Source organism: Malus sylvestris, chromosome 15 (genome assembly GCF_916048215.2).
Source record: "Malus sylvestris chromosome 15, drMalSylv7.2, whole genome shotgun sequence".
Taxonomy (NCBI): Eukaryota; Viridiplantae; Streptophyta; class Magnoliopsida; order Rosales; family Rosaceae; genus Malus; species Malus sylvestris.
In genome coordinates, this window is record NC_062274.1 from 31,863,917 (window position 1) to 31,928,443 (window position 64,527).

The 64,527-nt window shown below is 39.2% G+C and overlaps 4 protein-coding genes across 5 annotated transcripts; 2 read left to right on the forward strand and 2 right to left on the reverse strand.

The window, feature by feature from the left end:
* The first annotated feature begins 9,567 nt into the window (after positions 1-9,567).
* LOC126601137 (uncharacterized) lies at positions 9,568-11,161 on the forward strand. Its single transcript, XM_050267798.1, has 5 exons — positions 9,568-9,860; positions 9,969-10,040; positions 10,248-10,330; positions 10,441-10,643; positions 10,931-11,161. Exons 1-5 carry the CDS (start codon positions 9,706-9,708, stop codon positions 11,024-11,026), a joined length of 609 nt encoding a protein of 202 aa, XP_050123755.1. The 5' UTR covers positions 9,568-9,705; the 3' UTR covers positions 11,027-11,161.
* Positions 11,162-28,440: 17,279 nt separating this feature from the next.
* LOC126603325 (uncharacterized) lies at positions 28,441-29,351 on the forward strand. Its single transcript, XM_050270136.1, has one exon. The coding sequence runs from the start codon at positions 28,661-28,663 to the stop codon at positions 29,276-29,278; it is 618 nt and encodes a 205-aa protein (XP_050126093.1). The 5' UTR covers positions 28,441-28,660; the 3' UTR covers positions 29,279-29,351.
* A 310-nt stretch (positions 29,352-29,661) lies between these two features.
* On the reverse strand, positions 29,662-36,622 carry LOC126603315 (ATP-dependent RNA helicase DEAH11, chloroplastic-like). The gene is made up of 3 exons (XM_050270122.1): positions 35,643-36,622; positions 31,745-34,862; positions 29,662-31,163 (listed from the first exon to the last, which is right to left on the reverse strand). The coding sequence occupies exons 1-3, from the start codon at positions 36,471-36,473 to the stop codon at positions 29,950-29,952; spliced, it is 5,163 nt and encodes a 1,720-aa protein (XP_050126079.1). The 5' UTR covers positions 36,474-36,622; the 3' UTR covers positions 29,662-29,949.
* Positions 36,623-44,380: 7,758 nt separating this feature from the next.
* On the reverse strand, positions 44,381-50,631 carry LOC126603320 (bifunctional riboflavin biosynthesis protein RIBA 1, chloroplastic-like). 2 transcript variants are annotated; one of them, XM_050270131.1, is made up of 8 exons: positions 50,267-50,631; positions 49,063-49,399; positions 48,718-48,933; positions 48,013-48,335; positions 47,414-47,543; positions 45,704-46,000; positions 44,833-45,139; positions 44,381-44,748 (listed from the first exon to the last, which is right to left on the reverse strand). In XM_050270131.1, the coding sequence occupies exons 1-7, from the start codon at positions 50,314-50,316 to the stop codon at positions 44,873-44,875; spliced, it is 1,620 nt and encodes a 539-aa protein (XP_050126088.1). In that variant the 5' UTR covers positions 50,317-50,631; the 3' UTR covers positions 44,381-44,748; positions 44,833-44,872. The 2 variants fall into 2 exon arrangements, with proteins under 2 accessions (XP_050126088.1, XP_050126087.1); XM_050270130.1 differs by having other exon boundaries at positions 44,381-45,139.
* Positions 50,632-64,527: the final 13,896 nt, after the last annotated feature.

Genomic DNA, 64,527 nt, shown 5'->3' on the forward strand with positions numbered 1-64,527 from the left:
TCCTTCCTTTAATATTTTAAGAACTTGAGGGCTCTTAGAGATCAACATAGTCGGGCTAAGAGGCAAGCCAATTCAGTAAGGTGTTTCAAGGACAAACAATTCAGTACTTCAACTCAAATTCAGCAGCTAATGGATGAAGCTTCAGCAGCTAATGGATGAAGGTTCAGCAACGGAGGAGATGATCAATGCTGTGTCCTCTGATATCAAAAATTTAGAGGAGCAATTTGTTGTGTTGAAAACCGAACATGCGACTCTCCTTGGCAAACTTCAGCAGCAAATTGAAGAAGTGAAGAAAGCAAATATGGAACTGGAAGATGCCGAGTCTCAACTTATCAATAGTAACACGGTTTTGGCTGAGCCTAGCAGAATTTTCACACTTATGCAGACTTATTACTCCAGAATAATTAATCTTGGTGAAGATATACATCTGTTAGGCTAGGATGGAATGTAATCCTTTCTCATGAAATAAAACATACTTCTTTTCATCTTGACTTGTTTCACATCTTGCATTATATTGAAGTTTTTATTGTCTCCTCTGAATTTACTTCTTTTTGAAATTATTAACTCTCTTTAATATAACGATCTTTAACACCCAAAACAGTTGGATGACATTTCTTAAAAACTTAGCACTAACAGGATGGTTTTGCAAGTTTTTCCCCAAATTGATCAAGTAATATTTTCCCTTTCTTGTTTTTTTTTAATTATTTTTTATACACTAACAGTCTTTGGATTAAAGACCTGACTACAATTACTTGGTCCTTTTTTCTTTGTTCTGACATTATTGGTGTAAGGGAGCTACGATTATATGTACGTCACCTTAGTCGAGCAGCCATTCTCATCAGTTCTTAAGCACTGGATAATCCCAATGCTAGGATTATAAAAATTGGATTCTGCCACATTGGCGGTGGGAAGAAATGGTCTTGACTCGGCCTCCACCATATCCCAAAACCCAGGTCACATAGCTCATTCTTCGTGGTAAACTGCCACTTGTTGATGCAGGGTGGAAGGCATCGAGAGATTGCTGAATCCAATCTCGGCCCAGTAAAGCTCTATATGTGGAAGTACTATCCACAACAAATAAGGCTAGCATGATCTGCTTGGAACCCAAGTCAACCTTCAAGGGTAATATCCCATGAGTTTTGGTGATGGCTCTAGAAAAACTGGAAACTATTAAGTTTGTGGGGAAGAGATCCTCTTCACTTCTACATACCCTTTTCATTTTCTTGAAAGGTAACACATTGACCGTGGCACATCCATCAATCAAAACCTTCTTGAAGGGTACTCCCTCCAGATGAGCAATTACATAAATGGCCTTGAGATGGTTGGCTAGGGTCAAACTCGGGCGACTGAAGACCATTTCGTCGGTGTACACTCTCTTGGGCTCCTTCCTTGTAGGCTCGGGCAAACTTGCTCTGCCCGACTCCTCTTTTCCTAACATGTGCCATCATAGGTTCTGTTGCTAAGTAATCACCCTCTATTGTGGCAGGTTGATCAGGCTCAGCACAAAACATGGCAGATAAAACACATGTCATGTTTACGTGGAAGTTGCTAAGTCCAGATAAGTCCTCATTCTTGCTCTCAATGTTGCCCATGAACTCATCCAACCAGGCATGTGCTTTTACGGGCATCATTAATTCAAGCAGCCCTTCCTCTTGGGTTATGCCAAAGTTCAACATTTGTTGTGGGACTTCACAAAAAGTATTAACCAATAATGGTGCGGGCAACCCCCTATCAGGTGAGATAGTTCCAAAACATATTGGTTCTAGGCTCCATCTTAGGGTTGGCATCATCACCATATCCTATTGAGCTCTCCTCAAGATTCTGTATTTCCCAGGATAGGGGTTTTGTAGCACATGGTCTCCTTCCCCTTCGGTCTTGCTATTAGCTTTCTCCACCTATTTCTTGGTTCTCCAATGAAGTTGATTTCTTCCCCTATTAGGTATTTTCTCAAACTTTACATTCTCAGGGGTTTCTGAGGCAATGAGGACTTTCAATGAGTTCATGTGGGCTTTATGTTGCCTCTGGACTCTCCTGATCATGGAGGCTCCCATTTCTTTTACGGGTTTCTCATCCTTTCCAACCACATACCATTTCCGCTTGAGTCAGGCATGATTCTTCTTCTTGACTGGATTCACTATCATTTCCTTGCTTCTAACATCTCCACCGGCATAGTTTGGTTGGGGTGGCCTCATATCCACCCACATTGGCACCTTGGCTTCTCTGTCTTCTACATCTTCAGAAGCTACGTAATTCCTAAAGACTTCCAACAAGCCTTTTGGTTGAGAGTCTCATCCTAAACGTCGGAAAACATTCCTAGAGGTCTCTCTTTCAACTACCCGCATGACATTTATGCGGGCTTCTTGTTTTTTTTTTTTTTTTCCTGATCAGCTCTTGATTGATAATGGCTCCTAACGCTAGGACTTCTAACTTACACTCGCATTGGCACTTGTTACATAACACCACTCCTTTGATTATGGCTGCTTTGGGCTTTTCGGGCAACTTGATAGCTCATTCAGTCGGCCTATCAACTTGCCTCCGTTCTGCTTTCACCTCCTAGGTAGCTTTTCTTTTCCCCTTTTCAGCCCACGTTAAGTTGATCATGTTTATTGGGGCTTCTGGGAAAGGGTTAGTGTCAATCATCATATTGGCATGCGATTTCTCCCGCAACAACTTTCCTTTCACTATAAGGTCTTGTATCCAATCCCTGAACTGGACACAGTTGGTTATGGAGTGATTGAAAGTGTAATGCATCTTGCAATACTTCTTCCCTCTCAATTCTTTGGGCTTGGATAGCTTTTTGGTGCTGTCGGGCATAATCATTCTCGCTCGAACCAACTCCTCACAGATCTCCACAGCCTTGGTTAAGTCAAAGGAATAACTCTGGTATTTGGGGGGCTTCATGGGGATAAATCTACCATCATTCATGATTACTTTCTGGTCCTTGATCGGCTGGACTAACCTGTTCACTATTAAAGGTTTAAAAGGGGTAGTCATTTCCGCCGCATACATGTCCATTCTCTCTCATTCATGGCCATTATTCTCTTCTGGCTCTCCTTTAAACTCCACTTGATGGATTGCAGCTTTGCTTTTGTAGAAATGAGGCACCTTAGATAAGTGTTTTACTTGTTGCTCCTCTAGTAATAGCTTCTCATACTTGGTGGCAGTAATCACCAACTCATGTAGCTTATTGAACTGTGCATCATAAAACTTCTTTCTTAAAGGCAATCTCAACAACTTCTGAGTGATGAATATGAGCTGTGCATGATTTATAGGGAATTAGCACCTCATCCTTGTCCTTCTGAACCTCATCATGAAGTATTGAGTGGACTCATGCTCATACTGCTTAACTTCAACCAAATCATTGATAGTCATCTCGGGCTCGACCCTGTAAAACTACTCATGGAAGGCTATCTCCATTTGCCCCTAGTTGGCAATAGAATTATGGGGCAACAGAAAGTACCACTGAGATGCTAAACCCACCAAAGAGTTTCCAAACAATCTCAACTTGAGTTGGGATTGTCTTTAAATGCCACACAGTGATTAGAGAACTTGAAAATGTGATATCTGGAAGACACATTACCGTCTTTTTCGCTGAATATTGGGAATGCGGGCATCTTGAAGTTGACTAGGAATGGGTTCTGCTCATCAATGTACCCATGATAGGGCTTCTAATAGGTAATCCCAAACAGTGGGCGAGCTTGTGGCTAAGCATTCCAGGCCACCATCCTCCTTAACTTGACTAATTTATCTCTAAGTTGTTGGTGAGCTGTATTATCAGAAAGAGTATGAGGAAATTCCCATTTTGGGCTACGATCATTGCCGAAAAAGTCTCTTTTCTTGGTTCGGGCTTCCTCCACTTGGCATCCCCCTGGCCAATGGTGGTGGCCTATAAGAGGAAGCTTGTCTACCTTGGTAGGCTCGCCTTTTCCACTGGATTCCCCGATCAATTGGGGCATCCCATATTTCGTTCTTTCCTGCCCGCTCTGCCCCCTACTATTAAGTGAAAATAGTGGGGGGTCGGACAACTCTGCTTCTAAGATTTCCTCTAACATTGGCTGATCAATTCTAGATCCCTTATTGTTTTTATCTTTCCCATTCTTTCCCTCAAGTCAAGGAAAGAATAGAATAACTGGTTCTTCTTCAAGGTTTGCTCCCCTCATGCAACCATTCTTTGGAGTAAAGTACTCCAGATCTAGTATTCTTTGTAAACTCCCTGTCAAAGAACAGAATCTGCTTACTTCTCCCTTAGTTTCCAGGTAAATCTTCTCCATACTTCTTAACACTTGCACCATGGTGGCTTGCAAGTCTTCATTGGTTACCATTCCCCTCGACTTCTCAGATGAGGTCGGGCTTCTTAGAACAACTGGTCCTTGTGAAAAGGGAACATTCTCTGGGCGATCTGTCATGTTTGATCTTGGTAAACACTAGGGTAGCTTGTATTCTGTGTTCCACCAGAAGGTTTTCTCCTTCCTTCTTCTTCTTGGCATACAAGACTAATGTGATCCCGCCAGGTGTGCCAAAACTATGTTCGGGCGAAGATTTCTCCGGAGATGGCTCATCGGCTCTCAGCACAGCTCCCTAAGGGATTGGCACTTTTGATGTGTAGTCAAGCTCTTGCTTGTTAATGTGTTGCAAGAAGAGGATAAAGTTAGTTTTGAAATGTGCCTTTGTGGGGCCTTAGGTGTAGGCCTTGAAGCTCGCAATCAAAACTAACCAAGTGCTAGGCATGCCACTGCTATCTTAATATAGCAGATGTAGAACAAGATTGTGTTTAGTCAATTACTTGCGCCCCAAGTTACTTGGACTTCTTGTTATCAAAAGATTGTCGTGGATGGGTTAAGTCCACATCAAGTTCTTTTTCTTGCCTTGCGAACAAGGATTTTCAGTTCAAAGTCTTGTATGTTCGAATAGAGGGAGTTTAGATCCCCTTAAGTCATTTACTTGGTTCTTGATTGATTTTAATGATAGCATGTCCATTAAACTAACCAAATCCGGATGTAAATGGAACTCTTATAATGAGAAAACTAATGGAAATGACTTGAATACATGCTGGAGAAGACATTAAGAACTAGATCTATTAACTTATAAAACAAACAAAGAGCTTTGAGCAAGATTTCACCTTGTATGAAAAGGTTGAACTTCTTGCAATCACTTCTCTTTTGAGTTTACAGGGTTTATTCGCTAAAATGGGATGGATGGTAAACAAGTTTACACAAGGGAATCGATACTATGCCACTATGGGTGATAGTAGAGCTTCTAAACTAGACAAAAGATGGCTTTGTAGGGAATGATCTTGAAAATGATTGGATCTGGGCTGATTACAACTTTTAGATGCAAATCTGGCTTGAGAGCAGATTTTGTATGTTTGTTTGTTTGATTGGTTGAGTATCCTTATCTATGGGGCTTGTTCCTCCTTTTATAGGCAAATTAGCTCGACTGCAATGACCTTGCTCTTACCCGAAAGCACTGGAGGGTAGTGAGTCATCAACTTTTTACTTGTGTTGCCACTGAAAAGTGCTTTTTGGCTGATTGTGAGTCAGTCCTCATCACTTGACATTTTAATCATAGGCACATGGCCTATGCATTAATGGGAATGTGCCAACTTGTCTCTGAGCTTGATGCTGGGCTTCGGGTAAGTCTTCTTTTAATCGGCATCTTTGGGCTTCCACATACTTAGAGCCCAAGGTTCAAATATTAACCCAAACAAATTCTCTCTCCGGTACATCATTCTGTGAACTACTAATAGCTCTAGCTCATTGAATTTAGCTACCAATTGCCATTATCTTCTGTATAATCGCTATGAAAATTGCATAATTTGAGAAAAATCTTCATAATTTGATCTCTTTCTGACGTTCTAAGATCCAAATGCCTCTGATGTAATCAATAATCTCAACCATGTGCACTTAAAAAACTTCTTGAAATAAACAAAATTGTAAATTTTATAAAGTATTAGTTAAAAAAAAAAAACCAATCAGAAATTGTTTGGTCACATGAGTTTGTGCAACCAATTATACAAGACACTGCTGTAGGAGAAAGTGCCACGCACACGCTTATCTGCGGCAGCCTTGTACTTCGCATGGGTATTCTCTAACTTTTAATGTCCTCCTTTGTTGTATGCACATCATCCGCCATATGCTCTGCTATTGTGCCAACTTCATGTCCGATTTGAAAACTTCACCAAATCATCTACATGGTTAGAAACTGAGGTATAATCTATACATAATGGTGACTTTCTTGTGACACTACGAACAACATTATTCTAAGCAAACTCCACTTGAGGAAATTCAAAATTCCATTGCTTCGACTTTTCTCTACAAACACTTCGAATTATGCACTTGTTTGAAAGTGCTACTCTATAAAGCATTTTTTCTCACTAGTGCTTCTTGTTAGTAGTGCTTTTACGAAGAAACAGTTTATTGGTTGGCAAGCAACTAAGTAGGTACTTTTATACTTTATAGAAGTGTTTTTGTTGTTTGGCAGGCAACCAATTATGTAGCAACTAAACAAAAAATAAATATATAAGTTGAAATACAAATCCTAAGATAAACGTGACACGTCAAACTTTCTTGTTCTTAAGACACTTTAATTTTTTTTGTTAGATTGCTTCAACACAACAAACATATTTTATTTTTTATTTCACTGAAGATGTCTACAACTTTCATAAAGAGCTCATATTATTTACAACTTCAGACAAGCCTTCCAAACCTTGCATCACTTCCTCAACGCTCGGATGGGCTACGCAAGTTCTTCCTCTGATTTTCTTTCGCTATCCTCTTAAGCATTTCTAGGTTGAGGGCCTCCTTTCACCATGGACCGGCTACTCATCATCACAGTTGGTTTGAGGAATACGATTAATCAAGGCTGTCAACAATTGAGTGAGTTGAGCAAACTAAGCAACAATGGCATAAAAAATCTACCCGGTAACAAGTTCAACCCCACGACGATCGACGTCTGGGTTCCTATCATGACCATCATCATTGTCATTGAAAATAGGGCGAATCCCTTCTTTAAGTGCTACTTGGCGCAATGTGACAAAGAGAGGGTATGGAACAGGGCGTTTGTTTGCCCTCACTAAGTGGGACAGGATTGGACAGAATTAGCTGTTAGTCCAACACCGTGTTTGTTCCATGCTGGGACTAACATTAATGAGACTAAAGGGGACTAGTATGGACAAAACCATTCACTAAGAGGTCTTAGCGAGACCCCCCAATAACCATGGGACTAGCTAAGACTATCCTCTCTCATCCTCGTCATGCTCAACAACCACTTCCGATAGACTCCTCGTCATCTCCGGTCACCTAAATCATAATAAAATATTAATAATTTATATATTAAATAATATAATATTAGAATTTGTTATTATCCAGCTTCTTAGTCCAACACTGCACCAAACGCTTCATTAAGTTAGTCCAGCTTAGTCTAGTCTAAGCCAGTTCAACTTAGTCCTTGAAGCTAGTCCAGTCCGAGATAGTCCGGCGCAACAAACGTCCAAAGGACAAGTAAAGTAGAATCCACATAGAAAATATGAGGAAAAATCAAAGTTTTTATTGATTGATAGTGCAAATGATACACAAACCATAGCATCCTAAGGGTGGTTTATAGATGCCTCTTAACCCTAGACTTTCCAATAGTTCAAATAAGAACAAATTAAACAATTATCAAAATAGCGAATATGTCATAAAATCTTAGAATGCTGTTTCCACAGTAAATGATATTGCAATAGAACTCTACCAAAAAAACTATATCACAAAATGTAGTGAGACTTGTTCTCTTTGAAACAGCGGGTAATGAGCCCAAATCAGACACCGAAGTTCAAATTTGCAAGGCATTATTCTTCTTGTTGCGGGATTTTTGCCATTCATTTTTATCTTCAATCCTCCACCGTCTGATTTACATCATAATCAAGTTGGCTATAGCTCAACTAGTTCTTGTCTAAAAATAAGTATAGGTGGAAGCCACTAAAAGATCAAGTAGGAGATTGAGTCAGCACTGAATAAAGCAGGGGAAGTGACCAAAGATGTTGGTGACGAGCCAAATGTACAAGTAACTACAGAAGAAAAAAAAAAAAAAGTAAAATATGAGTTTTGTAGTCCATAGAAGAAAACAACTGGATCCTTACAGTTCAGTCATCTCCAATAAAGCTAAATTCTTTTTAGTTGTATTCATGAATTAATATTGTTATGAAACCAACTTCCATGTTAAGAGTAATGAACTATTCTATGTGCACATATATGATATAAAGATGAGTTCGTGAATTAATATTGTTATTAAACCAACTTCCATGTTAAGAGTAATGAACTATTCTATGTTTGACTGGCACATATATGATATAAATCTCATCTTTTAATTGCGATGAACAGAAAATGATTTATAGCTCAAATTGTTACGAGCGAATGAACAACTGATTGAATTACATTATTACCAGCTTATTATGAGGTACTAATTAAAAAAATGTACAAAAATAATTAATTATTAAAAAATGTTAAAATGATGAAAATACCCCTGCATTATTTTGGGTTGCTTTTGAAATTTTTTGTTTTGGGAGCATTTTTGTCCAAAAATTTGTGGTGAAGCTTGTGACCCCAAAATGAGTTGTTAGCTTTATATATAAAGATTGTTTTTATTTGTAAATAAGATGTTTTAAGTTCAATTTATGGAAATAGCAAATTTGATACCAAATTATTATAATAGCGGCTTCACATGAATAGCATAGTTCTTGGTGCAAATATATTATATTTTCTGTTAAAAACAAAAAAAAAAAGAAGCTTCTGGGTATTAATGAATAATGTTGGAGAGACCAAACTTAAAGATAAAATTTATGAACTAAATGATATGTCACCAATAGAAATAAGCATGTTAAATAAAATTTAAATAATAAATCAATCATCAACTTATATATCTTTTAGTTTCTAAAATTTTGTTTATAAATTTAGTTATCTGCATTATTAGTATTAAATATGGAAACCACTTTATCATTATCCCACATGGTATTCCTTTGTTTATTCGAATTAAAATATGAATTATGGATATATACACTGTTCTTACCTAATTGTTAAGGACAGGGGGGCCCTTTGTGCTAAATTTTCTGCAGTATGGTCCATATCAATCATTTTCTCCCTTCCACTATTTTTATGGGGCCAATGTGAAAATGCTCTCTCCTTTACAGGAAAGATTCCAGTCCCCTGAAATACTATTAGCTCATACTGAACTAGATAGTAGCTACCAATTACTTTTATCTTTTGCCTAATCGTTTTATCAGCAGAATACCACTTTTTTTTTTTCTAAGTCACAGATAGTGACTAATTTGATTAAATACTGAATCACCACGCTCTTAATGGCTAAAAGATTTTCAATTTGCTTGATTTATTGGAGTGTTCTTTGAAAGCCAATGGTGTTAGCACGGTGGTAATTATTTTAAATTTTTTATTTAAAATTAAACACAAACAGTATATAAAAAAAATTAATCACACGTACTCGATAAATAGACACAATAAAGTAATTTTAGGGATCCTCACAAAGAGGATTCCGAAAAGATCCTCATCTATCCCCCATAATTAAAAAAAGTAAAACTTGTACCGTTTCATTATTTTTTTCCCTTCAAAGAAGATTTCCTTGTCTAGCAAAAGGTGCTGTGTTAACTAATCTGTGTTTTTCCTTTTCTTTGTTCTTCCCTCTTCTTAGAAAAGCTCCTTTTGGGATTGATCTATGGCAACCATCAATATCTTCCAGAACCCTTACATGCCTATCCTCCACAAGTCCCAACTCCTCCATACCAGTTTTGCATATCAAAGATCATCATCCACCAAAATCCCATGTGATCATCAATCGATCAGAAGAAATCATCAGAAACTAGTCACCTTGTAAGCTTCAGTTCACTAGTATTATATATTTTTCAGCATATCTTTTTCTGCATAAATCTTTCACTTATTGCGTACCTAAATTGTCACAAAAACTGGCTGTGGTTAAAGGGTGACTCATGCATCAGATAAATCTCAACCAGATGCTCAACTTTCTGCTGATGATTCTCCATTATCTTCTTGGTGAGGTTATTAATTTTTTTTTTCCATGATTCGGTTTAGTAGTTGTGATCTTTCTGATCCGTACAATATTTTACTTTAAACTAATCTAAACTGAGGGAAGGCGAAAGAGTTGTGTTCTATACTAACTTTACTTCTTGTCACACGGTGGCAATATTAATCAGCACCTCTTTCATATTGACTCTCTGGTGCTTTTGGCTTTCCTTGCAGGAAAACCTGGATTGTGGGATTAATGTTGACAATCATTATACCTTCTTTGAGACACAAATGGGGACCCTTGCTGGCCCTCAAAAGTACATTTCCAAGCCTAATTATCATTAATTTTCCATTATATTAATTTTGCTATTTCTATTCCCTAGATTATTAAGCTTCTAGGGATGATTAAATTTGGTGATTTAATTAGGCAAGGTAGACACGGCAGTAGACACAGTGGAATCTGTGACGGAGGTGGTGGAAGAGTTAGCAGAGCAAGTAGAGAAGGTGGCTGAGCAAGTAGAAGACAAGCTTCCTGAGGATGCCAAGCTTAGAGACGCAATGGAGTCCATTGAACATCTTGCTGAGGAAGCAGTCAAGAAAGCTGAGCTAGCCAAGGATGTCATTCATAAGGTGAATAATTAAGGGAAATGATAAACATACTATTTTCTTCTTTCACTCACTTTGTGTTATTATATCTATTATTTTCGTTTGATTTATTCATGGCCACAAATAAAAAAAAGTGTAACGGACTAAAAAGTGTGAAAATCAACTTGCATGATTAATTACTACTCCATCACAAAATTTTACTTATTTGTTTTGGATTCTTAAAAACATTTTGCCACTTTGTAGTTCATAAAGTACAATATTGGTGCATTATTGGTGAATGGTGATATGATGTTTCATATATTTAATTGCAGGTGGAGGAAGTGGAGGACGAGGTTGAGAAGGCACTACTCACTGGGTCAGATACTACTGATCCTGCCAAGGGGGAGAAGGGCCAAAAGAGTACTTGACTACACTTTACCAATTTATTGAGATTTCATTGACCTATTGCTGCATATACCCATTTTGCCATAAATTTATAAATTAGTATTTCCTCATGCCATGTCCGTTCTGTAGATCACTAATCAAATCATTTGATTTTCTTCTCTCTTGTTTTGAATAATCTTTTTGCCAAAACGTGCAAAGCATTTATCCATTTTGTTTTGGGTTGAAGAAAATCGGTATTATACTATTGAAGACGTAACCAGAGGTGAAATTAGAAGACTAACAAGCAAAAAAAATGATATTGAAAGATTAGACGAGTTAAACTACTCCTTACATTTGGTTGTTGAACTACTATTGTAGTCTTACCCACACAAGGCGGGCACAAAAGACAAAGGCCTCCATGTTTAGTCATCAACTACAAGTTTTCTTCCTCCTTAGAGCGATTAGTAAGAACCAAGTCTAGGTTAGGACCCCTTGGTCCCCTCAAGGCGTCAAGCTCCTATAGTTTAATTTAGCAATTACAACCTTCAATCAATACATAAAGAATTAGATCTGGAAGCCTCAAATGTTATCAAATGTATTTTTTTTTTTTTTTTGGGAATTAAATCAAAATTTTCCTTGATGCAGAAAATATTGAACTTCTGAGTACAAAAATAATCAAAGCTTATCCTGTGGGATTCGATTGTAGTTGTTGAGTCATTTAGAGTTTGTTACTTGTCACCGTTGTTTCTTTTGAGTGCAAGGTAGCATCAAGCTTTAGCTTATGTAGTGTAACCTCAACGGTCATCTCTGTTTTCCATGAGTGGTGTGACATGCAATGTGGTGAGAGATAAACGAGTCGCTTGAAGAAAGAAAATTTTAAGAGTGTGAGACGGAATATTAGGTGACTACACGGCGAGTGATATCATTCAATGATCCTTAAGTTTATTTATTTATTTGAGCTGAGTTTCACACATTATTTTAATTTTTTGTACATTTTTTTTTTGTCATCCGATTAAATAAAAACAACAAAAATGATTCAACGAAGATGTGTGTTTATCATTTTTTTTCTTTTTTTTTCTTCGGACGATATAATATCTACACTAAATGCTTGTAAATTACGGAGTGGAGGATTCAAACATGAGACCTCAGTACAAGAAAAAATGCTTTTAACCAATTAAGCTACAAACTACTTATAAATTTCTATTCAACATATTAAACTTGAAAATGGCAGAAGAGTAAATCAACTCTCCTTGGTTGAAAAAGAGAATTCTCTTAAAGGGAATTTGGGTAAATTATCATGGGTTTCAGGCCAACGAGCTTATTTATTAATTAGATCTAGGTTTATGGAATGTCGCATAGGTTTCATACCCGTACAAAAAATTGGAAAAGACTCATATGATTAATGATTTAACTGAGACTATTGAAACAAAATAGTGCGTCCCTAAAGCCCATATTGGACGTTGTGTTGTAGCTTTATTATTGTCAAATGAATCACGCCTGACACATCTCGACCTAATAGCCAACTAGCTAATGTGATGGTCGACATTAAATTGATAATGTAATTTCACCATTAAGATGACAAAACACCATCAACATAATGACGAAAACCATAGTAAGGAAATTATGATGTGCACAATTTTGAACCAAAACGGCTCTTTTAGTAATTAATTTCAAACTATTATGCAAATCCTAAACAACCTGCCCAATTGGGTACACAACTAGGGATATGCTCCTATTATTATCATATTGAATTCAGAGCTCGTAGCAGTGCATGTAACATTTAACACAAATTAAAGTGTAGTGCTCGCAAAATCATAAATACGATCGTGCAGTTATTACAACTAGATAATTAAACAGTAAGAATGATCACCCTACACGGTAGGTGGATAGTCTCACTGCCAAACCCACTTGTCTGCTCCAAAAGCCTCCTTGCTCTCATTATGTCCTAAGGAATCGAAAAACAAAGTATGAATGGATCATCATTATTTATCTAGTCAAAATCATTTTCAATATACTAACCTTTGTTTTGGAAATCAATTTATATCAAATTATCAATCAAATCACATCAAGACAATTCAAAGATCATACCTAAAATCAATCACAAAACTAGCATCTACTAGTATAGCATAGCAAGCAAGTGAAATGGTATCAACCTAAGTAATAGCTATCCTCTATTAGCTCATCTAGCCTCTACTAGAAATATCGACATTGCAAATACTCTAGCAAAAAGAGAATTAGTTATGCATATTCAAACCAATCCCGAAACTACTGAGCACTGGTCAACGTTATACCGTCAAGGACCCAGAAGAGTTTTCCTCCAACCAGGAGGCTAATCACAACGCGACACGTGTCGACATCAGAAGCCAATCATAGCGCGACACATGTCAACATCGGAAGCCAATCACAACACGACACGTGTCAATGTCAGAACAAAGCTAGAAACTCTCTTCTATAAAAGGAGATCATTCTCCCACAATATTTCCTAATGTCATGTGTACTAAATCATTCACTTGTACTCACTAAAGGAGAGCTTGAACCTATGTACTTGTGTAAACCCTTCACAATTAATGAGAACTCCTCTACTTCGTGAACGTAGCCAATCTAGGTGAACCACGTACATCTTGTGTTTGCTTCCCTGTCTCTATCCATTTACATACTTATCCACACTAGTGACCGGAACAATCTAGCGAAGGTCACAAACTTAAGACTTTCTGTTGTACCGAAGTCCTCACTAATTTTGTGCATCAACATTTGGCGCCGTCTGTGGGAACGACACTTATTCCCATTCTCTTCAGCTTTGTTAAGCTGGTTTCCACCATTCGTACACTCTCTTTTGACCAGGCATTCCTCTCCAATATGTGGAGCGAAGAAAGCCACAGCACGCAGAATGACACCCATCTTGCACTTGGTGCGAGGCAACGAAAGAATGAAGGAAAGAGGGTTGCTCTTCAAGCTAAAGTCGATGAGCTAGAAGCTTAAAACAATCAGATAGCAATAAAGAATGAGGTCCTCCAAGAGCAGTATAAGAAGCTCTTTGAGACGCTCCACGAAACTAGGCGTACTCAAACACGCGAGCTTGTTACCCTTGTGGACATCAACCATCATCTGGGTGCCCCCCAACACAGAGGGTCACCTTCCTTCAACATGGGTATCCCTGATGAGGAGCGAGCTAATCATCAAAACATTGATCAACATGAGAATTCTCTCAACCCAGCTGCTTCGACCCGAAGTAGGAGAAGTTGAGGAAGACACCTCCTTACAGAAGGAGTGGAAGGATCGAAAGCCGTCTTTCGTGACTGTCGAGATTTCCTAAAGCAACGTCGAGACAATCCCATCCATGTAAGCTCGAAGATCAATGACCTAAGGGTCTCTGAAAGACTCGGTCCCCTCTCATGTCCCAGGCCGGCTACCAATTTGGGGAAAGGGCAATAAGTCATAGAGAAACACAAAGGTATAAGGGACTCAGAGATGTTTCGACAGACATACCTTGGAAGTCAGTACGGCGAGTTCAAGGAAAAATCACATGCTCTTAATCAAACCTTCATACTTCCAAGAGGAGATGGAGATTTACGAAAGAAAGCTCAAATGGTACATGACTCCACCCACGACCCTTTTGTCTTACAACTTCTTAAGGAAGTAAACAAGTTGAAGGCCGAACGACAAACTGAGATACCTGATTGGAACCAACCTAGGCCTGGCCTTCTTACAAGGAGGATCCTCGACACCCCCTCCAAGCAAAGACAAAGCAGAAGCTTAGCTTGCAACTCTATATTGGAAATGAGGACCCGATTAAACACCTTAACCTTTTTGAGTCCACCATGGCATACCGGATGCACACTGATGAAGAACGATGTCTTGTTTTCCCCTTTACCCTCTCTAGTGGAGCTCTAAACTGGCATTGCCATCTTCCACCTGAGACGGTAGACTCATTTGAGGAATTGAGGAAAATGTTTGTTTCTCAACACATTTTCCAGACCGATTGCTTGCACTCTGCGAATGACTTTTACACTATTCGCCAGAAGCCAAACGAGTCCTTACGTATGTATGTTGGCCGCTTCAGCCATGAGTATTCCCGTTGTAACAAGGCAGACGATAAGAATGCCCTCAAAGCCTTCACGGCAGGCCTACGTGACTGTTTCTTTAAGTACATAATCAATGCCAACACTTAACAGACTTACTCTGAGGTGATGGTCATGGCTTATAACCATGCATCCGCTGAGGCAAGGACATACCAAGGGAAACCCCCCACAGCCACCCCTTATCAACAAGTAGAGAGTGGAAGCCAGATCTAACCAAATGAGAATACCTCGACCTTCCAAACGGCAACGGTGCCTCCCCCTGCCTTACTTAATACTTCGCCAAGTCAACAGACATATCAATCTCAGGGCAAAAGGAAAGATCTACATCCTCACCAGTCTCATTTTAGTAAAAGGAGTAAGGGACACTATCGCGATAACCAAGGGTATCGCCACGATAATGCCCACCCCCAGGCAGTCAACACAGTGGGCCAAGCACGTGTCAGGACAGGCCCTACCCCAAGGTATGAGACATACACACATTTGAACGCCACATGCGTGGCCATTTACCCCAGCATAGCACACCTGATACCAAAGCCAATGTTGAGGCAGTCAGGTTACAAGCCCACAAAGAATACGAGCATGTTTTGCTGCTACCACGAGCATAACAGCCATGACAGCGAGAAGTGTATCACCCTTCGTGATCATATTGAAGCTTTGACACGTGAAGGAAAAATTGATCAATTCCTCCTCCACCCTCCACTGGGTAACCGTAACCAACGCCAGGTGAATGTGATATATTCCATAAGTGGTGGCACACCCATATCTAAATCTTCCAACAAGGCCATGAAAAATAGTGAATGAGCTTTAAGGTTTGGCCACCAAGTGGTTCACATGGAAGACATCAAGGGAGGCAAGTATCAAAAGCCTAACTGGGATCTAATATATTTCTACCCTGAGGAAGAAAGAGGTATCATCTACCCTCACAACGACCCACTGATCATGGAAGCTCACATAGCCAACTTTGAAGTACGACGAAACCTGGTAGACACGGGGGCTTCGGTCAATATCATGTTTGCTAAAGCTTTTAAGGCACTTAATGTAGCTGAACACTTGCTTGATCGCTCGATTTCTCCTCTGATAAGCTTCTCCGGTGATATCGTGCAACCTTTGGGGAGCATACACTTACTTTTCACCATTGGTACAGGCCCTTACACAGCTACTATTATCACTAACTTCCTGGTGGTTGATTGCCCAACGACATACAATGTCATCTTGGGATGCACATGCATCAATGATTTCAAGGCCATGGTATCCACACATATGTTGTTGATGAAATTTCAACCTCCTATGGCAATAATTACATCCGAGGAGATCAACTTAGTGCACGATCATGTTACAACACTTCGGTCAAGCAACAGCACTTACATGTGCCCAATGACCCTTTCTATACATGACCAAGTCATAAAGACCAGCCCAGACGAAGCCAACTTGGATCTTCATTGTGGTAACAGTCAACCCGACGATCCTCGAGATGACTCTTTCACCAGCAAGCACAGCCCGCTGAAGAGTTGGAGAAGATATTTATCTCAAAAGATTATCCGGATCGCATGGTGAAGATTGGCACCAACTTGTCACCACCCATTCGGTTGGCATTGATATCTTTTTTGCAAGATAACACTGAGGTCTTCGGCTGGTTATACAAGGACATGCCAGGCATCTCTCCCGATATCATCTATCATTGTTTAAGTATTGACCCAAAGACCAAGCCAATGAGATAGAATCGAAGATCTTATGATGTTGAACGGTATGAGGCAATGAAGGCAGAAGTTGAAAAACTTAAAGGTATAGGCTTCGTCCGCGAAGTCAATTATCCAACGTGGGTAGCAAATGTTGTCCTTGTTAAGAAGAATCTGACCAAAGAAAGTCTCTTGCTCCAAAAGGTCTTGTGGAGAATATGTGTCGATTACACCGACCTAAACAAATGATGCCCGAAGGATAGCTTTTCTCTTCCTCTCATAGACAGACTTATAGACTCTACGGTAGGGTGTGAACTCATGAGCTTCATGGATGCTTACTCAGAATACAACCAAATCCTCATGAACCCTCCGGACCAAGAACACACAACCTTCACTACTGATAGGGGACTATATTGCTATAAAGTCATGCCCTTCGGCCTAAAAAAGCAGGAATGACTTATCAGAGACTGGTCAATTCAATGTTCACTGAACAGATTGGGAAGAGCATGGAAGTTTACGTTGATGATATGCTAGTCAAGAGCAAACATGCTGGCCAACACATCACCAACCTACTTGAAACTTTCACCATTCTGAAGAGGTATCGAATGAGGTTGAACCCCAACAAATGTGCATTCGGCGTAGGCTCTAGTAAATTCTTAGGCTTCATGATAAGCCAACGAGGCATTGAGGCTAATCCCGAGAAGATCGAAGCAATCCTCGACATGAAGGAACCGGTAACTTCAAAAGACATCTAGAGCCTTACTGGCAAGGTGGCAACCTTAACTAGGTTCATCTCTAAGGCCACAGACAGATGTGCTCCTTTCTTCAAAGCACTTAAGGGAAGTAAGAAGTACATTACATGGACTAATGAATATGATGAGGCATTCAAGAACCTCAAATACTACATGAGTAAAGCCCCTCAGTTCTCCAAACCTGAGGTTGGTGACACTCTTATTATCTATCTGTCGGTATCGGCTTCAGCAGTAAGTTTCGTTCTCATTCGAAATGATGGTAATGTCAAACAGTCTGTCTACTACGCTAGCAAGGCCTTACAAGATGCGGAGACACGATACTCCAACATTGAGAAATTGGCTATAACATTAGTCATGTCTGCTCGAAAACTTCGCCCTTACTTCCAATCACACTCCATTATCGTGCTTACCAATCATACTCTTCGACAGATACTCCAAAGTCTTCACACTTCCGGGCAAATGATCAAATAAGAGATAGAATTAGGTGAGTTTGACATCTCCTACCAACCAAAGCCAGCTGAGAAGGGCTAAGCAGTGGCAGACTTCATCGCCGACTTCACATATCCTGTTGACATTGTTTCTACGCCTAAAGAAGTGGTTTCATTACCCTTGGAAGCTCAGAAAATAGAACCAACAGCCCCTGCATGGAGTCTATATGTTGATAACTCATCCAACCAACAAGGTTGTGGAGCAGGACTAGTCCTTATGACCCCTGACAAAGTGGCAATGGAGTATGCTCTTAGTTTCAAATTCAAGGCGTCGAACAATGAGGCCGAATATGAAGCCCTCTTAGCAGGCTTACGTTTGGCCAAACACCTTGGGGTTAAACAAATTGATATCTTCAGTGACTCCCAATTGGTGGTTAACCAGGTCACCAACAACTTTGACGCTAAGGATAACTCCAAGGCAGCATATCTGGCACAAACACAATTGTTGCTCAAGCACTTCCACTACCAGATCACCCAAATTCCTCGAGCAGCAAACAGTCATGCAGATGCTTTGGCTTGCCTCACCTAAGCGGTGGAAGACAAGATTGGGAGAAAAATTCAGGTCGAATTGTTGGCAGCACCAAACACCATAACTGCAGAAGTGTGCAACTTACAACAGGGGGATAGTTGGATTATCCCGATTTATAGATTCCTTGCTCATGGCACCCTTCCAAATGACAAAGTCCAAGCTAAGCAGATTCGATACAAGGCTACCTGTTACTTGATCATTAATGACCAACTCTATAAGCGGGGTTTTAACCTACCAAACCTAAAATGCCTTACGCCCGTAGAGGTGGAAACTGTCATTCGGGAAATACATGAAGGAGTCTGCGGAGATCATGCTGGATCTCGATCCCTAGCACACAAGGCTTTTCGCCAAGGATATTACTGGCCAACACTCCACCAAGATGCGATCAGAATATCCCGCTCATGTGATAAGTGTCAACGCTACACAACTATTCCTCACTCCCCTCCCGAGCCGCTCACTCCTATGATCAGCCCTTGGCCCTTCACCCAATGGGGACTTGATTTGATCGACCCAATGCCTGCAAGGAAGGGCAAGGTTCGCTATGCAATCATTGTAGTTGACTACTTCACAAAGTGGGTCGAAGTAGAACCCTTGGCAACCATTACTGAGGCAAAAATAGAATACTTCGTATGAAATGACATCCTTTGCAGATTCGGCATTCCCAATACGATAGTCACTGACAACGGGCGACAGTTCAACAACAATAAGTTCAGGATGTTCTGCTCTAAGTTCAACATCAACTTATGTTTTGCCTCCCCAGCTCATCCCCAGTCCAATGGACAAGTTGAATCCATCAACAAAATAATCAAGCAAACTTTGAAAACCAGCTTGGACAAGGCTAAAGGTTGTTGGCCAGAATTTGTACCCCAAGTTCTTTGGTCATACCGCACTTCGTATCGGACATCAACAAGAGAAACCCCATTCTCACTTGCCTTTGGTATAGAGATAGTTGTCCCAGTTGAGCTTGAGCAAGCAACGTTCCGAGTCCAGAACTACGTGCAAAGCGAAAATGACAAACAACTTACCCTTAACTTAGATCTAGTCGAGGAACACAGAAACCAGGCTCACTTGAGGAATGTCGCCTACAAGCAACACATCTCCAACTACTATGACTCAAGGCTCAAACCTTGTTCTTTCAAAGTGGGGGACTGGGTATTGAAGAAAAGATTACTCTGAGATAGAGTCCCGAGTGAAGGAACACTTAGTCCAAACTGGAATGGACCGTTTGAAGTTGTTGGCATCAGTCGCCCTCGCTCCTACAAACTTAGAAGCTTCAATGGCAAGACCATTGGCCATCCATGGAACGTTGATCACTTGAAGTACTATTACAAGTAAACTCACATTGTACAAGTGTTAAGCTTCAGCCGTTCGGCATCCTATGTAACGAAGACTATTTGGCATGAATTCAATAAAGAGGTGATTTAGACAACTCGGTCCTAATCCTCTTACATTCCTAGCAATGAAACACTCGGGTTCAAAGCTTCAACATGAATGCTTCCAACATGAAACAAAGTCTAAGTATATGTCAACAAGACTATACAAATAAATGAACAACTTCACAGTATATTCGTTCAATCATACATTCCAACACATTCATACATAAGCCAACTGTGCTTCGAAAGGGTTCAACATACTTTGTGTCATTCAACACTTGCTATAATGTGCCTCGACACGTAGCCCTTATTCTCACCAACCAGGTGATGAAATATGAAAAAGGAACTCATCCTCATGCCACCAACCAGGTGATGAAATGCACAACCCGTACTCTCCTTCATGCCACCAACCAAGTGATGAAATGTACAACTTGTACTCTAATATCATTTGGCAACTTGCCATTCATGCCACCAACCAGGTGATGAAATGTACAACCCGTACTCTCCTTCATGCCACCAACTAGGTGATGAAATGTACAACCCATACTCTAATATCATTTGGCAACTTGCCACTCATGCCACCAACCAGGTGAAGAAGGAACTCATCTTCATGCCACCAACCAGATGATGAAATGTACAACCCGTACTCTAATATCATTTGGCAACTTACCATTCATGCCACCAACCAGGTGAAGAAAGAACTCATCCTCGTGCCACCAACTAGGTGATGAAATGTGATGAAAGGTGATGAAGGAACTTAAATTCGTACCACCAACCAAGTGATTAAAGTAACTCACCATTCATTCCACCTACCAAAAGACGAGTGGTACAACTTGTACATGTGAACTCCTAGCATTCACAAATAATCAAAAACCATCAAGCTTGACAACTCAACTAGGGGAGCACTTATGCCCAACAAGAGTTATAGTCACCAACAAAGTCTTATTGCAAGCCAACAATAACTTCAATGCATGGCATACGAATATCAAGCTATTCAGCCCTCTTGCATCTGCTTCAGACATTTCCCCTCTATAACAATGCAAACACTACAACTCGTAGAAAGCTTCACACACTCTTGATCAAGACAGTATGAAGCAAAACCAATTTATGGTGCCAACAAGAGCTTCATCAAAGGAGTTCAACCACAATTCTCAAAAGCTTCACACTCTTAATCAAGACAGTGTGAAGCAAAACCAATTTATGGTGCCAACAAGAGCTTCATCAATGGAGGGCAACCACAATTCTCAAAAGCTTCACACATTCTTGATCAAGACAGTTTGAAGCAAAACCAATTTATGGTGCCAACAATACCTTCATGAATGGAGGGCAACCATAATTCTCAAAAGCTTCACACACTCTTAATCAAGACAGTGTGAAGCAAAACCAATTTATGGTGCCAACAAGAGATTCATCAATGGAGGGCAACCACAATTCTCAAAAGCTTCACACATTCTTGATCAAGACAGTTTGAAGCAAAACCAATTTATGGTGCCAACAATACCTTCATGAAAGGAGGGCAACCACAATTCTCAAAAGCTTCATACACTCTTGATCAAGACAGTGTGAAGCAAAACCAATTTATGGTGCCAACAAGAGCTTCATCAATGGAGGGCAACCACAATTCTTAAAAGCTTCACACTCTTGATCAAGACAGTGTGAAGCAAAACCAATTTATGGTGCCAACAAGAGCTTCATCAAAGGAGGGCAACCACAATTCTCAAAAGCTTCACACACTCTTGATCAAGACAGTGTGAGGCAAAACCAATTTTTGGTGCCAACAAGAGCTTCATCAATGAAAGGCAACCACAATTCTCAAAAGCTTCACACTGTCTTGATCACACACTCTTGATCAAGACAGTGTGAAGCAAAACCAATTTATGGTGCCAACAAAAGCCTCATCAAAGGAGTTCAATCACAATTCTCAAAAGTTTCACACACTCTTGATCAAGACAGTGTGAAGTAAAACCAATTTATGGTGCCAACAAAAGCTTCATCAATGAAGGGCAACTACAACTCGTAGAAAGTTTCACACACTCTTAATCAAGACTGTTCGAAGCAAATTCAATTTATATGGTTCATCCAAACCTTCGACTACTACAAGGTGTGGCTTGCATCACAATCTCTTGCTCAATAGTGTGGAAGCAAAATTCTCCCACATTTTCAAATTTCTAATTTTCCCAACAAAAAAAAAGGGAAATTGGGAAATTCAACAAATTTCTAGTTTTCCCACAAAAAAAAAAAAGGAAATTGGGAAATTCAACAAAGCTTCCTTTACCCTTCTTGGTCATAGCAATGTATTAGTGTTATTCCTTTACCCTTCTTGGTCATAGCAATGTAGTGGGAGCTGCAAGCTTCACGTGTTTTAACTTTGTCAGAGCACTTTGAAAAGTGGTATGTGGTATCTGGAAAGTTGATGTTGCATGTGAAGATTGCAGACAAGCTTTATCCAAGGAAATCTGGCTCTCGAAGTTTAGAGAGAGATGCCTCTTCGGTTTTTTAACAAGCAATCATATCAGGGATCTGGCTCTCGAGATTCAGAGAACGATGCCTCTTCGATTTTTGAGAAAGTAATCCTGTTGGGAGTCTGGCTCTCGAGATTCGGAGGGCATTGCCTCTTCGATTTTTGAGCATGTAATCCTGTTGGAAGTCTGGCTCTCGAGATTCAGAAAGCGGTGCCTCTTCAATTTTTGAGAAAACAATCATGTTGGGAGTCTGACTCTTGAGATTCGAAGAGCAGTGTCTCTTCGATTTTTGAGAAAGTAATCATGTTGAGAGTGAGTCTGGCTCTCGAGATTCGGAGGGCGGTGCTTCTTCGATTTTTGAGCACATAATCCTATTAGGAGTCTGGCTCTCGAGATTCGGAGGGCGGTGCCTCTTCGATTTTTGAGCACGTAATCCTGTTGGGAGTCTGGCTCTTGAGATTCGGAGAGTTGTGCCTCTTCGATTTTTAAGCAAGCAATCTTGTTGGGCATGTTTTCTCGAATGTGAGTAAAGGTTGGGCATTTTTGCTAGTCTGCCTTGCCACGAAGCACGAAGGTTGACACACATTGGGACTTTCTAGTTATCAAGCAGTGGTGCTGATCCTTTACCCTTGTGGGTAATAGTAGAGTAGCTGGACCTTCAAAATTTATGTGTCTAAATTTTGTCAGAGATCTTTGGCAAAGTTATTTGTGGTACCCGAGGAGCTGATGTTGCATGTGGAGAGTGGTGCCTATTCGAAATCCGAAGAATGGTGCATCTTCGATTTTTGAACCAACGGCCCTGTTACCCTTTCTTTTATAAGGGCACCAATTATGTGCAAGAAGTACATTCAGAGAGTTATTGCTTAGGAATTTTCCCCTTACTTTCTCAAAAATCGAAGAGACACTGCTATCCGAATCTCAAGAGTCAGACTCCCAACAGGATTGCTTTCTCAAAAATTGAAGAGGCACCGTTCTCTTAATCTCGAGAGCCAGATCCCCGACAAGATTGCTTGATTGAAAACCGAAGAGGCATCTCTCTCCGAACTTCGAGAGCCAGATTTCCTTGGATAAAGCTTGTCTACAATCTTCACATGCAACATCAGCTTTCCAAATACCACAGACCACTTTTTCAAAGTGCTCTGACAAAGTTAAAACACGTGAAGCTTGCAGCTCCCACTACATTGCTATGACCAAGAAGGGTAAAGGAATAACACTAATACTTGTTGTGATAGAGACTCCTATATATGTCGACCTCCATCCTCCACAACCAGGCAAACCTGCAAATAAAAAAAATACTCAACTTTTCTTCACATCTGAGAGGGCACTCTCAGCAGAGTCTCTTGAAATATTCAGTTTCTTTTCCTCCCGATAATACCTCTGCAACCAAGCCACACCAGAGCAAGAGTATCTCATATCATCAGGGTTAAAAGCAAGAGTATCACATGTCATGCTTTTTCCCTGTCTTTTCCTTTGGCCTTGTTCTTACCTGCAAGACAAAGAGAAAGAGAGCAATCAGTCAGCACTTGGAATCAGGCTTCCAGTCAGGAACTAACTGTCTGGAACCCCTTGCCTGATTACTTACCTGGCATTGCTCTCAAGTACTCATTTTCAACATCTTATGCTTCCAGAGAAGATACCACATCTACCTGATAGGGCAAGTGAGAAGGATACAAGGAAGCATGTTGAGACAAGTGTAACAAAACACGTGCCGATACATCCACTACTTTGTCAACAGCAAAAGTATCCCATATCAGCAGGGTCGAACGTACTCTAGATTTGATGGACCTGTTTTGACCCTCAAATTCTTGAGTCGGCCTTATACTCTAGAGGAAACCAGAAAACCCTCGAGCCCAGTTCAAGAATAAGCCTATGGAAAGTTACTTCTTCAAAAGCAAAAGTATCTCATTTCATCTCTTCTCCATTTGCTTCTCCTTATCCTTGTTGCTGTTTACGACACAAGGAGAAGGAGAACAATTAACCGAAAGCCGAAGTCGAACCTCTGATCTAGGTTGCTTGCTTGGAAATTTGATTGCTTACCTTGTCTGTTACCTCATTCGGCAAATCTCCTAACTCGGCGACTTGGGGGACTCCTACTATAGGGTTTGTATCGCACTTGACCAAGCCCGAAACTACAAGTAAGCTTCAAGTGAAATTGATACATTACTTTGGGCATCTTCATCGGTTAAAGATACCACCCCTGGATGGAGGAAAAGTACTTCCAAAGAAGATGTCACATCTACATATGAGACAGATAAGGCAAGTGAAAATGATACCACACTTCGGTACTTAGAAGTTTTGTGATTACTCAATGGCTTGGATCTTGCAAGTCCTCAACCGAGGAGCTTCCCTCACTCGACAACTTAGGGGAGCACAGTTTGTACCATACTTGACCAATCCTGAAACTACTGAGCATCGGTCAACGTTATACCGTCAAGGACCCAAAAGAGTTTCCCTCCAACCAGGAGGCCAATCACAGCGCAACACATGTCGACATCAAAAGCCAATCATAGCGCGACACGTGTCAACATCAGAAGCCAATCACAACACGACACATGTCGATGTCATAATGAAACTAGAAACTCTCTTCTATAAATAGAGATCATTCTCTCACAATATTTCCTAATGTCATTTGTACTAAATCATTCACTAGTACTCACTAAATGAGAGCTTGAACCTATGTACTTGTGTAAACCCTTCATAATTAATGAGAACTCCTCTACTCCGTGGACGTAGCCAATCTGGGTGAACCACGTACATCTTGTGTTTGCTTCCCTATCCCTATCCATATACATACTTATCCATACTAATGACTGAAGCAATCTAGCGAAGGTCACAAACTTAACACTTTCTGTTGTACCAAAGTCCCCACTGATTTTGGGCATCAACATAAGTCATAAGTAATTGGAAAAACTACGCAAGATTGTTAAGGTGGCAACGGAACCCTAGTGCTTAAATTGATTTTCAAAACCGTATTCTTTTGATTTCTTTAATTATTTTTATTTAAATTCTTTTTTATTATTTTAAGTTACAAAATCAACCTTTTACAAACTTTGTTTTAAGTAGTTAATTAAGAATTGGGTTAAATACAAATTATTCATTCAACCTTTGTGGAGAACAACCTTACTAGAGCCGACTATACTACAATTACCTTGTACTCTTGCAAGTATTTTAGATGTTTTTATCACTACTTTTCCATGTGATAAAAATCCTATTACCAAATCTATCGTTTGACAAAAAAAAAATGAAAAACTGTAAAAACTAATCAAATTTGGACATGTTAACGATTATCAGTTTAATTTTTTTTTATTATTTTAACAACTTGAGGAGCAATTTGATAAGGGTTCGAGTACTACTCAGGAACTGGTCGAGTTGGCCTTAAGTAATTTTGTTTAGAAATCTTATAAGATAGTCTGACTATGAACAATATGTAAATATCATTGTAACAAAATTATTGACATGTGTTGAGGCCAAAAAATGTAACGTGCAAGCCCAATCGAGTCTTGAAACCAATTATCATACAAGCCTCAAGTCAAGCCCGAATACATGCAAAGGGTGCGAAATCGAGAAGGAGGTATGTTCGTAATCATGCCATGCTATGTTAATCAAGCCCCACATTTGTGTAAATCACACCATGCTCGTGAGAACTCATGCATATTCATCACACCAAACTTTATCACACAAATCACTATTCATGCTAAGATAAGCCCAAGCCACATGCCCGGGGCTTGTCAAGTGAATTGTGGTGTAGATGGTTATGAAAGTTCATTGGGCCTACGTGGAGCCAAGATTGTGGAAAACTTTGGGTTGCTTGGGAGCCCAAAGTCCAAGCCTATAACCTTTGTATTCCACATGGATAAGTTTGAGAGAGAACCAGCCTAGTTTCCTTCTTTCCCTAGCAATCTAACCAACTTAGTTAGGGAGGAACCAAGCCCTGACCTTTAGAGTCATGTGAAAGCCAACCAGACATGCATTTAATGAAGAGAGATGCAGACTTTCCCTTTTTAGCTCACATAGAAATCCAACGTGCGAAAGCCATGAGGTGCACCACCAAAAGTAATGCATGCGGAAAGCTGACCTGGGAAATCAACGCATCGGGAAGAAAACATGATGCAGGTTCTACAATCTAGCCTCCTTACATCAAAATATGGGAGTAGCAGGAGAACTAGGAAGAAATAAGGGAGAACCAAGCCACAATTAGAGATTCATTGGGAACCTAGAAATGAATCATTCATCTACAAAAAGGGGAGTCATAAGGCATTAAAGGGGATCTAAGAACTCAACCCAGAACATCATAATACAGAGCTTTAAACGTTAGAGAGAAATAAAGAACCATCTTTCTGCGACCTTAGGGTTTTCCCAAACTTCTTTCATCTCTTTTAGTTAGGGAAAGCCTCTTGATGCCCAATCCTCCAACTTCACAAAGAGAACCAAAGAAACCCAAAAACATCACTCTGCAACCTTAACATTCTCCATAACCTCATTTGAGTATTCCAGCCATCGTAAGTCTTGCTACCACCCTTGGAAACTCAAATTATTCAATCTAGAACACCATACAATCATGCCAACTCTCTCTCTCTCTCTCTCTTTCTAGAAATAAAGAACCATCTTTCTGCGACCTTAGGGTTTTCCCAAACTTCTTTCATCTCTTTTAGTCAGGGAAAGCCTCTTGATGCCCAATCCTCCAGCTTCACAAAGAGAACCAAAGAAACCCAAAAACATCACTCTACAACCTTAACATTCTCCATAACCTCATTTGAGTATTCCAGCCATCGTAAGTCTTGCTACCGCCCTTGGAAACTCAAATTATTCAATCTAGAACACCATACAATCATGCCAACTCTCTCTCTCTCTCTCTCTCTCTCTCTCTCTCTCTCTCTCTCTCTCTCTCTCAACACATTAAACTGATGAACTTCTAGTTTCCGCACCATGCCTCATTTGAGCAGGTCATTATTTGCTTAATCATGCTATCTTCGAGTCATTAATCCAACCGGTATAATTCTTAAGACGTGCTAATTCTTTCGAGATATTCTGAGACTTGGTACGAAACCGAACCAAGGGAGATAAGAAGACGTTCTCAAAGCCCAAGTCCACTTCGACCTAAAAGTCCCCCAACAACATGTTATATGATATCGATGCACTATTAGCAATATTAATGACCCATCGAATCTTTAATAAAGGACCTGGCATCCAAAACGCTCCCTCTCACACCTATCTGTTTCCCCATAACAAATCACTAGATCTACAAGTTTCATAGTTGTCGCCCCTTACTTGCTTGGGGCCAGTAGTAACCCTTTTCCTGCTCATTTGGTGGTTTTTGTTAGTTTGTGAAGTGTTTGACTATTTTATTAATGGAGCTCATTTGATTTTGGAGTTCCAAACTCCGAGTTCAATCTTCTGGACTTAGGTGTTGATGATTCCAAGAGTTTGTTATGTTGCTTTGCTTATTTCAGGCCTATCTCATCTTTAAATCCACCAGTACGTGACAACTAGTTTCGCAAAATGACTTTGTATGTTATGTTGGAGTCTCTTTTGGCTTGAGGACTTTGGATTTTATTCAAAAAAATTTGATAATAAAACCACTATTGTTTCGCTTCAAAACGATCGAGATCCTGTAGAATGAATTTTTGTCTTGTAAAAAACAGGTTAAAAGTCTTTAACATGCTAGTTTTTCTTTTTTGGATTTTTTTTAAACAAGGGGAGAGGATGAGCTTAGCCTCACATTGGGCTAGCAATAATGTAGTTCAAATTCGCCTTTGGCAAGAATCGAACTTAAGACCTCTCATTTACAAGTGAAGAGGAATATCACTAGACCATGTACTAAGTGGCAGAATGCTAGTTAGAAGGTTAATCTTCTAAATTTCTATAATACAAATATTATTATCTTTCTCACATCGTCCTAATTACAAGTGATGACGTATATCTAGTGCATTGATTTTTTCATAATCCCTTTTTCAAATGAAGAGTTAAAACAAAATTAAGTTGAAGATGTCATTGTCTAGGCCGTGTAACGTATTTTTTGTGTGCAAAGCTAATCAAACAAGCAAAGCAAGGAATTTTCCAGCCTTTGTACTAAAAGCAATGACCAATATTTACAATTGTATTCAATTCCACAGACACCGTTTCATGCGGGCACACTACTCCCTCCATCCCTCCCTCTCCTCTCTCTCTCTCTCTCTCCTCAATCCTTGTCTCTCCCAACCACCCCCACCCACCAAATATCCCCATTTTTTTTTTTTTTTGTTTACATTTCAATCCTCAACAAATTAAGCAGTTTCCAATTCCTTTGATTGTTTCTCAACTTCTGATCAGTCCGACATCGATGGCTGGGCGGATATCTAATAACACAAGGTTGAATTCTAAAGCAGTTGATGGGAATGAAATGTTTCTGGGTTTAACTGCTGTTTCTCACAAGACTGCTGGCTTAGACCGCATACAGAACTGCGATCTTCCTCCGCCGGCAAAACTATTTACGGGTTCGGATCAAACTATTGTGTCATCCATGAAAAGGATTTGCAGCGTGAACTCGGATCGCGACGCTGATCACAGGGACGATCAGTTTGACATGGATGGAAACCGAATTGACGGAGAGAATGAGAAGCTGGAGCTTCTGAAGGCGCTGAGGCTGTCACAAACGAGAGCGAGGGAGGCGGAGAAGAAGGCTGAGAGGTTGGGGAAGGAGAAAGACTGTCTCGCTAATGCGTTGCTTGCGGAGGCTAAAGAGTTGTTTGCTTACAGGCAATGGGTGATGTTGCTTGAGCTTCAAGTTTCAAAGTTGCAGTCGCATTGGGCGGAGCAAGGGAGTGATCAGCCGAGTTGTGGTTGTGGCAGATCAAAAGGAGGTGACGGTGGGGATGGCATCACTTGGGTTGTAGCTTTGGCACTTTGTTTTGGCATCGCCGGCGTAGGCTTGGCATTCGGTTGCAGATACTTGTACTGAAATTGCATTTTTGTACTGCAAAATATATAGGTGTATATATAAATAAATATGTAAAATTTTTTTTTGGTTAAAAGGGGCATATGCATTATGAACAAGCATTCTGTTAACTGAAATTTGAACAAGGATTCTTGGGGATTTAGTGGTCCAGTTGAGTGCTTCTCCATGCCACATAACATAGACAAGAGAAATGCTAAGGCAAGCCACCGAATCCGCGAGCGGAGGAATTTCTAACCATTGATGCAGTGTCGATTCCATATGGATCAATGGTCAAGAGTTGCTTCGTGAGCAACTTACCCTAGCACAGTTTAAAAATTACTGAATACAAGGGCTTATTAGAGTTTCCGATCAGTTTCGAGGTGACGGTTAAAAGCAAGCACACAAAATTGGATCAATGATCTCATCAGAGCTTCTCATTTCTTATTATCCAAACTTGATGAGAACACCGAAAAACTTGGCTAGAGTTCAGTCTGGTTAAAAGCACTTACATTGAGAAAAAGTACTTACAGAGAGAAAAGCCCTACCACCACCACCTATACATGTCTCAGCAATGCTGTGCTGGGAAGAAGCAATAAATAGAAAAGCAGCTCCTACTTGCTATACTGTGTCTACTCTACATTACCTATTTCATATCATATATCAACAACACTCTAAGCCGACCGATAAGTAACATATCAAATGATGGCCAGGTGAATAGTCCTCAAATGGGTATAGCATTCATCGCTCGTTGCATAATACTCCAAACAGACCCAGCAAATGTGCTTCCCACACCTACATTCTATATGGTTGCACCCGTCTATCTTCTCAATTGTATACCTGCAAACCGGGCAGCTCTTCACATGTTCTTTTCCTTTGCACCACTGCTTCAACGATGAATCCGGGTCTTCCTTGAACTCCCGGTACTGCTCACATGAGAGGTATGGATGATGTTCTAAATGGCACCTGGTACATGTCTCGGCATAACATGCACCACAAACAAATGGTTCACCGTCTGTCCCAGGAGCAGCTACTTGATACACAGAAGAGCAGTCAGGAGACGGGCAAAACCTGTAGATACCTGCACTTGATGCAACAAACGCCCCCAGTGAAGCCCTAAATAGCTCCTCCAGCTTCTCATTTGATAATAGAGATTTCAGATCAATGAACAAAATAAGAGACCTGCAACCCTCGTGTGCACAAAACATTGGGAAACTATCTTGGTTCTTAATTGCCGACTCGCACTGCTCCACCAAACACGAGCGGCAAAATAAATGCCCACAGTCCTCAAGCCGGTATTCATCTTCAATCTCACACATACATATGGGGCAATCAACGTCACTCTTAAACCTCTGAGTTGAACTACCCGACTTCTGTACAATCTCATAAATACTCTCTTCTACTTTCTGCTTCACATCCTTGCTTCCATGGATGGAAATTACTTGACGGCGAACATTTAGAATTAAATCAGCCCCTGGGATCTTCTCTTTGAGCCCCCGTAAGTCTGGCCCAAACCTGTTAACAACCTCTTTCATCAACTCGGGAGGTAAGGTATGGCCTTGAAGTCGGATCTCAAACAGCTTATTTTCATGGAGGGTTAAAAGGGAATCGACCAATTTCTTCTCGACCACACCAACTTGGTCTGAAGAACCAAAGACCTGTACACTGAGGCTACGTCTGTCAAAAAGAATATATGTTCCTGTCTCTCGCTGGAGTGCATGCATTATACTGATGCCATCTCTAGAGAAAAGAAGCTGTAAAACAGCTGGAGTAAGGCTGGCGTGGTCTATAGTCTTTCCTTTAACAAGCTCTTCCACACGTCTTCTCAGTTCTGCAACAACTTTTGTAGCATTGGCAGATATCTTCACTCGGTAGGAACCATTAGCATTCCTATCTAAGCTGCATTCTACACCTGTAAACAAGACAAACATAAAGACGGTCAAACACCTACCTATGTCTATAAGAAAACAAACCTATTGTTCTTAGTCATTGCTAGTATAAACCAGTGATAGAAATAACAATATATTGGACAAGATAAAGCAGAAGGGTGCATTAGATTGTAAAAATTCCCAAAAAGGTCGTAAAAGGTCATACCCAGTGCACAAGGCTCCCGCTTTACGCAGGGTCTGGGAGAGGTGAGTGTCGGCTAGCCTTACCCCCATTTATGGAGAGGCTGCTCCCAAAGATTGTAAAAATTCCCATATAATTATAAAATTAAAATGCTTTTGGAAGGATTACAAGACTCAGTCATTGCAAGAACCAAGTTCTCCAGAATGGCTTCTATCATAATGCTGCAATTACATGTTATTTCCGGGAGAACAGTGATTCACAAAACAGCTAAAGTTATAATTATAAAAATCCCAAGACATGAAGGAGGAAGAATTAAAATGAAAAAAAGGGCATGACACTAAAAGAAGAATACGCCAATATACATGCAACCACAGAAAAAATATAAGATCAAAAGAATACAAAATCTTGGATAAGAAACAGTACCATTTAGATGTATAAAACTTGAGAGTAAAGTATCCAGCTGCTTCTTGATCACAAGATAGACAGGGGCGGGGCAGGATAGAGAGCTATGAAACAACTGCTGGCATTTCATCTTTTGCCATGGAAGGAACCCAGTCAGTACTTTCCCTTCTAATTCTTCTAGAGCTCTTGCCGCTTCCAAGTGTAATCTTCCATCAAATCTAATCAAAGCTCTCATGAAAACACTCTTTGGTTCAGGCTCGAAAACCTGAACACTGCAGCTATTGTGGGAATACCTCTTAGGCATAAAAGGTGATATTTCTTTTAAGAGTGCTTCTTCACAAAAACTACATGGCGGATTTCCTACAGCATCTCCTCTCAGCAGAAAAAAATCAAGGATTTGCCTTCTTGTAGCAGTCCTCAACACATCCAAAATTTCAGCCTCAGACAGATCTTTGCTTAGTCCATATATCACGACAGCATCCATGTCCCTTTTTTTGCTAATCTCACAGCGAATTTTTTTTCCACCAACTTCAAGGTTAGAAAAGTCATCAATTATGGGATAGATGTCATTCATGTGGCATTTGACGATTGCAAACCCCTTGCTTAGCCTGCGAGGCCAATAAACCTTAGCTCTAACAGCGGGGAATGAAAACATTTTATGATCTACCTGCGAAGGAATAACCTTCAGTATGGAGCCGCTAAACTCAGATTCGTTTAGCTCAGCTGCTTTTTGAGCCGCTTCAGGAGTTTGAAATGTTACCCTCACCCATTTTCCTTTGTCAACATTTTCCTGCCCAGTGCTGGGGAACTTGTGAATAGCACATATACCACCAGAGATAGACTTCTCAAGCTCACTAAGTAACTCCTTATCATCTTCAGAATCCAGTTTTGAATGAATTACATTAAATGTCAAACACCTTTTTTGAAGCTCCAGATGTTTGATCTCTGCACCGGCTCCAAACAATGCTACAGGAGGCAAGATGCCAGAACTGTGATATAAGCATTTCTCCAAGCATTCATTACGCATCCATTTTTGTTCACACTCCAAGGCATTATTTACAAAGCTTTCAACCCTATCCATGTTGTTTGAGGTGGCAAACAACATGATCTCATTCTGATAGTAATCGACTTTAATGTTGATAAGTTCATCCTCGCAAATTGTCCTAATACGGGACACGAGATGAAGCAGATAACTGTTTGCCTTCCCACAAAATCTTTTAAGAACAGTAATGCCAAAACCAGTCAACACTTTCAGCTGAAGCTTTCGACTTTCCATCTTAGATACATCCAATGAAGGAGGAGGAAAAAGCGCAGACAAAGAGTTGAAATCAAAGGAAGTGACACACACCAGATACTGATTAGAAACCGACAGGATTTCACCAAACACTACCCAACTAGGTTTCTCCCCAAATACTAGCAATGAACACGAAGGATGCAGCTTAACATGCTGCCCAGTTAATGCCACTTCATAACCAAGTTGATCATAACCTGAGAACATAGCAACATTATCTGCAAGGGAAGAAAGTATAACCTTTTTCAAATGTTTGTCACAATCATTTGATTCACGTGGATCCCAACGCCAGGTACCAGAAATTATCATGTGGAGTTCATGTTTAAGGCAAGACTCCAATTCCATCACCGTGTCTTGGCATCTCCTCATTGTTTTGGCATTGATGCTGTTTTCCCAGCACCACACATTTCTCTTGTCTCGAGACAAAGAATCCCATTCCTTGTACACAGAGAGAAGGGTAAAGAGGTCACCATCACGATGGCAAAATTTCACCTTGATGCAGTCTGATCGAAGCTTTTCTTCATCATTACCAACTCTACAAAATATGCTGCGGGAATTTGCCATTACAGCTGCAAGAACAAGACCCTCCATACGCAAGTTAAGGTCACAACAACCAAGAATTAATTTACCAAGCCGAGGCTCAACACCCAATTTAACCAAGCACCGACCTTCCTGGGTTAACTCAAAAATACCATTCTTTTGCTTAACAGCTCCCAACTGAACAAGGTTCCTGATAGCCAAGTCAATAGCTTCAGAAGAAGGTGCATCAATAAATTTAAAGTCTTGTAAATTCTTGACGCCTAAAGCCAGAATCCTCAGAACTGCAACACCAAGATGAACTCTGCGAATCTCAGGTTCCTGACAAGGAGGCATAGCCTCAAAGTCATATTCTGAGTAAAGTCTATAACATACTCCTGGTTCAGTTCTTCCAGCACGGCCACTTCTTTGATTAGCAGAACTCTGGCTGATCATACAAACTCTGAGAACATTCATGCCACTTCCCGGTTCAAATTTGCTTTCTTTTGCCATACCAGAATCAATCACATACTTTACCCCAGGAATTGTCAGAGATGTCTCAGCCAGATTAGTGGCGAATATGATTTTCCTCTTTCCAGGGTAGTTTTGGAAAACATTAAATTGATCTTCATAAGAGAGTTTTCCATGCAAGGGCAATGCAATTGCACCTGATGCTATAAACTTATCACAACACCATTCTACTTCCAACTGGGAAGTCAAAAAGGCAAGAATCGTCCCCTCTTTCTGTTTTCTGTGTACATCTGTTGCTACCCTCATCACATCAGAAACATAGGAAGCATCACTAGAAGTTCCTTCAGTGAAAGATGGTACATATCTAACATCAACGCGAAAACTCCTCCCCAATACATAAAAGATTCCACAATGATAAAAATATTCGGAAAGCACTTTGGCATCAGCTGTTGCAGACATTATAATAAGTCGTAAACTAGACCGTCGACCAAGTAAATCTTTTAACAATGCCAACAGGAGATCAGTATTCAGGCTCCTTTCGTGAGCCTCATCGACTATTATGCAAGAAATACCAGACATCTTAGTATCATTCATGTAATGCTGCAGTAAATAGTGATCTGTCATAAATGTCACCTTAGAAACCAACTGCTGCCCTGACAAAAATGTTGAATTACAAGATACTGATTTTCCTCTGTAACACCCATTACTTTCTTCTCTAACTCTCTGCGACAACAACATGGCAGCAATCTTTCGAGGCTGAGTGCATACAATGGACTGCTCGGCAGCAGTTCCAGAATCGACAAGAAACTGCACCAGCTGTGTACTTTTCCCTGAGCCAGTCTCTCCAATCAATACCGTGACCTGTGCAGATTGCAGTTAGAAAGAAGGACAAAGGTGCAAATCTAAAATTCTAAAGAAAAACCTTGTTAGGATGTCTACCAAAGATAAAGCACCTAAAATTGAGCTTATGCAATAAATTAGTGCTTAAAAAACAAATAAATTAATGCAGATAAACATTAAAAAAAATTATATTAATAAAAAGAGCATATTTTCATACTATTCAGATTTTAATACATGCTTGAGCATTAGTGTTACAATCATTAGTGTTCACTCCAAACAGATGCAATTGAGCATTTAAACAACAGACACAGTTGCCTATCAAGAATGTTGGAAAATTGGAGCAACAGAGATTGCTAAACAAACCCAAAAAATTAACTACATAGCCAAATTTAAGCAGACTGCAGTTAGAAAGAAAGACAAAGGGGAAAGTCTAAATTATAAATAGAAACTATGTAAGATGTCTAAAGCACCTGAATTTGAGCTTAAATAATTAATTAGTGCTTAAGAAACAGACAAATAAACAAATAACCTACAATGCAGAAAAGTATAAATTTTGGTATTTAAAAATAAGGCATATTTTCAAACTATTCAGGTTTTAATACATGCTTGAGCATTAGATTTCACAATCATAAAGTTCACTCCCAACAAATGGAATTGAGCCTTTAAAGAAACATATACCGTTGCCAATCAAGAATGTCGTAAATTGGAGTAACGCTAGCCGAGATTGCTAATCAAACCCAAAATCAAACATCAAACGGAAGACGGAAAACAACTACACAGCCAAATTTAACCACATTGTACCTGCTGGGTAAGAATTTGCTGTAGAATTTGCTGCCGATAAGCGTATATGGGCAACCCTTCTTCGAGCCTGCGGCATTCCCGAACTATTAAGCTGTGAATTTGACTCCAATCATAAACTTCACTCGAAAATTTGAACACTTTCACCCCTTCTTCACCCGATTCCTCCGCCCTTTTCCCCTCAAGATAATCAAGCAAGCAATTCATGGCGGACTTAAACTCCCTAATCCTGCTCTCAACCAATTGAATTTCGCTCCTGTTCCTCTTTAGTGTCTCATTCAACTCACTGAAACTCCACAGATGGTTATGCCGCCGGAGCAACTTGGAAACTCGTTCGTTGTCGTTGCACAGCCAAACTCGCTTCGCCTCCCACTTCTTCACCGCCTCTCCGTCCATCAATTTCTTAATCCGGCCGGAGAACAGGGCTTTCAGCCGGTCCCGGAGCTCGTCGAGATCGGAGGCAACAGAGACGATTCGGTTCAACTTGGGAGTGAGATCATGAAACCGGTCCAGTCGGGACTCCCAAAAATAAACGAGGGCTTCTAGCGCATCGACCCATTGCGTGTAGAACAAGGAGGCCACGATGCGACTGGCTGGAGAAACCTCAACGCGTTCGGGCCTGGCCTTGCAGTTAGCGATCACGGCGTCGATTTCATGCTTTCGGAGACTCCGGTGATCGGCGAGTAGCTGGACGATGAAACTTGTGCGGGAGGGAGGAGGGGTTTGGCGGTAGAAGTTGTTGGGCGGGTAACTGGGTCGCCGGGGAGGCAAACGGCGGGGAATTCCCGACGGCTGAGGTTGCCGGGAAGTAGTGCGCGGGCATGATGATCTCATGGCATCGAAAGAACCGAAAAACCCCTAGAGAGAGAAAGAAAACAGAGAGAGAGAGAGAGAGAGAGTGAGGATTTGAGGGAAGGTGAGAGAGAGAGAGAGAGAGAGGACAGAAGAATTTTCGGGGGAAAGGGAAGGGTGAATATTGCAAGTGTAGGGACGTGGCGGGCAATAACATCATTATATAGGTTTGGTGAGGTGTGCAATTTCAAAAGTTTAGAGTCACTACGCTACGGTCTATCATCTAGTCAATTACCCTTTGTTCTCTCTCTACTCTCTTTCTCTCTCTCTCTCTCTCTCTAACCAACCAAATTTGCTTTTCCTATAAGTGCTTTTCCTATAATTGCTTTTTCTATAATTTCGTTTTTCTTTAATTGCTTTGTTTCGTGCTCATCAAGATTATGGAAATCAATAGAAGTGAAAGGTCATTGTGACTAGGAATCCTTATTCATCACAAACATTTAATCCTTATGAATTAGAGTAGGTGAGGGAAATAATTAGCGTATTGATACGTGTAGATCATTTTTAATACATTACTAAAACACATATCTGCCAATTTCTAAAATGATTCTACATGCACCAGTAGGTAGTTGTTTATGCGCTTGTGTATGATGTACACATGAATAGCTATCAAGTTATCTCTTTCCAATTTGTTTCTGACTATCCCTCGTCATTTTTTAATCCGTTACTAGTGTAGTCAATTTCTGAGTGGATTCTGCATGCACTAATATGCAGTCGTTTATGCGCTCTTGTATGAAGTATAGTATACGTAAACGGTTATCCAGTTACCTCATTCTAATTTGTTTATGACAATCTCTTAAAAAATTTAATACGTTACTCGTACATACGTCTGTCAATTTCTGAGAGGATTCAACTGCATCCACCTATAGGTAGCCGTTTAGGCACTCCTGCATGATGTACACCTGAAGCGTTATCTAGTTACTCCATTCTAGTTTGTTTTATGATAATTCCTCGTTATAATCTTGTTTTTCTCGTTCACATTAAAAATTTCTTTGAAAAATATTAATTGTTGAACTCACCTACTACCAGTGACGAAGCTACATAGGAGCAATGGTTTCACCCTTTTGGTCCCGTCTGAAGTGATGAAGTTCGTCTGTGTTTTCTAGGTTCCATTGCTGTTGTGCAGCTCTGTTGTACGCAAGTTCTATTCCATCCCACTTCAAACCACTCAGAGAGCAACTACTCTCAAATCCCCAATAGCATCATCCCCTAACCCGTTAGCCTTCCTACCTTCCAAAATTCAAGCCACCCCCAGCCCGGCCGCTTGCTACCAAGCACCATCTGTGGTTTGATTGGCCACTTTTCTCTAAATTTTCATGTTATCTTTAATTTCTATATCTATATTACCTCAAACCCTAATTGATTATTTAATAGGAAATTTTGTTAAATTTGTTGATGCACAAAACCAGATGTCTTGGAACAACATAAATCCGACCGTGAATCTGCAAGTAATGTAAATAACACAAGATGTATCGTGGTTCACCCCAAGGTTTGGGCTACGTCCACACTGATATTGTATTTCTTTGAGAGGTGAGGGGAGTGAAGGGGCTCTGTAATGTGAGAGCTTTGAGAGGATGAAGGAGCCTTAAGAAATGGCCTCCTCTAATTGTGAGGGTGAGGGGTTCTTTTATAAAATAAGGACTCCTCACTTATTACATATTTGCCAATTCCTTTATCACATAATTACCTTTAAGTCCCCCAAGTATTTGTACGAGATCTAAATACGAGACCCTAAATATGGTATAAACAAAATTTATATAGAATCATAGAATAATTGATCAACGCGGTTAGTGATTATGATTATTGATTATTCGATTATGGACAATTAAATTCTTTTTTAGCCACTGACGGGATTCGAACTCACACCATCTTGCAAGAACTCAACATCTTTCCACCACTTGGTAAAAGGCCACTTGCAAATTAATTTCTCGATTATTGATTAATTGATTATTGATTAATTGATTATTGATATGATTATTGGCAATGATTAATTGCCTACACACTTTGTGTGTATAAACACATTTTTTCAGAAAATGAGAAGGAGAGAGGGGGGGGGGGAGAGAGGGAGAGAGAGAGAACATGGGGAAGTGAGAGGTTTTTGTTTTTGGGCTTTTTTTTATTTTTTATAAATATTGGAGGTATTTTAACATCATCTGTATGTGAAGTTTAATAAAAAACAGTAAAATTTGGACATGTGAAATTACATTATTGTCCATCATTTTTTTTGTGTGATAGAAAACTAATTTATCTTTTCACCATTTTTTGGTTGACAAAGAGAGTTTTATTAATTAGTAGAGATTAGTCATAGAGTATATTATACTCTAAGATTAAGAATCTAATAGATCTTTTCGCATTATACAGTTACGTAATGGAATGATATTATAGAGAAACAATGCTTAAATCTTCCTTCGCATTATATAGTTACGTAATTTTGAACCTAGCACTCTTTAAGTTCGTCCCTCCCTCAACAATTCATGGCTTCGCCACTACCTACTACTATTACTAAAATGAATCCTTGAACTATAAACGCAATTGCTCTAAATTGATATCGAGCTTGACCTTACAAATTTTTTTATTACTTTTTGTAAACCACATGATGTGGCAGTTGATGGTTGAACTTCTTCTTTAAATCGTTGAAAAAATGAATCCAACCATTAACCACCACATCATTTAATCTACAAAACATGGTCTAAAAATATGATCTCCAAGTATTTTGCATTTGTTTACAAAATAGCCATTTCGTTCAACCAAAGTAAACGTTAAGATTTTTCTCTTTTTGCTTCTTGGGTGTATAAATCCCAACTCTTTATAAAATATTGTGCTGTAGGTTCCGTACTAATATATTAACTATCAAGGGTTATGATTTTATACTTTCATTTACAAACGAAAAGAAATATTATTATATTATAGTACTAACTACTAAAAGCAATATCATCATTAATTTTATTATTTTATTGTACAATGTTAATGTACTAATACCAAACATTTATAGACACGAAGAAGCCTGAAGTATCCCACACCTTGAAGCCTGATAATCCATATTTCGACCATTATTAACTAAATAATATTTTCTTACACAATTCGACGATAGCTTACCAAGGTGGCAATGTTTTCAAATTAATATTTCTTGCAGGTTAAAGTTTTAGGAGTTTTAGGAGTTTTAGTTTAAAATGCATTAGGAAAATAATCTTATAAAAAAACCTACCTAATGAGGTTAGAATTCATAGTTTGTGAATTGTGGATAAAAAAAATAAAAAAAAATAAAAAAAACTAGTGTGCATATATCCATGTAGAGAAATATTTTGTCCACAAATTTAATTGGAATAAATAATTTCTTATAAAACACTTACTAAATGGGATGGTTTATCAAGGTGGAAATATTTTCAAATTAATATTTCTTGCAGGTTAAAGTTTTAGGACTATTAGTTTAAAACGCATTAGGAAATATAATATTATATAACTACCTACTAAATGAGGTTAGAATTTTTAATTTGTGAATTTGGATAAAAATTATTGTCGTCCTCAAATTTAACTGGAATAAATAATTTCTTCAAATACACTAACTAAATGGGGCTAGAATTCTTAAAATGTGACTTGTGAAATAAGGAAAAGTGTATTCTTATGCATATAGAAGAATAATCATATTACAAAATAATATTTTAAGAATTACTTACTAAATGCAATTAATTCTTAAATTGTGATGTCCAAAATATAGAATTTATGTACGTAAAAAAAACAAGAATGCTAGTCTTATGCCTTTTTGGACCCGCAATTAATACTATACAATATGACAAGTAATATGTATACGTCAATGACTAATTTTATCTCATTTGATTTTTTACTATATATGTCACATCTCGGCCCGGGCTCGACTCCACCGTAGCACGATATTATCCGTTTTGGGCCTCGATCACGTCCTCATGGTTTTGTTTTTGGAAACTTATACGAGAACTTCCCAGTGGGTCACCCATCCTGGAAATGCTCTCGCGTGAACTCGCTTAACTTGGGAATTCCGATAGAACCCGAAGTCAGTGAGCTCTCAAAAGGCATCACGCTAGGTAGAGATGAGAATATACATATAAGGCATAGATGATCCACTCCCCTGACCACATCCCAGGCTCGACTCCGCCATGGCACGATATTGTCCACTTTGGGCCTCGACCACGCCCTCACAGTTTTGTTTATAGGAACTCACATGAGAACTTTCCAATGGATCACCCATCCTGGGAATGCTCTTGTGCGAACTCGCTTAACTTCGGAGTTCTGATGGAACCGAAGCCAGTGAGCTCCCAAAATGCCTCATGCTAGGTAGATATGAGAATATACATATAAGGTACAAAGGATCCACTCTCCTAGGCGATGTGCGATATTACATATACATCGCACCACCCATTATATGGTAAAAATGTGATAAAATGGTGTCACTAACACTATAATCTAGTAGTATTTTTTTCTACATATGTGTAATGTCTCAAATTCTATGAATTTAATAATAAATTTGGTACCTAATTATAAGGAAGGAATTATTATGTGGCTTGGCTCCAAGACCTCATTGCCTTTATCGTGTATAAGAAGAAATAAATTGTGATATGCCTAACATTTACTCCGAAAAAGAAATTCTACAATACCTTTTATAAAAAAGGACTAAGATTGTCTGTACTCCCCATCTCATACCCTTCTCACCCCTTCCTATTTCTATGGTTACGGTTAAGCCACGTCTACATTTTATATTCCCATTTCTTTTTGTCTTAATTTCTATAAAAAAAAATCTCAATATAAAATGTCGATGTGGCTTAACCGTGACCACAAAAATAGAAGAGGATGGGAAGGGTATGTGATGAGGGAGGGCAAACAATCAAGGTCCTATAAAAACAAGGTACTTTAAAAATAATTGATTTTGCCACTTAGTACTCTGGTCTAGTGGTATTCCTCTTCACTTGTAAGAAATAAGTTTTAGATTCGATTCTCGCCAAAGACATATTTAAACTATATTATTACTAGCTCATTATGAGGCTAAGCCCACCCCCGTCTTTTTTAGTGTAGATGATATCATCTTTAAAAAAATTGATTTTCCAATTCAATTCAATCTTCTATACCCATTGAGACTATAGCTAGTTCGGTATGAGATACTGAACCGAAACCATCATCCCGATATCCAAACTGAAATATTTTGGAACGGGATTTCAAATCCCGAAACCGAACTGAATTTATGAGAGTCCCGAACTTTCGGGATGCCAAAACTTTGTTTTGGAATATCGGGACAGATCGGGATTGATCCTTCGTGCCTAAATCCAATTCATATGAAGCCAAATTGAACCATCACTCTGCAATTCAAAACAAAATTAAAAATAAAAATTCTGTAAAAAGCTCAAAATGATCAAACAAACAGATCCCAAAACCAAATTCAAATTAAATAAAGAATCAGATTACAACCCATTATTATTATTATTATTATTATTATTTTGAGAAAAGACTACAACCCATTAAAAAAAAAGGAAAACTAATGAAAAGGGCTTGAAAACTTTGAGTTTTAATGATAAGGACAAAATAAAGGGTAAAGTGAATAGTACCAGGATTGACTTTTTAGTGTAAAAATGTGGTTTTTCGTTAAAGTGAACAGTATCAAGAGTTTTTCGTTAAAGTTCCCTAAAAAAAAACCACATAATTAATCATGAAGACCTAAAAGGATGGTTTTTGCTCTGATGCGGCGATGGCAGGTGGGTGAAGCTTGTAGTGAGGAACGGAGGATTTGGGTTGAGCAGAGACGGCGCAAATGCAAGAAGAGCTATTTTGGGGTTTTGGGAATAAAAAAGATACAGAGGACGAAGAAGAAGAGAGGGAAGAAAGGGCAACAGCGGCAGGACATGAAGAGGCAGCTGTTATGGCAGTAGTCATAGCCACTAACCTCAAAAATGCAGAGGTAGAGGAGAGAACAGAGGCGAAGAAGTGAGAACTCGAGAGAGATGAGAGGGTTGAGGGTTGAGGCTTCGGTGAGAAATGTGAAAGTGTGAAACCCTGTAACTTAGATTGGACAGTTGAGATTAAATCTCAACCAATCCAACGGTCCAGATAGTTTATAATTTCTAATTTAAATTAAATACATATTATATATTAATATATTTTTGTTCGGTTTGGGATTACCGAACTAAAGGTTTATCGAAACCGAATCCCATACCAAAAGTTTCGGACTATTTTGGTTTAGGTTACCGAAGTTTCAGGATTTTCGGGTTCGGTTTTTTTTTCGGGTTGGGTTCGGGAAATTTTGGATCGAGTTCAGTTTTTTGGGTTATTTTCTTCCAACCCTAATTGAGACGAAGCCCTAGTGTCTAAAATAAGAAAAATAGATCGTACTTTTGAATTTAGATAATATTATTTGTTAAAAAAAATTAATTTTTCAGTTCAATTTATTTTTCTATATCAATCGAGACGAAGCCCTAGTGTCTAAAATAAGGAAAATAGAAAGGTAAAAAAAGGGTGGCTCTCCTTAATCTGGCCCCAATTTTGCTGACAGTTTCACTTTTCAGCAGAGTTCAAGTCCTCATAAGTCGTAAAAATAAATAAACAACAAGAAACAAATGATGCCAAGATAATTTTTTATTTTTGATGAGTAAGCCACGTAAGTTGCGTACAACAGCCTTTACCTCATTCTAACATTTTTTTTTATTGAGTACATCGATATTTTTATAGTAAGAGAATGAAGAGTTTGGTACAAACACATATTGAACAACCTAATTTGATATCGAATTCGTCATCCATGAGATTCGAACTAAGACCTTTCACTTCCAAGTGAAGAAGAATACTATCAGACTATAATACTGAATGACAACACTTTTGAATTTCTTGATGCACAAGAAAATAATAAATACAATAAAAAGTCTCTAGCCGTGTCTGCATCGGATAAGATCGGACAGATATTTTGTACAATGAAAAGTCATATTTGTTCATCATATAGTCAGTTTTCGTTAGGTACTGTTTCTGTTTAATATTACATAAAAAAATTCAAAAAAAATTCATTAGGCATAATTTTCGTACATCATATACGATGAACGAATATGATCGAAGAATCCTGAGATCCTCACAAAAAGAATCTAAAGAGAATTCTCATTCGTAAATAATTAAGCTATGATTGACGAGTAGTGTGGGCTCGTTTTGAATCGGGTTCCATGATTAGGAAATTATTTCCGACTTGTCTGGCCATTTTTTCTTCACACTTCCTTAAAAAGTATCTATTATCTGCCGGTTCCTAATTTGACACTAGGGCGCTCAAATTTTTAACGCAAAAATAAAATGCATAGATACGTGTAAAAAGGTGAGAGGAATAACTTTTGTAACTCGGCCAACCAGAAAATTTGAGCATGAACCCCAAATGACTAGCGATCATCGAAAATATTTCTAGGATAAGTAGAATAGAAAATATGAGAATGGAGATAAACTACACAAAGCCTATATCCAAAGATATTCTCGTCTTTTTGGTAAAAATAAGGACTAGTTGTGGGGCCTATTATATATCGAACTTCAACGATCTAAATTATCTATTTTTTTAAGTCTTCATTCACAGATTATCCTTACAAAAAATCAATCTAAACTGAAACCATTACTTATTTGATTGTCATGATGAAATTTTCTTCTCTTTTTATTTTTTTATTTTTTTAAATTTATTTTTTTAAACAAACCATTATCTATAGCATTAAGTGGCTCGATATTCTTAAAACATAGTGTTCATCAATTTCTTTGTACTCAATTAGATGTCTCAAACATTTTCGATTTGATTAATATTTTGCAAGGATTCCCATTTTTACCAATAAACGGAATCCCTTTGGACAAGGGGCCATGAATTCGTTTGATAACACTTTTTACTTTTTCTTAATGATATCCAATGATCATGACAATTCCCGCGAAACTCTTTCATTTCATATTTCATAGAAATTTATTCTTATTCTTACAAAGCAAATAGCATTATTTGATATGCGATCAAGTCCAACAACACTTGAATAAGAAACATTCAAAAAAAGCCCACTAGCATTGAAGTTGCAAATGCGTGAGAGATGTCGGGTACAACAGGTGCACGTAAGTTTCTCTCGTAATCACAAGAGAAATAACAGTTTAAAAAATGTGTTAACCATGAATATAATAATCTCAGCCTCAGAATTTCTCTAGCAATTCCATATCATTGCTCATGGCAAAATTTAATCCGATCCAGCCTTTATTTTTCCTGCAAGCCAAACACAAATCTTCCTCCTCCAATGGCTGGATGTATCTAACAAAGCACCAACCACATTTGAAATGTAACATAACAGTTCTTGTCAAGTCATACATATGAATAACTCTGATAGTCACCTACCCCTTTGATTCTCCGGCTGTTAGCGTGGAAACCGACGTGTTCATGTCTCGGACACATCATTAGATTGGTTGTCAATTTGCGAACTACTTTCATCGATTGTGCCATTTACATGACCATTGGATTTTGAACCATAGATGTGCCCCATTTTTGCCCGTTTGGTCTCCAGGTATTTCCGATTCTCCATAGTTATCGGTGCCAACAATGGGACTCTGCCAGCAATGGCCAAACCATAACCCTTGAGGCCAATATATTTTGCAGGATTGTTAGTCATCAGCTTCATCGTTCGAACACCTAGATCTCGTAGTATCTGCAAAAGAATTGAGTCATGGGTTCAGATATCAAGACAATCCACCTTACGCTATGGGAAATTGTATCAAGAACCAAGCCGAGGAAAATCTAAATGCAATCTAACTTAAAATTATTTCTAACAGTTACAAACATAATTACAACAGATAGTAATTCAAATTACAATTTGATAACGGCAGCCAACTCAAAAGACCTGAAGCAGACGGTTCCCAGCCCTGATGCCAAAAAATTTCCATCATAGTGACGAGAAAGGACTATAATGCGATGAAAAAACTAACAGTATTTTAGAGTCACCTCTGAATCAAAGTAATTATGATTTAACGTTTACACTATAACACAAATGAATCCCCATCATTAGTAGATCCCCAACAACGATGAAATTTTATTAAAATGGGATCGAATCAATTCTGAAATTTGGTCACCCAAGAAAGGGACAATTTTCTAGTGAAAGAGAGGCTCATGTAGACAACACTTTTAACAGTATGACAATACATCTACAAGAAAAGATACGCAATGCTGAAAATGATGGCACAAATGAGATGATTTACCATTAAGAAACCAGTACCTGTGCACCTATGCCATACTCGCGAGAATCAACAGGTAATCCCAGCTCCTCATTGGCTTCAACAGTGTCACGCCCAGCATCCTGCAGTTTATAAGCTCGGAGCTTGTGACCCAAACCAATTCCTCTACCTTCATGTCCACGAAGATACACCAAAACACCCCTACCAGCTGCTTCAATTTGCTTCATTGCAAGTGCCAGCTGTTTTCCACAGTCACATCTGGCTGACCCAAATATGTCACCAGTGAGGCACTCAGAATGTACCCTTACAAGTATTTCTTGCCCATCAGCAATGTCACCCTGTACATTTCAAAATCCTGCAAATAGTTACTTACAGGAATAAACATTGATCAAACACAAAATATTGTCTTTGTTTGTCATCCAACCTCACAATTCAGTGAATCTCACAGTTAGTGATATGAAAGTGTGATACAGAATACAACCATGCTACGGAAAGATGGTAGGACCATCAATTTATGCAGATAGAAGGAAAAATTGATGCAGTAGAAAGGAGAGAAAAAAAGATGGGAAAAATGTTAAAGAGAAGGATAGAGAGAGGCAATTAGGGGCTACAACAACCTATTTCTTTATTATCACACCAATATGCCAAAGTCTGAAATCCTATTACAATGAGGCGTTTCAGGGAAGGCAAACCCATGAAAATAAAGTACCTTAGATGTCCTCATAAAGTATTGAGAGAGCAAAATAAATAAAATCCTAAACTATTCGAAAAACAGATAGATAAACAACTATCCACAATTCTAATTCCAAGAAATAAAACATTAAATAAATAAACATAATTTCGAAGCTCTTTCTGTCCCTTAATAAATGAAAACTATATTCTTAAATCCATCATCAAATAGAGTCTGATAAGAAACTTCGGTTACAGAAACATGCTATACATAATAGATTAGCTGGTAGGTGGTAGAGGATAGACAATTGCACATCCAGCTAGAAAACTGTGGAGTCTTGGGCAGGAAGACGCAAGTGCAAGCTCCCAAAGAAAAATATAACCTAAGATAATCTTCCTCTAACTTAGCTTTCAAGTTTCAACCCTTCCGGCAGATCCTTCATTGAACAAAGATAATATCCCTAAAGGTTTCATGTGCTGTCAATAAAGAAAAGTATAAACAGGTGTCTATGAGCTAGTTCAATAAAGAGAACTCCATGACAACAAATGACTCCTTGTAGCATCCAAAACTTTGACCATTGAACAGTTGATTTCTTACACATCCATTTGCTCACAGTGGCTGATTGTTCATGACAAGACACTGCCAATAATATGAAGCAAAGCCTTAAAAGCATGAGGTGCAAGCCTCATGATTAACTGATATAAGCTTCTGAAGGCATCTAGGGTTATTATCCTAGATCCACTTGCCGAGAATCGAGATATCAACTCAAAGGCTCTTCATGTCATCTCTGTCATTTTTCTGAAGTTTTCTCACCAGACACACATCTGAGGACTCCCAAGTAAGGGATTCCAAAAGTCCATACTAAGAAATCAAGTACACAACATCTGGTATATCCATATAAAAAAACTGAACTCTAAGAAGTGAGCAATAAAATATCTACAAAAGTCATTCAAACACTGACATTGTAGAATGGTAACAGCAGGAGAATCCGATTATACCAACAGCTATTTATGACCGGTGTTGGATAAAGAAGGTTAGATAGTTTTAAGGGGAGAATACTCTAGGTCAATGATTTGCTTACTTTAACCATAGCAATGTGCTCAATCCCATCGAGCAATGATTTATAACAGTAGGCTTCAAATGGCCCCCACATTGTGGGTATTCTTGCAACTCCAGCCCTCTCTACCAACTTATCTCGTTTCCTCCTATATCTGAAAGTTACAATTCAGAAACATCATTATTTGAATTTCTTCCACTAATTTAAAGAACATGACAAAAATTGACATTTAATATTTACTTGTCCTAACAAAAATATACCCAGAAGCAACAATAACATTAATTCATTACTTTACAAAAAAGTTAGTCTATCGAAGAAAAGGAAAGAAAAAGGGGCAGGGTTTTTTGACAGCCCTGAACCATTCTTAACTGATTGAAAGAAGTACAAGTTATAATTATTTGAAGTATATTTAAGCTGTCAAATAAACATTCTTCACTAGCTCGTAGATGCTAACTAGAGGATTGCAGGATGACCCAGTGTTTCAGATATATGTAATAACCTTTATCAGTTAATGAAACAGTTTTTTATTCATCTTTAAACTAGTCAAGTATTAAGGACTTCTTTGGTAACTACAGCTAGCACACTTTGAACTCATAATGTCCAGACATAATCATTCAGAGTACCTTATCAAATCAGCAATGGAAATAATTTTCAAGTTTTCTGCCCTTGCAAATTCACGAAGCTTTGGTAACCTAGCCATAGAACCGTCATCATCCACAATTTCACATAAAACTGCTACTGGATCAAGCCCAGCCAACATAGCAAGATCAACTGAAGCTTCAGTGTGACCGGCTCTCTTTAGAACTCCTCCCTCTCTGTACTTTAGGGGAAAGATATGTCCCGGGCGGTTGAAATCTTCAGGTTTTGAATCCCTTGATGCAAGAGCCAAGACTGTTGCAGCTCTATCACGAGCCGAAACACCAGTTGTTACACCATGTTTTGCATCCTATGGAGTCCAAAACAATTGAGGTCACCCACATCAGAGTTATTATAAATCACAAAACAGGTATATATTCAATAAAGTAATAGATTAAACTTTCACTATCCATCCCCAAGACAAAGGCAAGGTTGGCAATACCAACTCTAGTGAGCTCCACTGTCCCTAAAAAATATTGAGTCAAAATCCAGCTATGTATATACAATATCCTTTGCACTCTTTCCCTAGCCTTTGAGCGATCCAACAAACACGGATGCAGTTACTGACCAGAATAGTAAAATACATGGACAAGAAGCCTGTGATCATGATAAGGTCATTGTTCCCCTCCTAATAGTGCATCTCAATATGCATAATTGGGTTTAATGTTACTTAGGAGAATTTAACTACATACCACTGAGACAGTGAATGCCGTACAAAGTTTTTCTTCATTCTGTGTCACCATAAGTGGAAGTTGCAACCTCTCCAAGTCTTCTCCTTTCATGCTCACACAAACAATCCCAGTTCCGTGCTTCACAATAAATGCCATAGCTTCTGGAGTTGCCAAGGAAGCCGCCATTATAAGATCTCCCTCATTTTCTCTATCTTCATCATCTACAACGATAACCATCTGCAATATTTTCTTGAATTAATGATCTGCTATCTTATCCACCTCCAGAAAAATTAAGCACGAGAAGAAAAAAAAAGAGTAAACAGATCCCTTATTTTCACAACAGAACTAGCTGAGGAAATGACCAACCTTGCCTTGACGTATATCTTCAATGGCCTCCGGAATGGAAGAAAATCCTTGTATAGGGTGATCTAGATCATATTCATCATTTTCGGTAGAGAACCCACTAAACCTCGGGGTTGTTTCTGCTGAAAGTGTTCCAAAACCTAATGTGTCAGGTTGTATTTCAATCCCAGTTGGGTTGCCATTAGAGTAAGACAGGAGATCATCTTCTCCCAGCAAAGCTCTTGCCTTAATTGATCCCTTGGAACGAAAGCACAATTTCCAAGACACACTCGGTGTGACAAAACCGGATAATCGCCCATTTGCTACAAGCGAAGCCCCAGGATATAGACTAGTGTGCCCTCTGAAGATAAAAACTAATTAGACATGTATACATCCCCCTAGGGGGAAGGGACTACAATTTCAGACGAACTAACAATAGGAGAAGAGTTTCTCAATTGTGCAAAAAGCATTTTCGATAAACCGTGTTTACCTGCTAACCTTAAGTCACATATAACTTTCTTAATTCGTTCATAAAACCCATTGTTCTTATCCAAAATTGTTAAAGGGGTAGTTATAGTTTACCCCCATTTATTTACCCTCTAGAAAATAGATCTTTCTTTTCCACTCCCTACTCAGAAACTTGATTCTCCACCCCCTCTAGAAAATAGATCTTCCATTATCATACTTTCTAAGGGAAGACATGAAACAAAACTGAGTGCAGTGGTGTTTTAGAATTTACATAGCCGACCCCATTTAGTAAGATAAAGGCTTTGTTGTTGTTGTATCATACATTCTATTCTATTTACACTCTAGAAGTCTTCACTAACAGCTAGTTTTTCAGCGTTTCTACTCAAATTTGCCCAGTTGAGTTGGTCCAATGCAAAAGTTATTCCCTGCAACCTTGTCTACGTACCTATGTATTTCCTAGTTCTTAATACCAAAACCAACAATTTCTGAACTAAACAATGAATTCCCAATTTCCATCCACCACCTGGTTCAGCGTAATATCAATTTACCTTCCCCATTTGAAGATTTAACATTAAACACACATTACATAATGCCCCAATTCCAAAACATGAAAAACCTCGAGTTATCTCTCACAATTTCAGGATTAACATTTCAGATCACTGTGATTATTCAAATCAACAAACGGATAATACAAATTTTAAACCCGAGAGGGAGGGAGGGAGAGAGAGACAGAGAGAGAGAGAGAGAGGGGGGAGCTTACGGAGAAGGGGAAAGAGCCATTGAGGAGCAATAGGGGTTGACGGAAGCCATTGGAAGGTGGACGTAGAGCTGCTGCTTTCAGGCTTTCAGCTGTGTTCCGTAAGAGAGCGAGAGAGAGAGAGAGAGAGAGAGAGAGAGAGAGAGAGAGAGCCGGCGAAAGAAATAGAAGAGAAGAGGAAGAGAGAGAGAGAAGTCAGAGACGCAAAGGTGGCTGCGTCGGATTGGTCAACGAAAGCCGCCGCCCAAGCAATTGCTGAGAAACCGAAGGGAATGATTCAATTCAACGGTTCATATCCTGTGGATGTTCTATCTGACGTCTGCATTATCCCGCCACCTTAGTTTTTGTTAGTGCAGATCTCCGGGTTGTATTAGAATATTCGAAAACAAAGAAAGGTTGTGTTTGATTATTGACAATTAAGAATTAAGAAAGTCGTGTTTAGGTTGCTTCCATCTTAGTTTACGTGCGGTCCGTCCGGCAACCCGCCGTCTTGACCACGTAACTATTCAACTAAGGGCCTAGTTACTTAGCGTTGAAGTAATAAGACTATATATTCGCCAAAGTGGGAAAGTAGGCTACACCTCATAATGGGCCAGTCTTAATAGCGTGGTTCAAATTATCTTTTAACGAGAATCGAACCTAAAATTTATAGCTTGCAAGTGAAGAGGAATACCATTAGATCGTAATCCAATGTGCCAACCAGGAATTAATTGAAGAAGGCAAAAATCGAAGGGAGACACTCTCATTAAATAGTTTACTAATTAGAATAAAAATAGAGCTAATTTCTATTTAAGCTGTCTATAATGTTTAGAAACCAGTTTGATTCTCATCCCGCTTTGCCCAATCTGATATCCCTAAAATAGAATTCGATTCTACCAATACCAGAATCAGACTCTTGATTTTATGTGGGGCCAGTTGAATATCAGAGTGCGAAACGAACGAGACTAACAAAATAATAGGAATATTATTGAACTAACTAAGAATGCCGGAACGGCTACAAAAACCTTAAGAGGCTACATTGTGAATGACTTATTCTCAAACTAAATTACAAGCTCTATTTATAGAGCAATAAACCTAAGAAACCCTAATGCGTAAATGCCAAAAATACCCTATTACAAAATCAAATCAAATCTCTAATTAATTTCCTAAATAAACCTAATAAATTCCAACAGGGCCGACATTACTTTTCATTCTTTTTGAGTTGATAAAAAAATAAGTAATTCGGAATAGGAATGACACACATTCATCGTTTCCTTTACGTATATGTAAACACGTCTTAAATGTTATCATTGACTTATAATGTAGATTAACTCAAATTTTTAACATGATAATATCAATCTATCATTGTATTAAAAACAAAATAAATCGTTAATTAGTACTACAACATAGCAATATTCTTTCACTTATAAGTAGGATATCTTGAGTTCAAATTTGATAAAAGGCTAGTTTGATATTAATATATATAACTAGCCCATTGTGTGGCTTGAGCCAACTCTTCATCCCTTATTGTTAATATATCGGTGAAAAAAAAATATTCAAATCACTCCACCATACTCAAGAATCTATTCATTTTTAGTGAAATTTTTCAAAATTAATTTTTGATTGAGCTAATTTTAATAAAGTTAATTTTGTGGGTTTGAAAGAGTATCTTATTTGCTTTTCACAAACTAAATTTTTTGATCAATTTTAGTTGATAAATATAAGAATTGATGGAAATTTCTCATTTCTCTCTTGTGAGAGCCCTTTTCTCCCCTATGAGTCTTTCTCATCGTTGTGTGAGTGGTTTTTCCTTCTCTTCGATTTTTGTCGGCGGCAACTCTTGTTTCTGTTGTTTTGTTTAGTTTCAGCTTTTTCTTGCTTTTTCTATTGCTTATAATGTTTCCTACCCTTTCCTGCAATTTTCACGATCTCTTTCTTTCTTTACTCCTTCTTCCTTTGGAGAGATTTTTTAGTGTGACTGTCACATAGGATGGTACAACACGTGTCGTTATATAAATGTTGGGATATGTGTGTTAAAAAGTTAATAACTTAAAAAAAAAAAATTTCCCACCACTTATATAAAAACACGTGTTCCCTTCACAACTAAAAATTTCTCCTTCTTTTGATCTCACCTTTTTTTAGACCAATCCCCCGTTTCCTCTATCCTCTTTGACCCACCCCCTCCATCATCTGGATCATTTGGTCCCACCATCCATCCCCCCTCTTTGACCTATCTCTCTGTCTTCATTTTCGATTGGTTATCCCTCCGTTTACCGCAATTTGTTGTGGATCTTTGGAAGGGTGTGTAGAGCTTTAGCTCAGGTATTCACACCACCACCCTTGTTAACTGTTATTGGTCCTTCTTGTAGTTTGCCCTTGCCAGCTTTGTTGCTCGTGGGTTCTTCCTGCGTGCTTCTTTGTTCTCCTAGCGGCGATTCTTGTAGGTACTTTGAGGATGTTGTGGCTTCTTTCTTAACCATTTATGGGGTTCTTGATGGTGTCATCTTAAGTGATCATGATGGGAGGCTGATCGTGAGGATGTTTGGGTGGCTCTCCGATATCAGCGTCAGCGTTTGCAGCTTCAGGAAGACTAGCTTTTTAGGGTTTGTTTGTGTGGTTTGTTTGTGTGTACTGGGCTCCAAGGTTGGGCTTGGGGCTTTGTCTTCTGTGTGTTTGTGGCCCCTTTTTGTTTATGCATAACTTGTACATGGGCCTTTGTTATACTTGTGTTTGTTGGTAATGAATTTTACCCTTTCACAAAAAAAAAAAAAAATCTAAGAATTGATCCTCGAATGCTAGGATTTCTTTGATTTGTTCCATAAATATAAAATTGAGGCCTACATACATGAGTTTTGATCACTAAAGAACAAAATCTATACATTTAAGGCTATTTTTAACTACGTCACTTGAAACTCGATTTTGATCTTACTTTGCCCCAATCCCACTTTACCTCCAAGAACTCAATTTTGATTTCACTTTACCCCCTAAAACTCAAAAGTCATCATTTTACCCCATGACACTTAAAATTCGCTCCACATTGCCTTAATTTTGTTAATTCCATTCAAAAGCCATTAAACATGCTAATGTGAATTAAAAAAATGCCTATGTGGAAAAAAGAGGAATACAGTAAAATGGTGAATCAAAACCCGAAAGGAAGAGAACTACTTCCTAGCCTCGTTTATCCTACCACTACCTACCCTATCTCGTTGGCGATAACTCCTCTTTTGCTCACTATCAACCCAGCTTCTCTCTCTCTCTCTCTCTCTTTCTCTAGGGTTGATTTGCTATTCGTGGAATTGGAGCAAATTCCACTATATGGGTTTGATTTAGGTCCACCAAGCTAATCATTTTATTTTTTCCAGATCTCTGCAACTCAAGTACATAACCCAAAAAAAAATTTAATACTTAATTTCTTTTTTTTTAATTAATACTAGCATTTACCTACACACTTTATATGTATGAATACATTTTTTTAGAAAATGAGAAGGAGTGAGGGAGGGAGAGAGAGAGAGAGAGAGAGAGAGAGAGAGAGAGAGAGAGAGAGAGAGAACGTGGGGAGAGTGGGAGGTTTTTGTTTTGGGTTTTTTTATTTTTATTTTTATTTTTTTTAAATATTAGAGATATTTTAACATCATTTGTAGGTGAGGCCTCAATAAAAAACAGTAAAATTTGGACATGTGAAATTACATTACTGCCCATCTTTTTTTTTGTGTGATAGAAGATTAAGTTGTCTTTTCACCCTCTTTTGGTTGACAAAGAAGGTTTCATTAATTAATAGAGATATTCTAGCTGTTAAATGTTAAACGTATAGTGGAGATTTATAATAACATTCACAGTGAAGATTTATAATCAAATCCATCTCCACTATGCATTAACATTAAACAATTCATAGTTGAGATTTATAAAATGACTATTTTTGAGTTTCAGGGGGCAAAGTGGGATCAAAATCAAGTTCTGGGGGCCGTAATTAAATATAAGCCAATGATTTTATATTTCTATCCATCCACGTAAACAATTTTAATGGCCATTTGACAGAAGAATTAGAAACATTGTAAAGTGGAACAAATTAAATTTTTAGAGAGTAAAGTAATAACTTTTGAGTTACAGAGAAAAAATTGGGATCAAAGTCGAGTTCCAGGAGGCGCAAGCAAAAATAAGCCTATATTTAATCGTGTATCTTGATGAATAAAAAGAAATAAATAAATTTTTTAAGGATGGGGTGACACTAATAGTCACGATTGAGTTTGAGAGCACGTTTGTAATTATTGGTTACATGCTAGTGAAGTTCTAAAAGTAAGGCAACGGAAATACGAAAATTGATAAGAGAAAGAAACCAAGCCTTTCCTAGGGACTGGTTTTCGTAGTGATAAATAATAAGGAAAACTAATAAAAAGATTTTAAACTTTATCTTTGTTTGCTCCCTAAATCCGCCATGGGCTTTGCGGGCAAGCCGGGGATTTACTTCACATACAAGATTGGTGGGTGCGGGCGTGCCACTACTAGATGCCGCTAGTAGACGAGATTTGAATGATTGAGGTTGCGCCTTTTGACTTCAAATCAAGAGATTGTGCCATTTGAGGGGGAGTTGCTCAAATCAAGGTTCTTTCTTTGCCTTAAAAATAAGGACTTTACTTATATGGAGAGATAGAACAATATGTAAATGACAAGGTTGCTCGGAAATGTAAATGATAGAGGAAAGTGACTAATATTGCAGATTGCTTGTAATTTAAATGACTGAAAATGAGTTGTACATAAAGACTACAAATGAGATTGATATTACAAGTGAGTAGCAGAGCAAATAAACTAGACAAAAGATGGCTTTTGTGAAGGCTGATCCTAAAAAGGATGAAGGCTTAGGGGCTGACTACAGCTTCGTGAAGGCAAATCTGGTTTGAGCAGAGTTTGTGCTGATATTTGTTTGTTTGATTGAGTGTCTTTGTCTCTGATTTTTCTTCCTCCTTTTATAGATGATTTGGCTTGGCTGTCTGCAGTGTTGATTTTGCCCGAATGCATCTGAAGGGCAATGACTCATCAACTTTTTACTTGTACTGCCATTGTAAAGTACTTTTGGGCTGATTAGCTGGCTGGTCTACACCACTTGACCTCTAGGTAGGTGAGCAGGTAGTTTAAATAAGATGCACCTGGTCGGGAAACAAGCCCTTTCTTGCTTCTGGAATTTGGCTGGGCCTTGGACTTTTCCTTCTTCTGAACCTTCTTTTGGGCTAACCTCTTCTTAACCTAAAGTTCAAGTTTTATCCCAAACAGTGCCCTCTTCAATTAATATTCAGGCTGGAATTCCAGGCGCCAATATTGATTGAATAGTCGCATGCTTGTATACCTGCTCTCGGAACTTGTGTTTTCCAGATGGGATGAATGCAATCTTGCATCTCTTGCTCTTCTCATGACCTTTGAGCTATCCTCTAAGGTTCCAATAAATTCCAGCTCAAAACTTCTCCTGTCCAGCCAATAGATCATCTTCAACCTTCTCTTTTATCACCCTCAGACGTTTCTGCCTTCTTAGTCTTCTTCTAAACCTGGAAAATGGGTTCCTCTGGATTCAATTGGGGTTTCCTCCATTTTCGTGAGAAAATGGATTTTCATCAATTATTTACTATCTCCAACACCTTTGGTTAGACAACCCACTATCCCCAACACCTTTGGTCAGACACCCCGTTATCCCCAACACTTTTGGTCAGGCGGTTTTCTCCTGAGGGTTTGCCCTCCTGCTCATTGCTTTGATAAGTCGGGCTTCACCATCATATCCGGTGATGATCCTTATCGAGGGTCCTTTACCAAGCTCATCTTGGCCGCACAACCCGATCACCTGCCTGATCAGGTTTTGTCCATGAAGATACCAGAAACTAGTCGAGACACCAACACAATGTAGAAGGAATGAAACATGACACATTGAGACTTACTCTGATGTAATTTTATCAATTCGTCGAAATGAATGAAGTATCATTTTAACAACTTTTATCTTTCTGTCTTCTTGAATGGTTGATGAATACACTGCATTCCAACACCTGCTTTATTTCTCATCTTCTTCAATATAACAATCCCTAACATCCCATAATGTAGGGCAATACCTTTTTAAGAATTTGACATTGATGAGATGTTTTTGCCAATTTCCTTCAAGATCAGCCAAGTAATATCCTCCATTGTCTAATACTTGACTAACAATTAAAGGACCTTCCCATGTCAGGCTCCATTTCCCAAAGCCCCTAAGCTAAGCTCCTAGAGGGAGGACTGCCTTCCATACTAAATCTCATTCCTTGAAAGACTTCAGTTTTACCTTATTGTTATAAGTTCGGGCAACAACTCTCTTCCCTTCTTGAATCTGGTTCAAGGCCTCATTTCGGGTTACATCTAAATCTTCAATCCCCTGACATATAACTTCTATGTACTCTTCACTATGTAACCCGAATTGATTTTGAATTTTGACAGAACTTACATTGATTTCCATGGGAAGAACCGCATCTTGCCCGAACGTCAAAGCATAAAAAGTTGTCCCCGTTCCTGCCCGTTTAGAGGTTCAGTATGCCCACAGAGTATTCCTTAGCTTTTCATGCCACTTTTTCGGGCTATCTGTTACCATCCTTTTGATAATGTTTATCAAAATCTTGTTGCTGGCTTTGGCTTGACCATTTGACTGAGGGTAGTAAGGACTAGACTGGATCATCTTTATTTTGTATTTTCTTGCAAATTCTTCAACTTCTTTTGATATAAAAGATGGCCCACGATCCATGACTATGGTTTCGGGCACCCCAAACCTATGCAGAATCTTGGTCTCAATAGACTTCTTGACTGCAGCTGAAGTTATGGTCTTTACAGCTGATGCTTCTACCCATTTGGTGAAATAATCCGTTGCCACAATTATGAAAGTATGCCCCTTACTAGAAGATGGATAAATTTGTCCGATGAAGTCCATTGCCCATCCTCTAAAGGGCCAAGGTTTAACCAGATTTAAAGGTACTGAAGGCACATGTTGGAGGGGTCCATGCCTTTGACATTCCTCACAGCCTCAGGCATAAGACTTGTAATCTTTTTCTACGTCAGGCCAGAAATACCCATACCTCCTAATCAACCACCTCATCTTCGTTCCAGCTTGATGTGCCCCACATATCCCTTCATGTACCTCGGCCATTACTCTCATAGATTCTTCTTGACCTAAACATTTCAGTAGGAGCCCATCCGGAGTTTTCCTTAACAGGTTCTCCTCCCATAAGACATACTTAGTTGCTTGTTGTCTATTCTTCTTGCTTGTGGGTGCAGAAGGATCTTTCAAATGATGAATGATAGGCGATCTTCAGTCTTCCGTCTCAGTTTCTAGGACCATTATATCTAGACTGAATCCCCTTTTTAAGATAGAAGGAAGATTTCTTCTTTGAACCTCGACATCTACTCCATACTTCCTTTCCTGGATTGGTACTCCCGAGGCTATTTGCGCTATCTTGTTGGCCGCTAGATTAGATTCCCTGGGAACATGATTAACTGATACTTCAGAATCCCAATAGCTCAATAATTGTGTGGTCGCCAAGTAATACCCAGCCATGGTGATATGTCTGCACTTGTATTCTCCACTTAGCTGGTTTATCACTAACTTTGAATCACCAAATACCTCTACCTCCATTGCCCCCAACTCTATCAAGATCTCCAAGCCAATTATTAAGGCTTCATACTCCGCCTGATTGTTGGTATTCCCTTGGTAATCTAGAAGGAATGAATAATAATTGTGAACTCTTTAGGGATTTATGATGACAATCCTTGCTCCAGAAGCCTTCTAAGTGTAAGAACCATCAAAATAAAGCTTCCAAGGAGTAATCCAAAGACCAGTTACCCTTTTTATTTCTTGTTAGACCCATTCTTCTTTGCCCGAGATGCCATTGCCTGGTGGGATCCAAACATTAATTATTTCCAGGATCCCTGGTACATTGACGATCTCATCTTGAGACTCTTGGTGCTCTGTTAAAAAGTCAGCAATTGCTTGGCCCTTGACCGCCCTTTGGGGTACATATTGAAAGCTGAACTCTGATAATGCTAGAATCCACTTCCCAGTCCTTCCTATTAGCATTGGTTTTGACAACATATACTTTATCACATCTGTTTTGGCAATGATATGCATGTGACAAGGTAACATGTAATGCCTCAACTTACTAGCAGTGAAATACAGAGCTAGGCACAACTTCTTTATGGGGGAGTACCTTGTTTCTACCTCAGTCAAAATTCTACTGAGGTAGTATACTGCCTCTTCCTTTCCGCCTTCATTGTTTTGAGCTAGTAAACTCCCGATTGATTTCTTTGAAGCAGAGATATATAGCTTTAAGGGTTCTCCCCTTTGAGGTGGTACCAACACTGGTGGAGAAGTCAAATAGGCTTTGATGATGTCAAAAGCCTTTTGGTGTGGTGGTCCCCATTCGAAACTCTCTGTATCCTTCAGTCTCAATAGAGGAGTGAATGGCTGAATTTTGCCTGCTAAATTGGCAATGAACCTCCTTAAGAAATTAATTTTGCCTAGCAGTCTCTGAAGTTGCATTTTGTTGGTAGGCGGAAGTGACTCCATTATTGCCCGAAACTTGTTCTTGTCCACTTCTACACCTCTTTGATGAACCAGGAATCCCAAGAAGTTGCCCGCTCTTACTCCAAACAAGCACTTCTTTAGATTCATCTTGAGTTTATGGATTCTCATCCTTGTCAATGCTTGCCTGAGGTCTATCAGATGCTACTCTTCTGTTTTGGATTTCACCACGATGTCATCGATGTACACCTCCATGTTATGGCCAATCAAATCATGAAAAATAGCATTCATCGCTCTTTGGTAGGTTGCACCAGCATTCTTGAGTCCGAACGGCATGACTAGATATTCATATGCCCCCACATGATCGGGACACCTAAAAGTTGTTTTATGTATATCTTCCTGGGCCATCTTTATCTGATTATATCCGGCATTTCCATCCATAAAAGATAAGACTTTATGTTTTGCTACCGCATCTATGGACAGGTCAGCCATGGGCATGGGATATTCATCTTTTGGTATGGCGCCATTAATGTTTTTGTAATCAACACAACATCGTACTGCTTTTGTTATGACTTTTAAAATGGGTACAATATTGGCTAACCACTCTACATATTTAGCAGGTCTAATAAATCCAGCTTTCACTAGTCTTTCAATTTCTTCTTTGACCTTTTCTTCTATCTCTTTTGACATCCTTCGTGGTGCTTGCTTGACAGGTTTATATCCCTCCTTGATGGGCATTTTGTGTTCCACCAAGGTTGAATCTAAACCTGGCATCTCGGTATAATGCCAAGCAAAACAATCTTTAAATTCTTGCAGAAGACAGACAATCTTTGCCTGATAATTAGTTTCTAATAAGCCACTGATTTGTATAGGTCTTGGATCTTCTTCTGTCCTTAGATCAATAACTTCCAAAGGATCTTGCACTTCTGGTGGTGGCTTGTCAGGTTCTGTACACAAAAATTTGACTAACTCCGGGCTCTCGGGCAAGTCGTCTGGTCTATCTAAATCATATATGCACTCGGCCATTCGTATGGCCACCTCCAATTCTTCTCCGTAAAGTTCTTCCTTGTTTTCATCCTGGCCGGTTGAAGTTCTTGGCTGCCGCTCATGCTCTTATTTTCCTAGGAGCTCCCTTTCTTGTTTTCTTTCTCTCCCATACACCAACAATCTTTTGATCAAGGACCTGACTGCTGTTACTTGATCATTCCTTTTTTTTTTTTCTGTCATTAATGGTATTGAGGTGTTGGGACGATACAGGGTCTATCCCATTCTTCTCTAGTGAAAAACATTCCTTGTTCTAAGAGCTTTTGGGTCGTCACCTTGGTAGGGTGGCCGTTCTTATCTGCTCCTGAACATTGCAGAATTCCTACATTAGGATCGTAGAAATTTGCTTCCGCTACATTGGGTGTAGGAAGAAATGTCCGTGACTCGACCTCTACCATCTCCCAAAAGCCTGGTCCCCTTGTTCCTGCTTCGTGGTAAACAGCAACTTGTTGATGTAGAGTGGAGGGTATGGCAAGACTTTGGTAGATCCAATCTCTTCCGAGTAATGCTCCATAGGTGGAAGCATAATCCACCATAAAGAATGCTAGCATGATTTGCTTGGATCCCAAGTCCACTTCTAAAGGTAATATCCTATGAGTTTTGGTGATAGCACCGGAGAAGCTCGAGACCGTGAGATCTGTGGGAATGAGATCTTCTACACCTTTTCCTATCTTCTTCATTTGCTTGGCGGGCAATATGTTAACAGTTGCTCATTCATCAATTAAAACTCTTTTGAAGGGAACTCCCTCCAAATGAGCTGCAACATATATTAGCTTAAGATGGTTGGCTAGCAACATGTTTGGGCTGCTGAACACCATTTTATCAGTATAAATTCTTAACGGACCATTCTAGAATGTCTTTGATGATTCAGTTTTTCCCAATTCTTCCTCTTCGGCTACTTCAACGCTGACATGGGCCATCATTGGTTCTGCTGTCAAATAGTCACCTTCCATAGTAGTGGGCTGATCAGGCTCAGCACCAAACATGGCGGATAACATATACGTCATGTTGATATGAAAGGTACTAGGCTCTGGAAAGTCTTATTTCTTGCTCCCGATTTGTTCCATAAATTCGTCTAACCAGGCCATCGCATCTTCTGGGAGTAAAGGTTCTGGTGCTCCCTCCTGTTGATTTATGCCTGAATCTGGTATCTGCTTGGGAACTTCACCTAAAGGATTCAATGATACACCAAGGAGCTTCCTCTCAGGCGAAACAGTTCCAAAACAAATAGGCTCTGTCCTCAATCCAGGAGTGGGCATCATTATCATATCTTCTTGAGCTCTTCTCAATATCCTGTACTTCCCAGGGTGTAGGCTTTGTGGTACATGGTTTCCCTCACCCTCTGTTTTGCTATTAGCCCTCTGCACCTCCTTTTTACTCCTCCAGTTAAACTGACTACTTCCCCTAGAGGGTGTTTTTTCAAACTTTTGATTCTTTGAGGCTTCAGATGTCACGGGAATCTTTAAAGAATTCATATAGGCTTTATGATGCCTCTGGACCCTTCTGATCATAGAGGCTCCCATTTGTTTGGTGGGTTGGCCATTTTTCCCGACCACGTACCATTTTCGTCCGAGACAGGCAAGGTTCTTCTTTTTGACTGGATTTGATATCCTATCATTTCTTTTATCATCTCTCCCTACACGGCCATATTGAGGATGCCTTATCTCCCTCTCTTTTATACCTTTAGCCTCCTTGTCTTCTGCCTCCTCAGAAGCTTCGTGATTTCGAAACACTTCTGATAAAGCTTTAGGTTGGGAATCCCCTCCTAACCGTTGAAAGACACTTCGGGAAGTCTCTCTTCTTACTGTCCATCTAGCTTTTTCATAGGCCTCTTTTCTTTCTCCTTCCTCTTTCCTTCTGATTAGTTCATGATCAATGAGGACTCCTGCTGGCGGTACTTCGAGCTCACACTCGCATTGGCATCTACTGCATAGAACCATTCCTTTGATTATGGCTGCTTTTGGATGTTCGGGCAATTTGATCACCCCTTTTGTGGATTTGTCAGCTGGCCTTCCTTCTTTTGTCTCCTTTGTAACCTTCCCTTTCCCCTTCTCAGCCCATTCTAAATTAATCATTTTAACTGGGGCTTCTGAAAAAGGGTCTGCATGCTTGTTTAGCATTGTTTCGACTTGCATCGGATATAGGTTAGGTGGACTGTTTGTCAAGATCGTCTCTTCATCTGGCTGGCTGGCCTCCAGTTTTTCTCTTTCTTCTTCCCCATCATCTTCCCTCCTAACTAGAGGTAAAGATATGGGAATATTTGGTTTCATAAGGCCTGTTTTCCTTTTGAAGTCTGCATAGGCGTTTTCCAATCTTTGCAACATCTGCAACAAGGTAGTTTGCAAATCTTCAGGTAGCTCTGACATATTGCTTTAGCAAATAAGATTTGACGTATGTGTTATCCCACCGGGCGTGCCAAAATATGTTTGCTCCCTAAATCCGCCATGGGCTTTGCGGGCAAGCCGGGGATTTACTTCACATACGAGATTGCTGGGTGCGGGCGTGCCACTACTAGATGCCGCTAGTAGACGGGATTTGAATGATTGAGGTTGCGCCTTTTGATTTCAAATCAAGAGATTGTGCCATTTGAGGGGGAGTTGCTCAAATCAAGGTTCTTTCTTTGCCTTAAAAATAAGGACTTTACTTATATGGAGAGATAGAACAATATGTAAATGACAAGGTTGCTCGAAAATGTAAATGATAGAGGAAAGTGACTAATATTGCAGATTGCTTGTAATTTAAATGACTAAAAATAAGTTGTACATAAAGACTACAAATGAGATTGATACTACAAGTAAGTAGCAGAGCTAATAAACTAGACAAAAGATGGCTTTTGTGAGGGCTGATCCTAAAAAGGATGAAGGCTTGGGGGTTAACTACAGCTTCGTGAAGGCAAATCTGGTTTGAGCAGAGTTTGTGCTTGTATTTGTTTGTTTGATTGAGTGTCTTTGTCTCTGATTTTTCTTCCTCCTTTTATAGACGATTTGGCTTGGCTGTCTGCAATGTTGATTTTGCCCGATTGCATCTGAAGGGCAATGACTCATCAACTTTTTACTTGTACTGCCATTGTAAAGTACTTTTGGGCTGATTAGCTTGCTGGTCTACACCACTTGACCCCTAGGTAGGTGAACAGGTAGTTTAAATGAGCTGCACCTGGTTGGGAAACAAGCCCCTTCTTGCTTCTGGACTTCGGCTGGGCCTTGGACTTTTCCTTCTTCTGAACCTCCTTTTGGGCTTTCTTTTGGGCTAACCTCTTCTTAACCCAAAGTTCAAGTTTTATCCCAAACAATCTTATTTTAATCAAAAGCGTTCAAATAACTTTATTTAACGATTAGACAAAAAAATCAAATCCTAACAAGACAACTTGCATAGATTACATAATCCCAGTCCATGTACACTGGTTGATCATTCATGCACTAGTTATCCTACTTTCTCTCTCCTCTCTCTCTATTCTTTCCTCTTTTATCACTCTTGTGTCTTGTGGGACCTATTATTTTCCAAGGCTGAAGTAAGACAGATCATAATACGAATAGCTTAAGAATCAGGTTATGGACTCCACAATTCCAACCAGATTGAGCTGTACAAATGGACCAAGGATGCCACCATCATCTTGTGTTTTGAAAAGGTAAGCGAAGTCTGCCGACTTCGCAGAGATTGACCATTCGTGTTCCATAAAACAAGAAAACCTGATCCGATTGGGATAAAAAAAGTTTCCTATATTCTTAAAGATTCCTACAATCTAGAGGTTAGGATGTGTGACTAGTAAACATACTCCTAAAAGGATGCAACACCTCTCTATAGATATTCTTTAAGGGTTCTTTGAGTTTAATACTGATTTCATATCTTAAAAGATCTCACTTCCGACTTGTATAATGAACCCACTTGTCTAGAGTTCATTTTTGGTAACGCAATTATCAAATACTCTATTCTCTTACCCGCTGCTTGAGTCTCATATATTCTTACTAACTGAACTGTTGAATGACCTTTCAATGGTATCCCACTGGTGCCCAGGTTGTCTTATGATCGTTTACTCTTTTACAAGTAGTCGAGTTTGTACATCTCCTCCACACACGGTGGGCGTGCAAATTTGGTTCCAACAATTGGTACTTTCATTCGGAGTAAACTCATATTCATGCGACAAAAGTACTCTACCACAATCATGTATGCCGAAAAAAGTTCAGTTAACGCTGATGCCAACACCTCGATTGGCAAAAAGCAAGAAATCACTCAAGCCCTTAACGCAAGCAATCAAGCCCATGATGTCTCAATCGTCCCAAGAAGAATGACGCTCCAAGTGCTGGAGTCCCTCCCACCATGGATCAAATATAGGAGACTTTGCTGAAAATCAGCTCTTCCATTGGCGATCAGACAATCAAGGCTTCACCAGTAAAGAACCACTCAAACTTCGTTGATATCAAAAGACTAGGGGTGGACACAGTCCGATTTGGCCTTATTCCACCCTCAAACCAAAACCGAAACCGAAAAATATCAATGATTCGAGTATGCTTATATTTATTATAAAACTGTATGGGTTGGTTCACGCCGGTTCCAGTTCAGCTCATGCCGGTTTACAATTCTAACAAAAATTATATATATGTTTCGAATCTTCTACTTCCAATACCAAACAAATATTTCTACCACCAATTTAAGCAAATCCTCCATTTGTTCTATAGGTTTTTCATGGCTAGATGCGGTGGGTTCAATGGTGGCGTGGCTTTGATTTGTG

Coding starts and splice junctions, on each gene's coding strand:
- LOC126603320 (XM_050270131.1), bottom strand. CDS start 50,316: ATGGCTTCCGTCAACCCCTATTGCTCCTCAATGGCTCTTTCCCCTTCT. Junction 48,934..49,062: donor AAGATATACGTCAAGGCAAG/GTTGGTCATTTC, acceptor AAAATATTGCAG/ATGGTTATCGTTGTAGATGA. Junction 46,001..47,413: donor AGCACATTGCTATGGTTAAA/GTAAGCAAATCA, acceptor TGAAATGTACAG/GGTGACATTGCTGATGGGCA.
- LOC126603315 (XM_050270122.1), bottom strand. CDS start 36,473: ATGAGATCATCATGCCCGCGCACTACTTCCCGGCAACCTCAGCCGTCG. Junction 34,863..35,642: donor AGCAAATTCTTACCCAGCAG/GTACAATGTGGT, acceptor CAATCTGCACAG/GTCACGGTATTGATTGGAGA. Junction 31,164..31,744: donor AAGTTTTATACATCTAAATG/GTACTGTTTCTT, acceptor TCTTGTTTACAG/GTGTAGAATGCAGCTTAGAT.
- LOC126603325 (XM_050270136.1), top strand. CDS start 28,661: ATGGCTGGGCGGATATCTAATAACACAAGGTTGAATTCTAAAGCAGTT.
- LOC126601137 (XM_050267798.1), top strand. CDS start 9,706: ATGGCAACCATCAATATCTTCCAGAACCCTTACATGCCTATCCTCCAC. Junction 10,041..10,247: donor GATTCTCCATTATCTTCTTG/GTGAGGTTATTA, acceptor CTTTCCTTGCAG/GAAAACCTGGATTGTGGGAT. Junction 10,644..10,930: donor CCAAGGATGTCATTCATAAG/GTGAATAATTAA, acceptor ATTTAATTGCAG/GTGGAGGAAGTGGAGGACGA.